Genomic DNA, 70,559 nt, shown 5'->3' on the forward strand with positions numbered 1-70,559 from the left:
GGCAGAGTCTCTGCAGCCAATCCGATGCTGGTGTGGGGAGTCAGCGGTCTCTGGGTAGCAAAAATGGGCTCTCCAGAGAAGCCAGCAGCAACCCCCCACAGGGCGTGGTCTCCATCTTGCTTGGAGATGCTGCAGAAAGGGGCTACAGAGACCACCCCCTGCACTCAGGAAGGCGACTATTTCCTGAGCTACCTCTGCCCTGGGAAGCATCACAGGGACAGAAGGGCCTAGAGCTAAAAGGGACCCAAGAGGTCACCTGAGAATTCAGGCCTTCCTTTTACAAGGGTGGGGGAACTGAGGGCCTGGGATGTCCCCTGACTCCTTCCCCCTACCAAGTGCCTCTGTAGGTATCACATAGATGCCTATTCAAGGACGTGTCATCTCTCCGTAAGAATGGAAGCTTCTCGAGGGCACAGTGTTTTGTTGTTCAGTTTGTGACACCATGGGGGGTTGTCTTGGCAGAGATACTCCAGTGGTTTACTATTTCCTTCTCTAGCTCTTTTTACAGATGAGGGAACTGAGGGCGAAATGACTTACCCAGGTTCACACAGCTAGGAAGTGTTTGTGACCAGGTTTGAACTCAGGTCTTCCTGACCCCAAGTCTGGTCTTCAGGGCACAATGGGGCCATCTTGCTGCCCACAACAGGTGCTTCATAAGTGTCTATTAATTGATTTGTGAGCCTGCTTGAGGTCCCACCCTGAGAAGCCTTGCTGGACTGGCAAATAGTCCACCATGTCCTGAGCTCTCCTTCAAGGTTTGGCAACTAGCTGGTGCCATGGTTCAACCCTTATTCACTAAATAACCTGGGCCAGGTCATTTCACATGCCTGCCAGTTTCCTCATTTGCAAAATGGGTCATTGGGAGGATTAAAAGAAATATCTCATGGAAAGCTCTCTGCTGATGGACAAGCGCTCATCAATCCTGGCAGGTCCTTGTTCTGCTATCAGTCATTGTTTTTTCAGAATCACCCCCTCACCCCCCTCTTCCTTCCAGAGCCGGGGGACCTAGGGGATACTTTATGTTCATCTGTGGGTTCTTGATATTGCCGATGATAATGATAGCCACCATTTATTGAGTGCCTGCTGCATTCTGGGGAGGCCCTCTAGTAGCCAAAGCTTAGCTAAGAGGCCACTAGGAAGCACCATGGTGAGCAGAGCTCCTGGGCAAGTCACATCCTATTGCTTGCCTCACTTTCCTCAACTATAACATGGGGATAATGACAACACCTTGAGTTGTGAAGATCAATTGACATAAGATTTCTAAAGTGTTTAAGGTACTGCCTGGTATATAGACAGGGCATCTACTAAATTCCAGCCATGGTTATCATCAAGGCCAGACAGCCTATGGTAAGAACATGGAGCTGCCTTCAGGGACCTCTGGGACTCTTGGGAAACTGGAGTCCATCCCAAACAATGCAGAAATCCCAGAGAGCTTGGCCAGGATCCCCCAAAATAGTCCCTTACCCATAGTCCTTCTGAGGAACCCAAGCAGGTCAGCACCATTGCTGACATATCAGCTGCCTAGGAGACAAGGTCCAGTGGACTTGGGAAGGAGTGCAGGGCACTGATACCCTCTTAAGGCTTCTGCCTCCCCTATCTAAGACCTGGCTCCTCCTGCACTGGACATGGCACAGTGTGACCTGGCCTCTGCTGCTGCCCTGCTGGGGAAGCCAGCATCTCTCCAAACCTCTTTATCCCAGAGGATCCCATCAGCCCTGGCATCATCATGCTCCTCCTTTCCTTCTAGGATCTACCTTGAAGAAGAGAGTGTAGGCCAGCCAACTCTTCATTTCTCAACAGGATGCCTCCTGGACATCTTCATCCTGCCCCCACCCTTTACCCAGCTATTTGGCTTCCTTTGATGTATTCTGTGATCCCATTAGAGGGCACCTTCCTCGAGGGCAGGGCCTGACTTTTTGCTTGTATTTGGATTCCCAGTGATTCACCCAATGCTTGGCCCATAGTAACTGTCTGATAAAGGTTGACTAATAATTGGCCAACAGATCCAAGATCCCTTGGTGCTTAAGAAATAGTGACAGTGGCCCACCTCAGTCTCAGGGACCTCCAACTGCTTCTTGTCTATGGACACTTTTTGAGTCACTGGGATGCTGTCCCCAACCTGTTTTTCACAGTCCTCTTCCCCACATCTCCGTCATGTTGCTGTCCCCTCAGTACATAGGGCCAGGATGAGGACAGGAGGAAGAGGAGGGTGTGGCCACTCCAGCTCCCTGGAGCCTTCCTCCATCCTTAGTCCTAAGTGGTTTTCTGGCCTTTGCCATTTGTTCACTGTCTGGGTAGCTCTCACTGCTGTCCTCTGTGCCAGGGCAGGCCTCCTCTTCTCTGGCTTGAGACCCCATCTCACCTTATTGCTACTCTTCCTCCAAGATCATGAACTCTGACCTGGCTCCACTGATCTCTCTTCTCTCTCTCTGCCTTTCTCCTTTGTTTTTCAGCCCCTCATTGCCTCCTTTTTTTCCTAGGCCATCTTCCCTGTTGGTTCTTTCCCTCACTGTCTCAGATCCATGGATCACTAGATCACTAGACCAGGACATTTTCTCCCCACCCCCCACCCCCCAATCAGATGACTCTGGATCCTTCAGCTTTTTCCCCTTTCTAATTCTCATCCAACCTCTGGGAAACCCGTTCCCTCCAGCCTTCCATCCCTCTACCCCTCTGTTCCTCCTCATGAACTGGAGGAAAGCAACAGGTTTTATATAGAGAAAGGAAGAAATGGGTCCTGACCTCAAAGACCTCGTATTTTAATTCTACAGAATTCATCAGACTTGTGAATTGGCTCCTCTGTGCCCACTGATGAGGATAGCCTCCCTGCCTCCTATGTAGCCTCCTTGAAGGCAGGGTCCATTTCTTTTTGATCTGACTCTCCGGCACCCACCCCAGGCTTTATGGCCTGGCTAGTAAGATGGGGTGTGGGAGAGTCTGGTTGAGCTAAACTGAAATGCCTCCCACACCACCAGGGATTCATGACTGGATTTCTGGTGCCTCCTTATGGTCTTTGCCTTCACTACATGATTTTGGCTTTCAGAGTGGGTAAGGGACAGTCCCCAGCACTAAGGAACCTCCCAACCCCATGTTTTTTCTAGGTTAGTTGGTTTTGAGTAGCAGATATCTTAAATTTTCTTCTCCCCCCGCCATCTTTCAATTTTGTTTTTCTGTCTCTTGCTGTCCTAAAGCCCTAGATTTCTGATTCTAGTAAGAAAGGAATTAGGGAGTCTGTTAGTTGGATGAGGATGAGGCTTACCACTTTCTGTTCTAAACTATCTATTCTATTTCTTTCCTAATCTAAAGATTGAATTCATTTTTCTGCTATTTCATTTCTTCTGGGTATTCATGTAATTCTTATGGAAAATCCGACTTTTTCCTTGGAGTTTCTGCTCATAGCTATAATGGAATTAGGTGGGGTTTTTAGGTAATTCTTTAGAGTGGTCATTGATGACTTTCTTAGTTAACTCTTCTATGCTGGTTCCCAAGTTGTGCCAGGACCAGGCTCTACTCCCTGCAGCATTTTGGGTGTGGATAGGCCCCACTGAGGTGGGGGACTCAGGATACTCTTGGCTCCCCACTACCACTTCCAGCTTCTCCTCCTCTTGCAATCATCCAGTAGCCTCTTCTCTTAAATCCAAACAGTCCATATCTACCACCCAATGACAAATCCCATTGGTTGTGGTCTCCAGACTCCAGGACACTCTTCTTCCTTCTTTAGTGACTTCAGTGTCCCCACCCTTGTACTGGAGGACTTCAATCTAAAATACCCAAACTTCCCAGTTCCTCAATATACTCATTTTTCCCATGACCTCATCCTTCAGCACTTACCCAAATGGTCAGATCCTTGACCTTACACTAAGTATTCTTTCTTCTTTTTCCCCTCTGGTCCCCTGAGTGAACCAGTTCACTGATTGCACCCAGTCAAGTCTCAACTTTGGCTTACCTGAATCATCTACCATTTTTGCTCCTACACTCATACCTCTGAATGAAAGTGGAGAAAATCACACCTGTTTGACTGGGTCAAATTTAGGTCATATAATCAGCTGGGCCCTCCTCCTACCTGTCTGATTACCCCTCCTCAGCCTCCTTTGTTGGAACTTCCCCAAGACTCATCTGAGCACCATGGGAGTCCTACAGAGCTCTGACCCAGACCCTCTTCTCCCTCTATCCAACTTCACTTGAGGGTCTTATCAGACCCTGTGGATTTCATGGCTAGTTCTGCTGAAGACCCTCAACTCTACCCCTAATCTCTCCTGACTTCTAGTCTTGTATCTCCAACAGCTTAGGTTACATTTCAAATTGTTTATCCAGTAAACATCTTAAATTCAATATTTTCCAAACAAAAATTGCCTTTTCTGTTTGCTTGTGGGCTTCTGTTTGCTTTTTTATGCAGTTCTAGGGGTGAGGTGGGGCAGGTGGCTTGGCCATTATTTGGGCTAGGGAGCTTTTTAGGGTTTTGCTGGAGGAGTTGTGGGGAACTGCAACCTGCTGCTTTAGAGAGGGACAGCCATTTCCTCTGGAAGTCTGTAAAGCACTTTGCAGACCTTCAGGCACATATTCTATCTGATAGCTGAAGATTCTTACAACATGCTCTCTAGGATCCCATAGATTGTGTATCTTATCAGTCTTGTATCTTGCCCAGGGCTTGTGGTAGGATGTTCAAGCTAAAAGGGACTTTTGAGGTCATTTCACAGGTTTGGAAAATGAAGCCCACTCACCCAGAGGTGGGAAGATGCTCTCCAAGGTCACCGAGCTCCTAAGGGGCAGAGGGGCCCATTTCAGTGCCAGTGAAGGCAGGCAGACCCAGGACCTGGTCCCCAAACAGTCTTTGTTAACCATCTGCTGGTGGAATGGCAGCTCCTAGAGGACAGGGACTCTGGGTCTGCCTTTCTATGTATCTCCAGAGCTCTGCAAAGTTCACTGAAGATATTCTGGGTGACTTGCCTTGATGCTGTGGCAGCCGCTGTTGGAGAGAAAGTTGTTAAGGACCTTCCATTGGGAGGGAGAAGCCATTGAGTTGGATTGTTAGATAGTGATTCTTTATGTTGCTTGTCCCCTCCGCCTCCAATTTCCCAACTGGTTCTCAGTACTAGCCAGGTAAATATGCCAGGGTGTGGGGAGGAGGACCAAGTAAGGAGACATTCCTTAAAAGAACTTAGGGATGCCAGGAGGCCAAGGTGAGGAGAGAGAAACCATTTTGCAAGGAGGGCAAAGTGGCCTGAACCCTGACAGTGGAAACAAGTAACATGGAGAAAGCAGAAACCTTCGCTGCCAGACAAATGAGCTTGCATTTGATCCTAAAGGAAATAGGGAGCCACTGGAATGGATTGAGGATTGCCTTCAGATGCAGGCACCACCAGTTCTTGAGGGAATTAGACAAACACTGAGACTAAGACAGGACTGGGGTGGGGGGGGAAGGTCTCTGCTGCCTGTCTTTTCTGAGAGGCAATGGAGCTACAGTGGAGAGGAGGATGAAAAGAAGAAAAACAGTGGAGGCAGGGCAGGAGATCATGGGCAAAATGAGCCCCCTTATGCATAGCTCAGGAAGATGAATCGTCCTTATCCTCCTCATTATCATCAAGCAGCTGTTTATGTCAGCCTTTGATATGATCTCATCTGAGCTTGTTGCATTGATACTGCATCATTAGCCCCATTTTTAGAGCTGGGAGGGAATGTGACTTAGGAAAGGTCAGGAAGTAAGAGGGCCAGGTCTTCCAGACCACAGGCCCAGTGCTCTCTGCTGGGCATGAAGTGATGGACAAAAGGGAAATGGAAAAGGCTGAAAAAGAAAGGAATATAAAGACCCTAACAAGTCCACATGGGACCCCAGGAGGCCTGAAGTCCCAGCAGTCTTGGAAGGGACATCAGAGGTTATCTAGCCATTTTGCAGAAAGTAGAAAGGTCAGGATTCAAGGTGGGTCCTTGGATTCCAAATGTCCTCCCAATTGGGTCTTCCTGTCTTTGCCCCAGACTAGTGAGATCGCCTCTGGACAAGCCTGGGGCCATGGTTTACTCTGCCGGATCACAGGCTTCCCTGACCAGCAAAGTAGAAGGGGTCAGGCATAGCCAGCAGTAGTTGTTCAGGGGGAGCAGTTTAAAGCCTCCCTCTCAGCTTTGGGCATTGTCTCAGGCTGCCCCCCCCCCCCCCAGGCCTGGAGTGGTTTCCCCCTTCCTCTAGGCCCAGCTCATTGCCCCTTCTCTAACCACTCTTAAATCCAGGGCTCTATTAGCTGTGGTCTATTTATCCTGCATCCAGCATGGCCTCCATTAGATTGTAAGCTCCTCGAGGGCAGGCCTTACCTCTTTTTGTGCAGCACAGTCTAGCAAACAGAAAGAAGCTAAGATGAGTGATTCATTGGGTCCCAGAATCTCAAAGGAGGGAAGATTTCCTTCCCCGGGGTCTCTTCCTCTGTCCTCCAGATGCCCCATCTCCTGAATGCTTCTGCAGCCTCCATTTTCTGACAGCTCTTTAGCTCCTCACATCCCCTTCCCTTGGCCACGATTCCCAAAGACCCAGGGCCCCAGAGGCTGGTGTGAACAAAGGGAATGTGGCTAGCCAAGCGCATTCTGTTTTTCAGCTGCTTTATTTTTTGGTAGGGGAGGTCAGATCACTGATGCCTCAACACATAGGTGCCACATATTTGTTATATTTCATGCATTTAGAACAACAACAGGGGTTAACCTCTCTGCTCTTCAGACTGAGTAGGAGATGCTGCTCCCTCCTGCTCAAGGCGGCAGAATGTTAGGGGGACACATTAGCCTCCCTCCCAAACCCATGAGGGGCTACAAGGCTGAGAACTCGAGGACCATGATCTCAGGAAGGGAAGGCTCTGGGGAGAAGGGTGGAGAAGGGTAGAACCAACCAGGCCAAGGATAGTCAGCTCTCCTTGCTTCCTTAGGGCCAGAGCTGCAACTCGGCTGAGGCAGCAAGGACTTTTCTCTTGGGCGTCTCCTTTGGAGGGCTGCTGACACCAAGGGGAGTCCTTCAGTAGCAAAAGAGCTTAGCACCGAGTTACCAAGAAGTAGTTGTTAAAAGAAGGACCCATCAGCGACTGGGGTGAGCACCTCCCTCACCTACCTGGCCCTGCCCACCCCCCAACCCCCAGCTAAGAACACTTGTTTTCTATCTGGGACAATCAGGGAAAATGTCTTGGAGCTGGAAGGCCTGGTTTCAAGTCCAGGTTTTGCCACTTACTTGATTTATAACTCTGTGGGCCTCAGTGCTATCTGTCTAATAAGCCAGTTTCCTCATCTGAAAAGGGACACAACAAACCCTGACCCCGCTAGAGGAAAATGTCTCAAGGAAAGTGATAGATTAGATATCATCTGTATAAATGGAAGTGAGGAATGGGTAATGATCTGGATAATGATCCTGGGGAGAAAACAAATAAAACGATATCAAAAAGATCTGGAAAGCTGGGTCAGACCTAGAGAACTCTCAAAACCCTTTGGAAGGACAGGAGGCTATGCTCACCAGATCCACCTCTCAGGACATGTCCTCTGACAACCAAGCAATCAAAGTCTTCAAGGAGCTTTCCAGGTCATCAATACCAATTCCTTCAATTTGGGACTCAGAGTTAACTTCCCCAGGGTCACCCAGCTCCATTTTTTTTAACCCTTTCCAGTCCCCTTCATGGGCCAGTTGCTCCAAGAGAAGGGATACTCAGATAAAATCTACCCCGTCATCAGCATTTTGAATTAATAAGATTTGACTGGGCTAGTGCTGGCTATTTGGAATGATCCTGAAATGTTTGTCGTTTGTAGTGCTTCCATTTCTTTTAGTCACATAGTGTGACTATTTTTAGATGGTAGTTATTTTAATGGGGGGGAGGGTGATGAGGGGCAGGGATACACCAACCTAAGCTAAGGAGAAAACTTGGAAATGTCAATCAGAAAGGCATTCAAAAGGCCCCAGGATCTTTGGGGATTCCAGCAAAGGAATCCTAACTGACCTGGGATGGGATGGGGGTGAAACAGTGTGGTCTGAAATAGTCCAGAACTTCTGTGATCACTGAACCCTTGACTACTGGTAATCACTAATAGTAAGAATGACTGCCCTTTCTTCAGGCTTTCCATAGATGGTTTGACTTGACTGGTCTTAGGTTGGACAATAGTTACATTCACTTGCTAAACCTCAGGACTATACTCTGAAAAATAAAGGGGTTGAATACCACTAGGCTCTTCCCATTCTGACATCCCATGTTCTCCGTTCTAAGGTCCCTCCTTAATATTTCAAGTTCTCTGATGTCCACCATGCACACCTAAGACTGTTCCTAAAGATGGTTTCTTAGAGTGGTTAATACCCACAATCCACAGGTTAGACAATAGCCCATCTAAGGTTCTTCCCAGAATCCATCCAATCCCATCAACTGGTTAAGTCCATTCAGGGAGAATTTGAGAACATGACTGGATTTCCTTAGGGATTACTTACTAGGTTGAGTGATTAGCCCCTGAGCTATCAGGAGCTACTTTCCAAGACCTTCAGCTGAAGGGCTCTTTCCTGATAAGATCCTACCATATTTGAAGAGCCAGCCATCTGAAAACACACTTTCTGACAGAGTGCTTTCCGTCTCTGCAGGAATCCACCACCACTCCATGACTTCCTCCTAGAAAATGGGAAATTTCCCTCTACCTCCTTGAAATCTTCCTTGACTGTTTCTGTCTACACTGATCCTCTTTATCCACATAGCAGTTGGAATCTGTCCAGTTCCTTGTGTGGTTGGAGATCTTGAATTTTGCTGGAGCTGGGAGCACCCCTAGAACAGTCCTCTTTGGCCTCTTAACACTGCCCCCAAGCACATAGTAGGACTTGCTTAATGACTCCTACCCCTGATTATTTGACTGATCTCTCCTTGGATAGAGGAGCCCAACCAAGAGGTCGGGTTGTCTCCTCTATTTCCTTATTATGTAGCCTTGGCAAGGCCCTCCTCATCTCTGAACCTGTTTCCCTGTCAGTGAAATGGAGATGATATGATGGGCATGTCCTTTTCCCCCTCTTGTCAACTTCTGAAGCAGGATGGAAATGAGAATTAGGCTAATTCTTGGGTTTTCTTCATCTATTCTAGATCCCAGACATCCTGCAGGGCCCACCCTCAGAGAGCAAGTGTGGGCCTCATGGAACCCCATGAAGACGAGAGCATTCAACAAAGAGGATGCAGAAGGTAGGATGGGAGACTTAGACTTCCTCCCCTTTGGGCTAGCTGGGTGGGCTCAGAGAGGTTAGTTCGTTTCAGGCCCAACTCCTAAGACCAAGGAAAAGCCTTTCCGGGGCTCGCAATGTGGCCAACCTGCCCTCAATGTCCGGCTTGGCCTTGGCATCTGCTCCCCCCCATTCTGAGGCCAGTGGGAGAGATGATCTCCCATCCATGCAAGTGGAGACGCTGCTTCTTTTTAAATAGGCAATGGTGGTAACCAGAGAAGTTCTGGGTTCAGGAGGACAGGGAGCCCAGAGGAGGGAGGCAGGGCAGGGAAGGGCTGCGTTCCCCTTTCACGCAGCTGGGAATGTGGGGAGAAGAGCATTGGAGAGAGCAGAGTCCATGTTGGAACCCAGGGTGGAAAGAGGGTCCCAGGCTGAGGCCACTGGTATGTGGCTCCCAGCCGCAGCATCTAGGCACTCCTAGTTTCGCCGGACAGGGTGCCACATGGACACAGGCTTACGCAGGGTGGCCAGCATCTGGTTCCAGTGCGTGATGCCCATGCCACTGGCCAATGGGCCAATGATGACATGACCAATGTTGTCAGCCCGCCCATCACTGCCACACTCGGCCACGGTCACTCTCAGAGACAGGTCCTGGGGGAGGGGGGGAGAGTGAGATTATTGCCCAGAGTCCCAGGGATGGGCATCTGCTGATCCTGCCCATCCTTCCAGGCCTGAGCATTCCTGAATCCTAAGAAGCTCTTGCTTTGTTCCCCTCTTGGCCTCACTAGGGTTCTACTTTCTGGGCCAGTCATGATGGACGGTTTTCCCCGCCCCTAGCCAGGCTGGGCAGGCTTTGGGAACAGGGACTATATAGATGTACATTTGACTTTTCTTTCTTCTTCCATTTCTGCGTCCCCTCCAGGACAAGGAAGATGGTACAGACCCAACTACGCATTTGCAGAACTGGGAGACATGCGTGGGCCTCAGACCTCCCCCAGCTCGCCCCCTTGTGGGGCTCTAAAGCAGTGCAGCCAATGGTGATAGAAGAATCCATTGCCCAGAGATTGCCCAGCTGATGGGCAGGAAGGCAGAAAGGTGAATGGCAGGTGTGGGAAGCAGGGCTGAGCCCAGAAATCGAAGGACAGCCTGGGCAGGAGCCAGGGAGGCTCCCAGGAAGAGGGCCGTGGAGCAGAACCTGGCAGAGGCGAGGCTCTGGGGCTCCACCGAGGCAGGGCTGGGGGCCATCTGCTCGGACCCAAGTGCTCAGAGCTCTGCCTTTCTTGGGATCTCGGGAGCTTTGAGCCTGGAGAACAAACTGGGGAGATCAGAAAAGAAGCCAGGCCTGGGGCATGGGGGGATGCAGGATCAAGGGAACCCCAAGAAAGCTCAGGGCTCCAGCCTGAAAAATCCATCAGCTGCAGGGGTTACACAAGAAAGAAGGTCTGAGGCCCACCGGGAGGAAGTTTCTCACCCTCTCAAGCTCCACAGGGGACAACAGAAGTGAACATAGGAGAAAGCCCGGATCCTTAGTCTCTCAGACACAGAGCTTAGTCCTGACCTGGGCCAGGCACTCTGCCTCATGACTCCCCCATCCCCGGGGGGATGCCCTGACTGGCCTCAGAAAGTCAAGGCAGAGTGTTCCTGAGCAGAGGCCCCAAGAGGGATTGTGTTTGTTCCTCCCCCTAGACTGCAAGCTTAGGGAGGACAGGGAGTCATCTGTTCCAAACCCTGTGTCTTCCCTAGGGCCTCACCCAGGAGTGAATGGAACCCTAGACCCCTTTTTCCACAAGGCTCTGGGTCCCAGTCCTGACCCCCTCACCTGGAGTACAATGGCAGGAACGGAGAAGATCATGGCCTCATTGAACACCGGGTGGGCATCATCCCTCTTCACGGCAGTCTTCTTCTTACTTATCTTCCTCCCATCCTGTAGCAGGTACACCTTGACGAAGGGATCTGTTTGGGGAAACAGCAGAAAGTCCAGGCGAGGACCCCCCCCCACCAGCTGTAGGAGCCAGCCCCCCACCCCCATCTGAGGGTCGCTCCTGCCCCTGGCTGTCCCTCTGCCCCCTGCTCTCCCTTGGGCTCCAGCACCTGTGTCTGGATAAGACTTGTGGCATCTTCAGCATTGAGACCCCAGCCATGGGTGCACATTGGCCCCTTCCCTGCTTTTTCTGGCCCCAGTCTTGGCCCCTCATGCTCCTGAATTGACTGGACCAGTCCCTGGGAGCAGGGATATGGGGGGCACCTCTGAGCTTGGTCAGGAGCCTTGCCATTCTGCCACTGGTCAGTCAATCAATCAGTGCCCAAGCATTTTTTAAATGCCTGCTGTATATAGGCTTGTGCTGCGCTCCTGGGAGCTCATGGTCAGTGGCTATGTGCCTGCACGATAAGTCCTGAGTAGACCGGGCCTCCACTTGCATCATTCATTCTTCCTCCTGCCCTCCCCTGCCAGTGGGTACCACTCAGTCCTGCCTTGGTCTCCCTGAACCAAACCTGATGGGGAGGGGGTCCTAATGAACAATAAACTTTCCTAAAGCAGTGCCAACCTTCTTTTAGGCCAGCTCTAGAGCTGCATATGCTTCCTAGGCCGGGCCTCCCAGGCTGGACCACACCTGACCTAGCCCAAGGAGGTCATACAGCCAGCTCCCTGACCGACCCTTAGGACCAGCTAGCAGAGCCCCTTTCCCCTTGATCAGAGTTCCTTGACAGTGCCAGATGTTATGCCAGGGGCAGGAGTGCCAGGTCAGCAGAGCGATGCTCACAGCTGTGCAGCTGGACCTCCAAGAGCAAAGGTGGGAGATGGGAGCTTGGGGGGAGCAGCAAGGGGGTCCTGGGAGGGAGAATGATGGGAGTTGAGCCTGCAGGGGGACTTTGGGGCACTCCTCACCCAGTAGGTTCTGGCCTTCAGGAATGTACCCTGGGCAGCTGTGCCCGATGTGACCACTGAGGAGCCTGTGGCCACAGCAGTCCAGAGGCCTGAGGTGGCTCAGGATGAGGCTGGGCTGGGACCACCTGAGGAGGACCCTCCCTCAGCAGAAAGGAGGCCCCCGGGAGAGAACAGAAGCAGGGCAGGGGGATCGGTCTCCTGATGCTTAATTTGAACCCAGGTCTCCCTGACTCCAGGAGGATGCGGGTGGGAGGGGTCCCAGGGAACAGTAACCCCTGAAGGAAGCAGCTCTGGGGGGCAGGGGAGGAGCTGGAAGCAGGGCCGGGGCACGGGGACCCCTCCCCCCCGTACGCAGGCGCCTGGCACTCTGAGGGGCTCTGCAGAAACACCTGGGGGCGGGGGGAGTGCGGGCTCTGCTGGCAGCGGCCTGGCTTCCCATTGGCTGGGACGCTGTCTCCAGGCCCTCAGCTGGCCAATAGGAGCCAGACACATGGACTGCAGCTGCATCCTGCTCCCCCCTCCCTCCCTGGGCTGCTGGGCTCCAGGTAGACAAAGCTGGGAGGGGGAGCCCCTGCAGGGCTGGAGGGAGGGGGTGCTGGGCACGGCTGGCCCCCGGGTTCAGAGCCGCAGACCCTTGTGTGCTGCCGCTGCTGCAGAGGAGCAGCCAGCTGTTTGGGCATGCACAATGGGCCCCCAGTGACCCCCTCAGCACCCCTGGGCAGGGAGGAGCTGTTAGCACCCCCATTTCACGGGGAGGTCAATCCGCCACTGTAAGAGTCTGAGGCCGGTCCAGCCTTCTCCACACTGCACCCCCAGCCTCAGCTGCCAGGGTGAGCCTGGCAGAGAGGGCATTGGATGGATGAGGGGTGGGGGACACAGAAGAAGCCCTAGACCCTAGGCAGATGGGAATGATGGCTGGCTAAGTCAAGGACATGTTTGGAACACCAGCTGTAGAGAGATTAGCTAGGAGGGGGTCGAGCCCAAGGCAATGAGACCCCTTAGGGGGGCATTTCATTAGGTGAGAGGTCACTCCTCAGCCCTGCCCCACTGGTCTGGAGGAAGTCAAGCTGTCTAAGAGGTGTGACCACTCAAGAAAACTCCATCCACTGCTTCAGGAAACCTGTCCCTTTAGCAAGGGACCCAAGTTCACTGGGCCTCCTGCCCTCCCTGGCCACGGCCTGCCTCACCCTCTGAGCAGACAACTGCATTGACCCACAGAGTGGAGGCCACTGGTAGGGAGGCTCTGCCTCTGGCAGGCCAAACACTCACCAGCGGTCGCCTTTTCATTGTTCCAGACAAGGTTCTTGGCCTTCACAACCACCACGGTGAGTCGCTCAGCTGTGGGCAGGTAGCTGAGAGACAGCAAGATTTCACCCACGGAATCTGAGACCTGAAGACACACAGAGCATCCCATGAGTTTGGGAGGCCAAGGGCAGAAGGCCTCCCTCTAGGTAGGAGATCCTGCCCCTACCAGCCCCAAGGTGGGTGGTGACCCCCAGGGTCTAGTGTCAGCTTGGCCAGCCCAAGAAGGGCAGGGGAAGTCTGCTGGGATGAAGGCCCAGGACCTTTGGAAAGGAGTGGGGTCTTTAATGCCTTTGAATATGACCAGTGGTGTGAACCAGCCAACAGTGAGGTCTCATGGTCTTTAGAGGGTCTGCTAGTAGGGAATAGCTAAGACTAGCTGGGCTAGCACTGATAGGGGATTTCAAAGCATTCATTCAACCCTTTCAATCCTAGGAAGTTATCACTGATGAGGAAACTGAGTCTGAGAGAAGTGATTTAACTTGCCCCGGGTCGCCCAGTTGGAGAACATTTGGGAAAGGGTTTCCAAAGTCATCTCTGTAACCACTGGTCAGCCTGGCTGTAGGAATCAGGATTTCATTTGTAGGTAAATAGACTCTCTCCTCCTAAATAACCTCAAAATTGTACCATTCCCTGCCCCCCCCCCCCATTCCCCTTATCTGCCTGGGCAGGCTTCTGTAGAAGGTGGAGGATTCTCCAGGAGGCAGCCTCTCTGGCCTGCAGCCTCCTAGCCCAAGTCTCTAGCTGCCTTAGGGAGAAGACCTGTTCTCCATGGGGAGGACCCCCCATCCCCAAGGCACAAGCTGCCCCAGCCCCTCACCTTGTTCACGTCCTGCAGGTAGAGCCAGCCACAGAAGGGCTGCAGAGGCAGCTCTAAGACAGACAGCTTCAGGTCCACCATCCCAGTCATGACATTGCGGTCATCGTCATCAATGCCGTAGACACAGAAGCGCAAGCTGCTTTCTTCCAGGACTGAGGGATCCAGGGTGATGACAAACTTCTCGTCAAAGAAGATGGAATATGCCGATCGCTGGATCTGCAGAGGCAGGGAGAAAGCAGGAGTGAACACTGCATCCCACACCGGCCCTCACTTGAACCTCTCAGCCCCAGTTTACTGATGAAGAACCAGGGTCCGAGGCCTCTAGGGCTACATGGTTGCTAAGAGTCGGAGGTAGGATTTGAACTCAGGTTTCCCTGACTCCAAGCCAAGCACTCCCTGAGTCATAGGAGCATAGGTCATAAGATCAAGGTCCAGGGCACTGAAGGAGCTTGTATGGGTACCCACCTTAGAGGAAGCAAATGACTTGGATTGGCAGATCCAGTGTCTGGTTTGGGAGCTGCCCTGGCACTTAGTGAGAAAGCTAATCTGACCCTGCCCTTGGGTAAGGGATTCTAAGAAGAGGGCAGGGAAGAGCCAGGCCATCCTCTGGGGGAAATCTCCGAAAAGCTCAGTTTTCTCTCTGTAAAATGTTTGGATTGACTTCTCCTTCAGGTCAAATCCAGTCATTAGCTTGCTAGATAGTAGAAGCTTCATAAAGGCTTAGGTCCCTTGGGAGCTAATTCCTGGACTGGTTCTGTCATCATAAGAACACCCCCCCCCCCAGAAGAGGCAGAAGGGGCTGCAGAGCCCCAGCTAGCCAGGGATTGATCCAATACCAGGGCCAAGCATTGGATGAGGCCAGAGGATGCTGCAACTGAAGAGGCCAGAGCAGGGGCCTCAGGCAGGGAGTGTGCAGAGGCAGGAGAGGAGGGTGAGAGCCAGGCCATCACAGAAGATTTTTAGAACATCTGTAAAGTGTTTAGCAAACCCTCAAATGCTATTAGTGTCACACACATTTATTAAACATCTACTGTGTACCAGGCCTGTTCTTAGAGCTGGGAACCAAGGACAGAACCAAAGTCACTGTGCTGGGAACAACCTGCACACCTGTTCATGGAGGCAAAGTAAATAGGGCAGGGCTGGGGGTTAGGCAAGGAGGCTCCCCTGCTGGCGGGCAGTACTTCACCCAAGCTTTGAAGGGAGCCAAGGGCTCCAGGAGAAGGAGATGAGGGGAGGGAGTGTGATCCAGCTTGGAGTAGAATTAAGACCCTCATTCTTGGGCTGAAAGAGACCCCAGGGACACCACTGGGAGGCTATTGACTGGGATCTGAATGGTAGAGGGTGAACTGACTACTTAGGGTGGAGCAGGAAGAATGGGGGGTGACCACCAAGTGGCATCCAGGCCCCTGGGTGGATGGATAGTCATGCCCTAGGTTAGGAGGGCCTTGCCTGCTGGGAATAGTAGCTTGGAGATCATCCCACCGGCAATAGGGAGCTGTGGAGGATTTTTGACATATCCAGACCCATACTCATTGCTAACCCTAACCATAACCCTAATTCATAGGGTGAACTGCAAAGTGTTCCATAGATGTGGTTATCGTGGTCCCCCAGAAGGCAATGGAGGCCAGTCTTTCTCAGCTCCCTCCTTTCTCTCTGTTCCCAACTATCCCAATGATGTGACAACCTCAGATGGGACCATGGTGACAAATAACGGCCAGCCCACTCCTCTAGAAGGACTTGGCCAGGGCTTCTTTACCCTTCTTGTGTTCTGGACCCTTTGGGTGTCTGTCTGCTGAAGCCTTGAGACGCCTTCTCAGAAGGTCTTTTGAATAATTGAAGGAAATGCCCTTTCAACTAGAGGCTGGTGAAAGTCAAGACCTACCTTTCTCTCCGTCACCCTGCCAAGCTCAACAAGGCGGTACTCTTGTTTGTTGGGCCTCTTCTTCCCTCCTAGAGAGCTTTTACAAACCTCTCCTTTGTGTTTGGATGTTGCTGGCTCTCCTCTGCTCCTCCAGGGCCACCTACCTGGCTTCCTTCTTCTGAACACATTTCAGGGAACCCCCCGGGTGTTCCCACCAGTCTCTGCAGTCACACCCCTTTTCTTTCTCATTGGAATTTTGTCTGGAGAAGAGAATCTTCCACCTTTCCTGGCCCGACTTCCCTCCCTCTCCTTCCTGCGAGCTGGTCCCCAAATCCAGGCTCCCTTCTGTCCCCAGCTTGGGGGAGGGGAGGCATTTTCCCTCAAGGCTGAGTCTGGCTTCTCCCAAACAGTCCAGAATTCTGTGGATGAGTCTTCCAGCTTTTGAAGGATGAAGTTATCATGAGGACAAATTGTGAAAGTACGAGCTTCTTTGTGCAGAGGGTGGTGGCCCTTTCCCATGATGCTGATCTCCTGCTGGCCTGGCGGTCCATGATCTACCCCCCCCTCCCCCCGACATCGACACTGATCTTCTGACCATTGATTATTAAACACCTACTGTGTGTGAGACCCTGCGTGAGTCCTGGGGCTACCTGGTGAAGATCCTGGAGGGGTCTCTGACTTATTTTACAGACTTGCCCAGGGTTACACAGCCAAGTAGAGTTTGAGGTAGGATTTGAACTCTGGAAGCAGAGCTCTCTTCAGAGCTCTGTGTTCCTAGGCTCTATCTGCTTCGGCGCCCCCTAGAGGCCTTTATTTGTAACAACATGTGGCAGACCCTGGGCTTATCTCTGGGGGCCCTGCGCTTAAAAGGTTTATAATCTGAAGGGGAAACAACACAAAAGGATGGGAGACACCGAAGGACAGACACAAAATGGCTCCCAAATGTGTCCCTTGTTGTTTCCTTCCTCTAGTTTGATTTACTTCGATTAAACAAGACGTAGTTGAGCTGCTCCAGGCATCAAGCACAATTAGTAATCCCTGGACAGCATCTAGGGGGCCTTATGATCATCTCCAGGACTGACAGCTGTCCGGCCCATATTCCCAGAGGTGAGTCTCAGCTTCAGCCCCTGCTCCTGACCTCTCCTTTAGCCTGGGCCGGGCCTGTCACTGCTGACTACTCTTGGATCTTCCTTCTGGGGGTCTCAGCTGCTCCATCTTCCTCCTTTACAGCCTCTCTCTCCATAGCGTGGAAACTGGACTTCTCCTTCCCACCCTTCTCAATGAAAGCCACCAGTTAGAACTGCAGGACTCCAGGTAAGTCCAGATTCACACACATGTTTATAGAACCTGGGGAAAGGACCTGACTGGTCACGACAGCCAGTAAGTGTTGGGTCCCATGCCACCTCTCCCTTGCCACTCAAAATCAAGAGCTTCCTGGCTTCCCCTTCCTCCCCCCCCCCCAGCAACCCACCACAACTGGGGCCTTTTAGGATCCAAGCTGCCATTAGTTGCCATCCAACCCTTCCAGCTTTGGACATCTGCAAATATGAAAAGTGTGGCAAGTGGACGAGCTGTTCTCCACTGACTAGCCCCAAGCCTCATCACCAGGGCACAGGATCTGGAAAGGACTTGGAGGCCTCCTTCCAGGCCAGATACCTTGTTTTACCTGTCCTGGGCCCTGCTGCCCTTCTTTCATTCAAGTTCCCATTCCCACAATGCTCCTCCAGATCCTCTAGAAAATGAGAGACTTAAAATCTAGTCTGTGAGTCTAGACAGCCTCAAACAAAGAAAATGGGGAGTCTGCCAGGAGCTACATCTGAGGTGCCTGGCAGGCTCAACCACTCTGCCAAGGGCTAGGCATATTCACAAGACACCACTAAGCTCTGCCCTCCAGGAGCTCCCAGTCTAATGATTGATTCACCACCATTCTAGGATGTTGCCAGGAATCAGAATCCTGTTTCTCTCCTATGTCATTGAGGCAGGTGACCTCTAGGTCTCAGTTTCCTCCCATGTTACCAGACAGCCCCCAAGATCCCTTCCAGTCCTCATGATCTTCAGAGGCCCTGGTCTCCCTTCTTCTCCCCTGGACACTGCTCCCCTTTTCATCCTCTTTCTCTGATACCCTTATAGCTCAGAGGGCGCCTTCCCTGCACAGGACCTGACTTTATCCAACCTTCTCATACTACTACTACACCCAGCTGGTGTTTATAAGGTACCCACCATGGACCAGGCACTGCTATGTTTGCTTTATCAAGATTATCTCATTCTAACAACATCCCAGGGAGGTGCTACAATTATCCACATCTGTAGTTGGGGAAACTGAGGCAAAGTGGCCGACCCAGGGTCACATGTGGTCACTGTCTGAGGCTGAATTTGAACTCAGGGTTACTTGACTCTAGGCCTAGCACTCTGTGTGCTATGGCACTCCTCCCTGCCTCCCTTGGTGAGGGTCCAACCCTGATGGTTCTCATTTTGAAACGTTATCAGGGCTGGCTGAGCCCTACTTTTACCTGTGTAACAGGCTCTTGATAATTGTTTACTAAGTCAATTCAGCAAACAGTGTTTAGGCTCCTGCTATGTGCTGGCCCTAGAGGGCACAGAGCTGTCAAACAAAAAGAACCAGGCTCTGCTCCTAAGGACCTTACCCTCTGGGTCTATAGCTTATCTGGAGAGGGAGAACACCCAGAGTGTTCTCAAGGGACCTGACCTGTGGGTGACCAAGGAGGGAGGACCAAGGAAGGCTTACAAAGGGGGGTACCAAGCTGTGTGACACTGAGATGCCAGGGAAGGCCTTAGGGAACCAGCTGAGGGCTGACTTCTTCAGTTCTGTGTTCTACTAAAGCCAACTTGGCAGCCATAGAGAGGGAAACTGGATTAAAAATGGGGGAATCGGGAGTCAGGAATGCCAGGGAGGCCTGTGCTTCACTAGTCCACGTGAGAGCTTCTTGGTAGATACAAGAAGCCTGGCAGCTGATCTGAGAAAGGGGGAGGGAAGAGACATAGCCCCTGCCCTCAGGGAGCTGCCAGTCTAGTAGAGGAGAGAGGCCCCTAGTCAGGTGTGGTCAGAGCAAAGAAACCACTAAACCAAAAGGCCTGAGATGTACCAGGAAGGAAGGGAGGTTGCCCTTGAGCTGGGTCCAAAAGGACAGGGGAGATGTGAGCAGAGCCAAAGGTAGGACCAGCCTTCTCATTTGGGGCACCAGGACTGAAGCTGTGTGGAGACAGGAGAAGGGAGTACGGTCAAGGAGCCTAGGAGCTCTTGGATCCTAAGGGAGCTACTCTGGTACCCACTGTGGCAGAGCAACAAGAGGACTGGGCTAGGCACTTCTCCTGATGCCCCAGTCTACTTGCCTCCCGAAGCCTCAGCTCTGAAATGGGGGAAGCACCTCCCTCACCAGCAATGCGAGGTCTCAGCCTCGGTGACAAGCAGCCTTGGACCTTTCCTGACTGTTCTGGGTTTGATCTCTTTCCTCACATAGACCTTCTGCAGGGCCCTCACCCAGCTCTGGGCACCCCCAGGCAATCATTGCTAAAGACTTGCTGGGATGAGTCCTTTGAAGGGCCAGGCTGCTTTGATCCAGTGGCCTCCAGGGCCCTGTGTGTGGGGAAAATTGTAATGCCTCTGTCTTCCTCTCCACCTCTAGGGCCTGGACCAAGCACTGGAGGAGGACACTGATCACAAACCCTCCCTGGGTCTGCCAGTCACCTAGCCACCCAGGCTCAGATTTGCCATGCCAATGCCAGCTCCCTCATGGGGTGCCTCCCCTGGCCTGGCTCTAGGCACAAAGCCACAGAAGCTGGCTTTTGAACTGGCACCAGACTGAGTACAAGGAGAGAAGTGACCAAAAGGGTCAAGGGAAGTCTGGTCCTTCTTGTTAGCCTTCAGGGACTCTGTAAGACCAGGGCCAGGGGGTGGGGAGGACCTGAAAAAACCATCAGCTCAAGCTCCCTGAGTCCTGCCTCTAGGGAGGCCCAGGTGGGTACTGCCTACCTGGGGATGTGAGCCCAAGGATGAAGACAAGATGGTGGGTGCAGTGGGATGCTTTCCTGGCCCCCAGTCCTAATTTCTTTTGGCACTCAACCTGTCCCTTTGGGTACCTATTCCCCCCCCCACACACACACCTCAGCAAACTTCATTCTCCTTTCGGAGTCTTGGATTCTTCCTGCAGAGAATATGGGGTTGGAGTGGTTGGGCAGCTCTGATCCCTGTCACTTTTGATATTCTAGAGTCTGTGTTCTCAGGTGCTGCCTGGCTCTTAACAGCCCGCAGTCATGTTCTAAGATGCCCTACTGGATCTGACATTCTGTGTGCTAAGGTCCCTCCCAGCTCTGGCATTCTCTGTTTTCAGGTCCATCCTCACCTCCTCCACTTTGACCCTTTCTATGTCTAAGCCTCCTCTCAGACCTGATGTGTTCTAAGGTGATATTTCTGCTCTGAGACCCTCCCCCACCATGTCCTAAGGTCCCTCTCAGACCTGACATGTTCTTTTTCTTTTTTAGTTTGTTTTTTTTTTTTTTTTTTTTTTGCAAGGCAGTGGGGTTAAGTGGCTTGCCCAAGGCCACATAGCTAGACAATTATTAAGTGTCTGAGGCCGGATTTGAACTCAGGTACTCCTGACTCCAGGGCCGGTGCTCTATCCACTGTGTCACCTAGCCGCCCCATGACCTGACATGTTCTAAGGTGATATCTCTGCTCTGCAATCCTCCCCCACCACGTCCTAAGGTCGCTCTCAGACCTGACATGTTCTAAGGTAATATCCTTTGTTCCAAAACCCTTCCCATTCTTGACATCTTGTTCTAAGGTCCCTCCCAGTTCTGACATTCTATGTCTTCAGGTCCCTTTCACCTACACTAAAGTAACACTTGATGTTATAGGGTCCTGCCAGCTGTGATATTCTATAGTCTAAAAGGACATTCTCTGTTCTGAGGGCCCTCCCAGCCCTGATCCTCTCTGTCCCAGGGTGTATCAAAGATGTAGGTATCCATCCACTGATGTTCCCTGGGCTCCCAGGCCATCCTGACTGGAGCTGACATTTCTATGGCCCTTTCAGATGGGCAGGAGGCTCTTTCCTTGGATGCTCATCAAGAGTCCTGGGAGGGGTCCCTCCTCTAGTGGACATGTCCCAGTATGTGTTCTCTCCAGTGATACAGATTGCAATCCATCCTTGCCCGTACACCCTGGGTGCCCAACAACCACATGAGGTAGGTGTACAAGTATTGTGATTGTTCCTATTTTACTGCTGAGGACATGCTCAATAGAGTTTCAGCCAAGGTCAATGCTAAGTGTATGACCTAGGACTGCCAACCTCCCCAGGGGCTTCTCCCCTTGTCCCTAGCAGACAGACTTACTTTGGTGATGCCCACGATCATCTCCTCGGGTACCAGGCTGACACGCAGGAAGCAGGAATCAAAGGTGAGGTCCTCCTTCTCCATCAGGTCCTTGCCCTGGAGCACCCCCACACGCAGCATGCGGTTGTTGGGCTGGTAGTGGATGCTCACCTCCACCTGGCCTAGCACAAAGTCCTGGCCAAAGTTGTTGTTCACAGAAGAGATGGAATTGAGTGAATCTGCCGACAGGGACTTCTTGAGGGGCCCATAGGGGGGGAGGTCCATCTCCCGGTTCATCAGCTCGAGGGGCCCCAATTCACTGATGCTCTCAAAAGCGTCATCCATCCGGAGACTGCTCTTGCGACTAGGAGATGTACGGTCACTGGTCTTTCGGCTACTCCAGGCCATGGTTCTCTGGGGACCAAAGGGAAAGGAAAGCCATCAGATGGAGGCCCAGAGACAGAGAACAATTGCCCAGTTCAATCCAGCAGGTATTTATTAATGCAGTAATTAATGCAATAAAGCACTGTGCCAGGAGATAAGACCAAGCAGGGGGAAGAAAGGTGAGTGAGTCAGAGCCCACCCTGTGGGAAACATGGTTCACAGGGATGAGGAGATAGATGTCTAGATGTCAGTCATCAAACAAATGGAAAAAAGTTGGTTGGACCCCCAACTCCGCTAGGCACATTGCATTCAATTGCATTCTATTCCAGGAGCAGCATGTAACCAAGGGGATGAATCCAAACCAGCCTCAGAGGAAGGCTTCTAGCAGGAAAGGCCTCCTATCCAAGTCAGTATTTGCACTGAGTCTGAAGGGAACCCGGGACCCAGAGGCCAGGGGTGGAGGCTAGGCATCCAGGGGTAGGAGACAGAAGGCAGCCACAGCTGGATCCAGGGGTACATCAAGGCCAAGAAAGGGAAGGAAAAGCAAAAAAGCCTGGGAGGCTGTGAAGGAAGTGAGGGGGATATTGGGACTTCCCTGAGCAGAGGGAGGGACACTTTGGCAGCTGACTGGAAGGGTGGAGTGGATAGGGGAGAGACTAAGGCAGGAGGAGGTTTCTGAGTGGGGTTGCCTCATCTTAGTACAAATATTCCCCAATCAAATCAGCATTCTTGGTCACAGCAAGAGCTTTGTCCTGTGTCACTCAAAGGGGTGAACAACTAAGGGTGCCACCTCCAATAGGGAGACTTTTGTGTAGTCATACTGGGTCTCGGCCAGTGCCCACCCTCACCTTCTGCCTGGCTTCAGAATAGGTCACCCCGTACTTCTTCTGCAGGTACCGGTAGTCGTAGTTTGGGAATGGAGATGGGATGGGGAAGCTGCCCGATTTGCAGAGCTTCCACAGGTTCACAGCGGCAACCCCCAGCAAGGCAAGGGCCCCAGTGACGTAGATGCCAATCTCCCAGCCGGGAGGACTCTTAATGACTGGGAAAGAAGCAGGGATTACTGTTAGTCGAGTCTGCAGAACCCACCCAGCAGAAAACATCACTCCCACGGTCTGAGCCCCCACTCTAGTGGGGTACATATCCACACTCATGGGCTGGGGGAGCTCCAGCCTCTGAGCCACATCCACATGGGGCCTCACCCTCCCTCACCAACCTTATTGCTCTCTGGTGCCTTCTTGCAGCTGATGGAACAGTAGAAGGTGAGGATTGGGTGAAGAAAGACAGTCTTGTATTTGCAAGATTTGATGAGGACAAACGTCCCTGTGAATCAGTCCTTCTTATCCCAGTGCTAGCCTGTCAAGAATCTAAAGCCCCAGCAGCCTGGGGACAAGTCAACCAGAGGAGTGTCCTCGCGGCACAGGTTCCACAGAGGTGTTGGGAAAATTATGACCCTAAACATGGCTGTACAGGTGTCCAACAGATGTGTCTGAAAGGCCCCCATAGAAACCTTCTCAGGGTGGTGCAGGGGACAGAGGACTTGCAGTCAAGATGACCTAGGTTTGCAAGGGTAGATTTCAGAGGAAGGCTGGGGAGGGTCTCAGGATCCCGTGACCCCCCCAAATTTCCTGGAGGGACCAGAAGCTCAAGAATATCTCCTGAAGACCCAAAGAGAAGGATTCTGACTCATGAATGGGACCTCTGTAGATACACAGAATGCAAAACTATGTTTTTTTGTATTTTGTATTTTTGTAAAAAACTACTTTGGCTATTCAGTAAGCATTTATGACATGCCTGCTCAGTGACAGGTCCTGTGCCTCATGCTAGTGATACACTGACAGTAGTTAACTATTAACAGGCCCTGCCTTCAGGGAGCTTCCGTTCCAGTGGGGAACCAATATGTCCATACATAAATACATACCCAATAAATTCAAGCTTGTAAAGGAGGGAATGCTCTAGCAACTCCAAGGACTCAGGAAAGTCTTCTTGAAGAAAGGAATGCTTGAGCCAAGACTCCAAAAGTGGGACATGAGGAAGAAGAGCTCTCCAGGCTTGGGGGAAGAGACAAGGCAAAGACACTAAGACGGGAGAAAGCTCACCTTGTATGTGCAGCAGCTAAATCACAGGGTATGGAGTGGAGCATCATGCAAGACAACTAGAAGGATCAAAAGAGCAAGTCGCTTTTGGAGGCAAGAGCCATTGGAGATGACTGAGGAAGAGAGTGATGCCTGCAGACTACTCTTTGGAAAATTTCCTTTGGCAGCTAGGGGAAGAATGTGGAGCAGGGAAAGGGGAGAGGCTTGAGGCAGGGAAGAAGATAGCTGTGAGAGTCCAGGGGAAAGGTGATGAGAGCCTGAACCAAGGTAACAATTATGTTAAGAGACTTGGGTAGAGTAGAGATGTGTTGTGGAATGAGATGAGACCCAAGGTCATCCTTGCTGAAGTGCCCCAACCCAAAGGGTACAGAAACATCTGGCAGAATTGCTTGTGGATAAGCAATTGCTCCCTGCCTGTGTTGAGAGAAACACAACTTCCAAGAGGCTGCTCTGGTCAGATCTCAAATCAGGGAGTGGGTTCAGAGAGGCAGACAAAGTTGATATGAGGTCTCATGGTCATGTCACATTTGATTCATTCAAATTGAGCACATACCATGAGAGTCTGTAGAAGGAACTGAGAAGTGTTAGCTTGAATAAGAGAGCTTGGATCTCCAAGTGTATGAAGGGAGGGCAGTAATAGGATTATTGGAATCAGGGAAGTTGCTAAAAGGCCAAAACAAAAGTCCAAAAATTTAATGGAAGTTGTCTGGGGAAGGAGTGAGCTTCCTTTCATTCAGGGTCATTGAGAAGAGCCTAATGACCCCTATGTAGGGCTGTTGTGGACAGATTGAGAATTGGATTTGAAAATTCCTTTCCATCTCAGAAAAGCTGATTAGGAGAAGGGCTGCAGATATAGCAAAAGATGGCTGCTACCCTCTTGTCAAAAAAAGGAGAGGGTTGTGTTTACAAGCTCCAGGCTGTGGAGGATGACTTGAATCCTAAATGAGATAATCAGTTAATGTCTCAAAAAATAATCAGCAACCACAAAGAGTCCCTGTGGCTTGATCAAGAAAGAAGAGACATGAGAGCTGAATCTCATTCCCTTTGTCAACAGGACTGCAAGGCCATGGAAGATGGTAGTTCTAGAATGTAGATTTAACTAAATGGGAAAACTGAGTCTGAGGAAGAGGTTAGGTGGCTTCTTCAGCTGATTCCAGTAGACAAGTTGGAGATATATGTAAGTTTCCAAACTGGCTGACTAGACCCAAAGAATAGTAGTCATTAATGCATTGAGCTCACCTTGTGTGGACCTCTCTAGTGGAGTGCCCCAGGGCTCTGTGCTTACCCTGGACTATTCGACTGTTTAATGGAATATAGAGTTATAGCATCATAAAACATATATTATTCAACAAAATGTAGAAGCATTGCTAACACTATGGATAGCAAAATCGGTATCCAGAAGTGTCTCAACAGCCCTAAAAGTTGGGCCAAGTCTAAGATGAAGGCAGAATGACATCTCCCTTCAAAAGAATCCCTTCACAAGTTCAAAATGGAGCATGTCTAAGAAGAGCAGAAGATGTGAAATTTTTAACAGTCTGCAAGCTTCTCATGAAACACTTGTGTGATATGGCTGACCAAAAAACAACCTGAGGCTGCATCACACCTACCATTACCTGACCATTGGAAAGGATCCTAAAAACCTTCCTTTTAGAGATGAAGCAACTGAGGCATAGAGGTATGAAGTGAATTGCCCAAGACAAATCACACAGGCCATGAGTCTTAGAGTCAGGATTTGAACTTAGGTCCTGTGACCCCAAGTTCTCCAATCCCAAGGTCAGTGGTGCCCATTTCCACTATATCATGTCACTAAAAACTCATAGATCAGAGTTTTCCTCCACTAAGTCCTACTCCGATGCCTCATCGTGGCGTGGAGGTGACCCTGGGTTCTTGAAGGCTATGCCAGCTGAGCAGAAGCTCTGGCAGGTCCTACCATGCTGGAAAGACTTCAAGTATGGTCCTGGAACAGATCAAGTCTGTGTTCTGAGGACCAGCCTAGCTAAGTGCGGAGAGGCCCATCACCAGTAGTCTGGCCATCAGGTGATGGAATTTTGGCCATAGCAACCTGGAAGCAAAGAAGAATGACCCTCAGTCCTGTGCAGTCCCTTCTTAGTCTTTAGAGACGATGTCCAAATGAGTGGTAAACAAATTAAAAAAAAAGATGGAAAATGCAAGGAAGATCTGCATGTTTTCAACCATCCATAAACTTTAACTTAGGTGTTGGTGCTGTAAACGTGAACTCTGTGTCCAAGTACTAAGAAACCCAAGTTTTCAAACCACCCCTAAACTTTCACCTAGCTGTTGGTGCTGTAAACGTGAGCTATTTGTCTAAGTGCTAAGAACTGTGTTTGTTCAATCATCCATAAACTCAGACTTAGGTGTTGGTGCTGTAAACGTGCGGTCTTTGTCTAGTGATCACCAAGTTGACACATTAATAAGACTGAATCATATCAATCTCAACATTCTTGATGTAAATGCAATGAAAATGGAAGGACAACTCACAGGTACTCCTTGGAGAGGCAGAGAAAGAAGCTGGCAAGTGTGGTTTGAGCAGAGGCCACCAGCAATGTCATTTCATCTACCCAGAGCATACTCAGTCATCTTGTGTTGAAGTGCCCTTCATAAGAATTTGTAGGAAGCCCACCATGAAAACAATTGCCACTGATGTACCAACATCCACTACGGAGGATGAAGAGGTGGAAAAAAAAATTACCCAGAACTCAATAGGCCCCTCCAAATTAAATGACCATAATGTATATGATGCTCATTCACTTAAATGCAAAGGTAGGAATGAGTGAGGACAGTGAAAAATATGTTGGAATATATGAATGAGGAATAAGTAATGAGATGGTCCATATCGAACTTGTGGACTACACAGATGCTTCACCTGTGTACGCTGTGAACTCTTTCTTCAAGAAAAGAATCAGAAGGTGCTGGGCATGGTGAACATCAAGTATTATGACCCAAAATGATTATATTTTAACAGACTGGACACCAATGTGGGAGTCGTTCCTGAATCAGCTGTTTGGATACCATCAACTGCCAACTTGTGTGAGCAAAAGTCAAAATGAGTGCCAGACTAAAAAAAAAGAAGAAAAATTAGAAAAAATATAATACTGACCTAAGCAAACAAGTTATTGAAGACCAAAAAAAAATGGACAGAAGAAAATAATGATTACAATCATTTCATGTAGAAGTTTAACCAATATATTTTACCATAGCAGAAAGACCCAAATATCAGTTAGCCTGAACCAGATGTACCTGAATGAGATATGTGCTGGGGGCAACACAACCATGTGTGTTAGGTGGGGAGGGGCAATTCACAAGGCATCTGAAGGAAGAAATACTCAAAGGCATGGGGGCGGGGAACTTCAGCCTCTATTAGTGCTTTGTGAAAAATGCAACCTGGAAAACATTAATACCTACCAACCAATATGTCTATTTTCCCATCTTTATGTGAGAATAATCCACACATGCATCCAGGGCATCTTTCATTTTAAGGAACATTAATTAGTAAAGAACAGACAGCGTTTTACAATTATCAGTCTACAATGGATCGTTTTTACCATTATTCAATTGACTGAAAGATGCCAAGAATATGAGATCCCATTGTGATTATTTGATTCTTTAAAAGTAAGCATTTGATCTGGTAATTTGATAATTACCTTAACAGCTGTCTTTCAACAAGCTGTCTCCTATCCATATGTCAAAATGATTTAAGATCCCTAAAAAGATATAACAGGACAACCTTGTTTGACTTCTCTGAAATCATTAGCATCTGACAAGGCATGAAACAAGGAGATATGCCTTCAATAAAAGTGTTTGCCACTGTGATGGAGGAGATCCAGCCCAGAGTTCAGGTTGAAGAAAAGTCTTTATTGGAGGTAAGGTGCCCCCAAGTGCTTCTTTTTAATTACGACATTGTACTGCTAGCATCAAACCCTGGATCACTGCAGAGCCTCCTGAATGGGATCTGTGAGAGAGAGTTTGACCTGACCATCTCCAAACCTAGTGGATGAAGAATGCCTATAGTTCAGATTATAGCTTGCAATTAAATAAACTATAGAGCTTATCCATCTATATAAACATATATACATACATACATACATACATATATTTATATATTATATAGATATAGAAATAGATATAATCTTAGATAAATATTACAAATGGATGGTGAGTTTGACCCAGAATTAAATATGAGGAGAGCAGGCTGGATTGTTGTTGGGAAATTGCAAAACTCCCTTAATGACCCCAAACTTCTCCCTGGGACAAAGGCCTATCTTGTTAATGACCAATATTCCACTGGTGTTATTTGGCTGTGAGTCATAGAACTCTACAGCCTCTAAATTAAAAACGAGGACCACTCCGAGGGTCATGGAGAGGTGCATGGTGGTTGTAACCAGACTGCAGCATCAAACCTTTAAGGAGCTTCAAAGAAAAACAGGAAGGAAGGGATGTCATCAGGTAGAATTGTGATCCATAAAGAAAGTGGTCTGGTTACTTGTCAAGAGAAAAGGGATCACCGAGGATCAATGGTGTCCTCATGGTGTCAGGAGAAAATAAGGAAGGTCCCCGGGATGTTGAGTGGACTTAAAGGGATAACATAGTCAAGAGCTACACAGGATGGGGAAATGGGGGATGAATTGCTATCTGCATTGTTGGAGATGTCCAACAATGAAATCACAGATCCCAAAGATGGATTCATGCTTCAAGGTTTACAAAGCGCTTTCCTCACCACCCTGAAAGCTAGCAGGTAACTGCAAAGCTACCATCATTTTAAAATCTTGGAGAATGGGACAGATACTGCAGAACTGGGGAAGAAAAAAAGAAGAGAGTGTGCATCTGAGGCCAATGAACTTGACTGTAATTCACAGGAAAATTCTAAAGACAGCCCTAGTTTCCACCTAGCAAAGAAGATGGTTCCATTGAGAACAAGTTATATCAGGCTCGCTGTATTTCCTTTTCTGACAGGGCTACTAAGCTAGTGGATCAGATGGAGTTGACCTAAATTTTAGCCAAACATTCGATTAAGTATCTCTTACTGCTCTTGTGGAAATGATGGAGAGGTGTGGGGTGAACAGGAGTAGAATCTGAATGGCTGGGAACAGGGAAGTGAATGAATGGTCCCTCGTCTGCCTCTGGTGGAGGCAGCTGGGGATCTGTTCTTGGTCCTGAACTGTCTCCATATCTGGATAAAGACATGCTTATCAAAACCACCCATGACCCAAAGCTAGAAGAGTCCTCATGCTCAGTGGTAGAGAATGAAATCCAAACAAGTCATGGCAGTTCCCAATAGCACTGGACTGAATCAGATAAAATGAAATGTATTGGGGATAAATGTCAAGGTCTTAGGAGTTCAAAAAGTCAATTTCCCTAGGACAAGATGGGAAGAACAGGGGCAAAGTTAGACTGAATATCATAGAATTTCAAATTTGAAGACCCTCAGCCATCCACACTCTGAAACAAATCTTCTTAGTGACACCCCAAACTAGTATCCATCTACCTTTAATGGAAAACCCTTTTTGAGTGAAGACCCCACTAGCTCTTGGAAGCAATCCAGGAAGAAAATGGCAGGGGGAGGGCTTTAGTGATCAGCAAGTTTCATAGGAGTCTTCAAGATGATGTGGTGTCAGCAATTAATCTTGGGCTGCATTAAGAGGGACCTGATCCTAGTCATGCTGTGCTCTGGCTAGGATCAGTTCATGTTGTAGGAACCCTGTCATGGCATCATTTGAAGCATTAGCCTGGTTAGAAGAGAAGACTCAAGGACATCAGGTTTGCTGTCAGATAGAAAGCACTGACCTTAGTCATAATGGCCCCAGCAGACAAAACCAGGAGCAATGCTAGGGAAGAGGGCTAGAGGGCAGGGCAAGCTTTCTGAAACCTAGAGTTTTTTTTTTTTAATGGGTTGATTCGGGAGCAAGTGGGTCCCTGCTGGGGTTCTTTGAATGAAGGATCATGATTTCAAATGAAAATCTCCATAGAGTTTGGACTAGACGATCATTAGGTCTACAAACAAGCATGGTTTGTGCTGAGCACAGGGCTCCAAAGACAAAAATTCCAGAAATCCCTGGCCTCAAAGAGCCCACATCTTCCTAGGTCTCCTCTGAGGTGCCTCCCCTAGCTAGCTGGTGACCTGGAGGAGACTGTATCACCTCTCTGGGTCCCAGTTTTCCCATCTAGAAGATAAGGGTAAACATCCTTACCCTGCCCCACTTAGGGAGCTGCTGTAAAGAAAGCCAAGCATCTACAGCTATGGAGATGTGACTGCTTCTTGGCTTAGGATGGGTCAAACACCCCAACCCCCTCTTACTTCTCTAACCCTATCCAAGCAGGTGAGGCTCAGTGGGCAAACAGCATCCCTCGTTGTCTCCAGTGCCCCTAAGGCCAAGGGGCAGAAGGTCCCAGCCAAGGACGGTCCTCAGCAGTCAATGGGGAGGACTGCTCCCACACCTGCATTGTCATCCTGCCCCCCTCCTTTTCTCCCCCAGTTCTGCTCCTGAGTGTAGGTGGGAGGAAGTGGTGGGCTGCAGGAGGACCAATCAGGAAACTCCCTGGTTTGGATCTGGGGATGATTCAGCTGCCATCCCAACACCTTCCTCAACCAAGGAGTGAGGGAGGGGGAGTACTGAGGGGGATGGCATAGACCCCACCCCTCCCCAGGCCAACTGTGTGTGAGTAGGGCCTCAGAGTCTTGGTTTTGTAGGTGGGCTAGGGACAAAGAGAATCTCCTGGGGGAGGTGGGGCTGATCAGGAAAATTCTGAATGGGAACCTCCCAGGGCAAAAAATAACTTGAGTGAATCAGAAAAATTGCCTAAGTAGAACAGAACCCTGGGCCGAGTGCAGAGGCCTTGCTGCTGCAAGGCTCTGCCCTGTGGATGCCTCCTCCCGTTGGGCCTGCAGCCAGCTCATCTCCCCCAGACAGGTGTGAGGATCGAGTCAGTGCATTTCATCAAACCTTTATTGAGGGAGAGACAGAGCTAAGAAGGATACCATCCCTGCCCTCCCAGAGCTTCCACTCTAACCACATGGAAGAGTGTGACTGGGCTCTGGGCAGCCTTGAGTGCTGAGCGCATGTGGAGTGTTCTTAATGGTCTAACTCACCGGCACGTGTGGAGTGTTCTTAATGGTCTAACTCACCGCTAAGATGGTATTCAGTTACGTCCACAGCCATGTCCCCCGAGATCTGGAAAGGAAACCCAGAGGTAGAGTGGGTCAGTGAGGGCAGGGAACCGAGCTTTGCCAGCCCTTGCTTCTGAGAGGTGATTGCCGGAGAGCTGCCAAACCTACCTGTGAGATATATCACAGTTCCTTGAGCCCCTCCCCACCTGCCCCCAAAGTGTCACAAAAACATCTTACAGGGAGTGTCCAGCCACCTGATTCCTCCCACCCACCCTGGGCATGCTCTTTGTACCCTCTTCCATGGCCAGCCTGGCTCCACCCTTCATTGGGCACTCTTTCCACATAGACCTTCCACAGCAAACATCTGAAGACTCAACCCCCATTGATTATGTGAACTCCCGCTACAATCAGAAATGTGCTAGGCTCTGGGGGGAGAGGCAGGCTTGCAAAAGTCAGGTCCCATCTGCATGACACACCCCTTCTAGAAGAGGGACATGAAAAGTAACTCAAAGACAGTGACGCAGGAGAAGGACATTAGAGAAGAATCGCTCCAGTTCTAGGCTCAAGCCTTGGCTCCTAACCAGACTCAGCTGGGCCTCTGGGAGGATACCTTAAGGGAGAAACCCCTGCCCTCCCCCCCTTCCCCCCCAGTCCCTTGTCCCCATCCTTGGGCAGTGGCAGGCACTAAAAGGGAGACCCAGAACTGGGCTCAGTCCAGGAAGTCGAGACCCTGAACACTCCAAGGTAACCCCGCTTCCGAGCCTGGAGGCCAGAGGCCTGGATTTGAGTCTCACTGTGTGACCTCCGGCAGATTCCTGACAGTCTCTGAGCATGTTTTCTCTCTAGGAGGGGAACATCTTACTTGTACATCCCTCTCATAGGAGGAAAAGCGTTTTGGAAACTACGAAGCTATATTAATGTGCCTTATAACTGTTGTTAGTCGTCGTCGTCGTCGTCGTCATCGTCATCATAGCATTGTTTTGTCTGTTTAAATAGAGAAGGATTTTCGGTGGCGCTTGGCCGCTACCAGGGCCCTAAGCAAAACGGCAAAGTAAGAGTCTTCTCTTTCCTTTTTGTTCTGTTCATTTATTGTTTTCTTCTACCCTTAGAACTCATTACCCAAATAAGCATCCCAGAAAAGCAAGCACCATAAAAAGAATTAGGCAGAAACATGGAAGCACCAATCACGCATTTGTTTTCAAAATGTGTATGTTAACCTAAAAAAGAAAAAATAATAAAAAAAAATTATCCAGCCTGCAATCCGGCCTTCTCTTGGTCTGTTTTTTTTTTTCAGAAGTTGGTCCAGAGAGCATTGCTGAACTACCCACCACAGGCCGGGCACAGTCCTAAGCCCTGAGGGGCTCACATACTATGAAGAGATAGAGCATGTGTCCAAATAGGTCATTTGTGGAGGAAGAAAGGACTACCTGTCCTATAGGAGGTGTCCCCTGAGCCGAGCCTTCTCAGTAAGGAAGGGTGTCCATTCCAAGGTGGGTGATGGCTGGAGGCCAGTTCCTACCTCAGTATGAGTGCAAAGGCACAGTGAGTCCTCAGTCTCTCCTCCTCCTCAGTCACAGTATTAGAGCATGAAATTGGGGGCAGAGAATATCAATCCTGAATATCAATCCTGGATCTGTTCCTTAATAGCTTTGGAAAGTCCTTCCTCTTCCCACCCCCACCTCCAGGCATCTATAAAATGAAGGAGCCAGACAAGAACAAGAGTTCCCAACTCTTTCCAAGATAAAAATCCTCATCTAAGATTTTTAAAAAATGCCACCAATCCACACCTTACTTATATCTCTGCTCTTAGAATCCTTTCAAAGAGTGTGGGATGATAGAACCCTTCTCTAGGACCATCAAGACTTTTTAGTGTGTGTGTATGTGTGTGTGTGTGTGTATTTTGCATACAGTTTGAGAAAGTTGGCTAAAAGTTGGCCATTCTATAGAAGGCACGCTTGGGGGTTTGGGTTCGCACCTAAATCTCTGGATCAAAAATCCTATCAAAGTATGGATTGGGATCCTGTGATCTTGATCAGCTGATGTAATTGGTAGACTGAACTAGTTCAGACTAAGGTGTGAATCGAAAGGCTTCATCCTCCTAGGGAGAATTGCATTTGAAAGAAGAACCTGAAGATCCAAATGGATATCTTATTGGGAGATTATAGTGGAGGATGGGGGTCAGAGGATTTGTGCTCTTAACCAGTGCTCCTTACCCCAAGAATTTGTTATTTCAAATAAATATTTCTTAGGATTGGACACCGCTACCACCTCCCCCCCATGAAGCTGAGAGTGTGGAGCAGCATCCTGAGAAGGTGGCAAGTCTCTAAACCTGGCTTGGATGAAAGAGAGTGCACCATCTCCCTGCTTCCACAATCCTGTCCACCCTATACCTGTATCCATTTAACCTTCACCTGCAGGCTCAATCTAGGTGTGACCTCAGGGACTTGACTTTGGGGAACCTGTTTCCTCAGTTGTACAATAGAGTCAGTGATACCTTTGAGGGAAGGTCTTGAGAATGGCTCAGTAACCTAGGGCAAGTAGATATCATCAGACAGTTATTGTTTAGGCCAACCTCATCATTTTGCAGATGAGGAAACTGAGGTACCAAAAAAGTGAAAGTTCTGTCTGTGAATGGGACCTGAACCCAGAACCTGTGAGTACAAATTCGATGGTCTTCCCACCACGTTGGGTGACCTCTACAAATCCAAAGCGTCATTTTTATCCTGATTTAGTCCCAGGACAGCTTTCACAAATACCAGAGCTCTAGATCCGGGGTCTTTGGGCTCCTCGGGTGTGAGGAGATTCCCAATTGTGGCTCATGAATGACAACCTGTTCCCTCTTAGCATCCTGTCCTTTGGGGGGCAGAAATAAGATCAGAGAAGACCCTCAGATCACTGGGAAGGGGGACTCCCTGGAGGGCAGATCCCATTTGGCAGATGAATAAACAGAATCAGAGAGGCCAAGCCTCAGGTTGAGCCAGAAGAAGAAATACTCCACTACAGGACTTTTCCCTCCCCTTAACTGTCTCCCAGAGAAGTTTGACTGAGCAGGAGGGGAGAGGGAGAACAAGCATTATCCAGGCCAAGATAGTCCAAGGACCCATTGGGCATTTTGAGGGGCCTGGCCTAGGGGAGAAGGGATCAGAGCAGGTCCAACAGTAGGCAGTGGGGGTCAGGTGGAGGTATCCCCCTACCTTGCCTAGGCTCCCCCCCTCTGTTGTACTGCTGGCCTAAACATTCCCCAACTCCCTCCTGCTGGTCATTTCTTTTAGCTTCTCATAGCAATGACTTCAGCATTCGGCCTCCCCTCTGGTGTCCTGGAGCCCTGCCAGGGTGGGTAGCTCTGCTCCTGGCCTCTAGGCAAAGTGCTGCTTCTCTTTCCTTTCTCTGGCACAGAATATTGGCCCCCACAATGATCTCTCCTAGACCAGGAGACCTTCAACATCCTCCATCCTCCACCCAATCTTAGAGCAGCTCAATTCTATGCTGAAAACTTCCCGAGAGGAGAGAGACACAGTCCCCACTCTCAAGTGGCTTCTAGTCCAGCCGGGAGGCAGAGGATTTGAATTCTAATCCTGGTAGAGCCCTTTCCCAGCTTATGCTGTAAGGTTGGGCCTTCTTGCTCTCTCAGGCCTCATGTGCAGGTCATTCAGCTGCAGGCTGATGGCTCTAAGCCTTGTCCCCAGGAGACCTAACCTCTCCTTCTCCCCTCTCCCCACCCCCCCTCCCAAACTTACCCGTCCAGTGGCCCAGGCTCCATCATCTTTCCAGGGACAGCAAGTCAGTCTGATGGATGAATCTATGTTATTTCAATAGCTAGGGGATTCATGTGTCTCCTCTCTACAGGTGATTCCATATATATCTTTAACAGAGGCCTTCTGGAAACAATGCCTCCCCCAAAGGGAAGGAGGTTAAGCCAGACTGAGGGAGGGGCACATTTAGGTGCAGAGGTGTGACTGACCATGCACATGAGTGAGTTTGTATGAGGCAGATAGTGCAAGTATTCCATTTTACAGAAGAGGAAACTGAGACTCAGGAGAGAGGAGTGACCTACCCAGTGTCACACAGCTTTGGCTTACATGTCTTCCTCACATCAGCCTCCCTTTGCATTTTGACTTGGGTTCTTTCTAGGCTCCTTCCACTAAGGGGACTTCTTCAGTTTGGTTCAGCTCATTTTAGGGAATAAGAGCCCCTTTGCCTAATGGGAAGAGCCAACCCACAGCCCACACTGAGGAACAGAACCCTGCCCTCCCAAGACTGGAAAAAGGTGGATACTGCCACCCCCGCCCATCCCCACGCTGGGATCTTCTTCCCCTGAGAAGAGTCCTGATTCCTGTCATTAACATTCGTATGGAGAATTCTAGAAGGGCCCTTAGAATAGAACACAGTGAATGTCCAGATGGGAAGGGACTTAACATCTAATCCAACCCTTGAATCATACAGCTGAGGAAACTGAGGCCAAATGAAAGAAATGACTGGTTAATGGTTACACAATAGAACCTGGACTCTCTCCCATGGGACCCATCCATTCTGCCAGCCAGCTCCAGCATGAGGGTCCCCTCTGGGGATCTAGCCCAGCTTCTCCCACTCCCAGGGCATCCCTGGCCCAGGCCCAGATGGCTTGGGATGCTGCCTCTGCTGCAGAGAGTCATTCATCAGCTGCTAGCCCATCTCATTCTGCTTCACTAGCTCACACCCCATTGACATTTCCCTCCCTCTTCAGCTCTGCAGGTGAGCTCAGGGAAGGCCTGCTCCAGAAAGCACCAAGAGGAGAGGTGCCCACACATGCCGGGAGGCCCCCCTGCACTGCTTTAAGGCCCCCAATGGGTTTGGGGATTTGTGGGGGAGGGAAAGCTTTCCTGAGACTTTCCTTTGGCATCTGGCCAAGGATGACAGAGGTTCAATGAGAGGGGGCTGGATGGGAACATCCTGCTCATTCTCATTATGCCAGAAGATGAAAACAGTTCACCTGAGTGCCAGTCCTGGGTGGGCCTCTGACAAGCTGGGTGACATGAGAAAACCTCCTTTACCACCCTGGGTTTCAGGTTCCCAGAAGATGCTGGTCTTAAAGAGCCCTCAAGCAACATTTTAAAGACAATATGGTAATAGTCCGAGTCAGAGGGTCCTGTCTAGGCTTAAATCCTGGACCAGACATTGAATTGTGTCTGCCTCATAATCTCTTGGGACCTCAGTTTCCCCCTTTGTAAAATGGAGATGGCAGGACTTACACTACGATTCCATAGAAAAGCAGAGTAATACAGTGAGCAGAGCACTGCACTTAGGGCTAAGAAGACCTGCATTAATCTTCCCCCTCTGCTTCCTAGCTGTGGGACCCCAGACAAGTGTCTTCATCTCTCTGTGCCTCAGTTTCCCCCATATAAAAATGAAAGGGTTGGGCTCAGTGGCCTCTCAGGTGCCTTCTAGTTCCAAATCTATAATTCTGGCTGCTGAAAGGAACAAGTTTGAGCTAAATGGGCCTCATCTAAGCCAGCCCTGTCCCTGAAGACCCATCTTTCCAGGGGCTCCAACAGATGGGATGCTGAACATCCTTCTTGTGGCTCCGAAAGCATCTGTCGGGCCCCTTCTAGCACCCCCACTCCAGCGGCGGGGCCGAGAGGCAAGAACCCCCTGGGGCTCCAGAGCACCCCTAGATGCCAGGCCTTCTCAGAAAACGGGCTCTATCTTCAGGGGAACTGAGGCTACAGTGGAATTCTGGGAAGGGCCAGGCATCTCCAACTCCAAAGGCTCCAGAAGGGGCTGGTGATGGAGGGAGAGGGTTGCAGAGAACGGCTGGCAAGAGTCCTGAGCCCTCTCAGCACTCCCTGAGAGGGTCACAGGTGGCCAGGGCTCCTCACATCTGGCCCTCCTCACAGCGGCCAGCCTCTGCTCCATAACCCTATAATTTCTCAACAACCCATCCAGAGGCTAGAACCTGAAAGAGGCGGGGTTGTCAGGGAAGGACCTAGAAGCCAGCAAACTGAGGGGGGGGGGGGGCAACCAAAGCCTCTCTCAAATCCATGGCAGAGAGTGTGGCTGAATCCCAATGAGGCATTCTCTTTGGCAGACCCATCCCCATAGCTACAGATTCCTACCAATGGCACCTTGGTAGCTACTGGCCCCGCCCCCGGCCTCGGAATAGGCTGAGCTGCCCCTCACACCCCTTCCTTCAATCTGGCTCATCCCTGGCGCTTAGAGAGAACCGCCCCCCTTTTATTTTACAGATGGGGAGACTGAGGCGAAGAGGGGAAGGGATCTCGCTGAGATCACGTGGATAATGAGTGGCAGAAAGGCTCGGACCCCAGTTTCTCTGCCTGCAGACCCCATGCCTCCCGCTACACTACAGCCCGCTGCCCCTCCCCCTCCCGTAGCCTGGCTGGAGGGCATGATGGCATGGGGGGGGGGGGAAGCATGCAGTGGCCCGGGGAGGTCGGTGCTGCTCGTTCGGCAGGCGGGGGGCCTCGGCCGGAGGAGGGGTCGCCCGGGGGGGGGGGGGGGGATGAGGGACGAGATGAGACACGCCACTCACCGAACCGCAGGAGCGCGCTGCTCCTCCGAGGCGAGTCCGGGGCTGCTGGCTGGGGACACCCAGAGACCCCCCCTGCCCCCCGGCTCGGGCCCTCTCTCGATGCCTGGCCTGCCACTGCCCGAGCCCCTCCCTGCGGGGCCCCCGGAGGCAGCTCAGCCCCGGCCCCGGCCCTGGTCCTGACCCCGGTCCGGCCGCTGCCCAGGTCCCTTCCCTCCTGGGCCCCGGCCCCGGCCCCCGGCCCCGGCCCTGGTCCTGCCCGAGTCCCCTCCCTCCCGGGCTCCGGGAGCCGGTTCAGCCCCGGCCCCGGCCCCGGTCCTGCCACTGCCCGAGGCCCTTCCCTCCTGGGCCCCCGGAGGCAGCTCAGCCCCGGCCCCGGCCCTGGTCCTGACCCCGGTCCTGCCACTGCCCAGGTCCCGTCCCTCCTGGGCCCCGGCCCCGGCCCCGGCCCCGGCGGCCCCACAGAGGCTGCGCCGCGGGCGGACTCACCGGGCGGCAGGCAAGTCTGGCGGCGGCGGGCGCGGCGAGCCGGCCTCGCGGGCAGCCTGGCAGACGAATGCGCCGCAGTCAGGGACGCTGCCCAAAAGAGCTGGCGGGGAGGGGGCAGCGGGCGCGCGCGCGCGGGCCCGCGCCTCCGCGGCCCCGCCTCCAGCCCGGCTCCGCAGGCCCCCGGAGGAGCTCGGAGCGCCCGGGCGGGACCCCACGCGGGACCCCACGCGGGACGCGTCCTCACCCCCCCCCCGGCCAAGTCTCGGGCCAGCGCTCCCCGCAGAACCAGCCTGGTCTGCGGGATTTAGGAAGTCTCCCCCTTCCCGGGGCTGCAGCTCATTTCAGGCCTGGGGAGGGCAGGGTCCTGTCCTCCAGTGCCAGGTCTGGGAGGGCTCTGCCCAGGAGGCAAAGGGGGGGCAGGCCCTAACCCCCCCCCCCCCAATAGGAATAATAAAAACTGATGGGCTTGAGATAGGATCTGATGGGATGTCACATAACATGGCATGTTCTGATGTGATACACGTGCCATGACACGGTATGATCTGGTGTGATGCGCGTGGCATGACAAGGTATGATCTGATACATGTGACATGACAAGGTACGATCTGGTGTGATGCGCGTGGCATGACAAGGTATGATCTGATACATGTGACATGACAGGGTGTGATCTGGTGTGATGTGTGTGACATGACAAGGTATGATCTGGTGTGATACACATGACATGAGAAAGTATGATCTGGTGTGATACATATGACACAACAGGGTATGATCTGATGTGATGCACGTGACATGACAAGGTGTGATCTGGTGTGATACACGTGTCATTATACACGTGACATGAGAAGGTATGATCTGATGTGATACACGTGACATGACAAGATATGATCTGGTGTGATCCGGGCAATGTGATATGAGCTGATGTGATTGTGTGTGACATGACACAGCATGATCTGATGTGTCACAATTAACATGACAGGGTATGGTCTGGTGTGATACACATGACATGGCAAGGTATGATCTGGTGCGATACACGTAACATGACAGGGTGTGATCTGGTGTGATACACGTGACATGACAAGGTATGATCTGGTGTGATACACATAACACGACAAGGTATGATATGGTGTGATACACGTGACATGACAGGGTGTGATCTGGTGTGATACACATGACATGAGAAGATATGATCTGGTGTGATCCATGCAATGTGACAAGATATGATCTGATGTGATTATATGTGACACAACAAGATATGATCTGATGTGGCATGTGATATGACAAGATGTGATCTGATGCGATACACATGCCAAGATATGATCTGGTGTGATCCATGCAATGTGATAAGATATGAGCTGATGTGATTATGTGTGACATGACACAGCATGATCTGATGTGTCACAATTAACATGACAGGGTGTGATCTGGTGTGATACACGTGACATGACAAGGTATGATCTGGTGTGATACACATAACACGACAAGGTATGATCTGGTGTGATACACGTGACATGACAGGGTGTGATCTGATGTGATACACATGACATGAGAAGATATGATCTGGTGTGATTATATGTGACACAACAAGATATGATCTGATGTGGCATGTGATATGACAAGATGTGATCTGATGCGATACACATGCCAAGATATGATCTGGTGTGACACATGTGATATGACCAGATATGATCTGTGGAGCAATGTGAGCGAATGCAGGAGAAAGTCTTTATTAAGTGGCAACTTAATAAATAAATAATAGCTCTAACCCAGTGATGTGTCTTGGTCTTCTTTCATAAGGAAGAACAAGGACCAGCCAACTGATTTACTGAATCATTCTGAGTGTCCAGGCCAGCACTACGGCTTGGCGATTCAAATACAGAAGCCAGCTCCTACCCTCAGGAAGCTTCCATTCTAACAACAGGGTGCAATCCTGTAAGGGAATGGGGACCAGCCAAGTGGGAAGTCCCATGAAAACCAAGTCAATTCATGGCGAAATCTATGAACAAGTCTTCTGAACAAGAAATGGTAACTTTTAGCTGAAAGTAGGGTGATGGAATCCTCAGCCTAGAGCAGGGGTGGGGAACCTTTCTTCTGTCAACCCCATTTGGATATTTATAACATCATTCTTTTTTTTTTAGGTTTTTTTGTTTTGTTTTTTTTTAGTTTTTGCAAGGCAATGGGGTTAAGTGGCTTGCCCAAGGTCACACAGCTAGGTCATTATGAAGTGTCTGAGGCCATATTTGAACTCAGGTCCTCCTGACTCCAGGGCCGGTGCTCTATCCACTGTGACACCTAGCCACCCCCATTCTTTTTTTTTGAAGAAAGATTTTGAGTTTTACAATTTTCCCCCATTCTTGCTTTCCCCCCTATAGAAGGCATTCTGTTAGTCTTTATAGTGGTTCCATGTTATACACTGATCTCTGTTGAATGTGACGAGAGAGAAAACATATCCTTAAGGAAGAAAAATAAAGTATAAGAGATAGCAAAATTACATAATAATATAATGCCCCCGCCCCCAGTTTGACGGTAATAGTCTTTGGTCTTTGTTCAAAGTACACAATTCTTTCTCTGGATACAGATGGCATTCTCCATTGCAGACAGCCCCAAATTGTCCCTGATTGTTGCACTGAAGGGATGAGCGAGTCCATCAAGGTTGATCATCACCCCCATGTTGCTTATAACATCATTATTGAGACCTACAAAATTAGCAACTTAAAAATCCTAACCCTAGAAAGCTCCTAGATGTATTGAATTTCCAGTCCCACCTACAATTGCATTGGTCCAAATGATTTCAAGGGCCTTAGGAGGTTCTCCACCCCTGGCCTAGAATGTCCTATAATATTTGGATCACAGTGGACACTTAACAAATATTTGCTGATTGCTCACTGCTGTGTGAATAATAATAGTTCACATGAGGATTTACAAAGTGCTCTCTGTCTGTGTGAGCCATTGTCATTATCCAGAACAAGGCAGCTGGTGGACCCTGGGTGAAGTCCAAAATGGGAGGGAAAGAGGAAAGAGAACAGTATCACCTTTGGGATGAGATTCAGTCCTGCCCATGAGCAGCATGGGGAATCATTGCTAAAAACTCTACTTGTCTCGAGAGATGCTGTCTGATTACAAATTCCACAGGCTCTGATCAATCCAAGTTCTGAGTGTCCCAAAGGACATTGATGAGATGCCACCAGGGGTGCAAGGAGGCTCATGGGAAAAGGCTATAGGCAGGCCCTGGAGGGAGCCCAAGGGAGGGTTAGATGGTCTCAATGGGCTCTGCTGTCCAGGGATGACCAAAGAACTTCAGCCATAGGAGTGTCCAGGAGATCTCAATCCCAGGAGATTGAAGATCTGAGGAGAATGTTTGTCCTTCATTTTCAAAGAAGGCCATAATATCAGGGAAGTGATGTCAAGACAAGCATGCGATTTTTGAGGCAGGTGGGGCTGTGCTAAGTCACCAGTCTCACTTTCTCCTCTATTGCCATCTCGGTTCAGTGGCCAGGCATGGATCAGGATGACTGGCGATAGCCCTAGATGTAAGATGATCAGGGTTAAGTGACTTGTCCAAGGTCATACAGTTGGTATTGGAGGTTAGATTTGAACTCAGGACTTCCTGATTTCAGGGCCATTCCTCTTTCCACTGCACCATATACTAAGAAGTTCCCTAAGGGCAGGGATCTTGCTGTCTCAGGAAAGAGAATCTTTGCATTCTTTCCCTCATGGGGCACCTGGCGCCATTTTTAATATTCATATGTGTATCCGCCTCAGTGCCTGCCCCACAGTCTAATAAATATCTATTGAATAAATAATGACTGAATGAATGGTGCATACAATATGGACTGGCAGAAAGAGGGAGGCACTTTGAGTCAAGAGACCTGGCTCAATTCCATATTCTTGAACCAGCAGCAACTTTGATATCCTTGAACTTCACTTTTCTCATCTGTAAAATAGGGATAATAATCATAATAGTTAACATTTCTATCATCTCTATTAAGGGTCAGGCACCTCACTAAGCAAGCAATTTGCAGTCATCTGCTCTTTACAGCAACCCTGGCAGGGAGATGCTGTTATTTTCTCCATTTTATAGATGGTAAAACTGAGGTAACAAGTCAAGGGACTCACCCAGGGTCACCCAGCTAGGCTACTAAGTGCCTTGCAAGCCTTGAACTCAGGCCTTCCTTACGCCACACTAGTATTCTATCCACTGCACCTGCTATCTTTCAGGGACATTGGGGGGAAGCTTGCTGAAAACCTTCAAGCCCAGATTAATTTTAAATCCTGACGGAGGTGAGCTGTGCCTGGAATCCTTCCAGGACCAGCACACCTCTGCTTTGGAGAAGCCTGCCGCATAACATGCATGGATCAGCCCTCTTGGGAATCCAATCAACTCTGCTTGGGGGTGGGGGGTGGGGGGGGTCAGAAAGTTCGCCCTCCTAGTCTGGGCTTCATTAAGGAAGCCAATCTAACCCAATAAACATTTATTCAGCACCATCAGGCAGGATAACAAATATTGAACAGAGCTAAGGCAGGGAGGAGGTCTCATTAAAACCGAGTGTCTGTCCTAGAACTCAGCAAACAGCAGGCAGTCACCTAAGGTTTCTTTGCTGAAGGAACGCGACCTTTCCAGTTTACCCAATTCAAACATTCAATGATGTTTTTGTCTGGTCGTTATTGAAGAAGACCGTGGCATCAGGGAGGTGACACCATGACAAGCGCATGGATTGGATTTGAGCGAAGAGATACTGCGCTAAGTCACCAGCCTCACTTTGTCCTCCAGAGCCATTTGGGTCCAGTGGCCAGGTAAGCATCAGGATGACTGTAGATATAGCCTTGGATGTGAGGCAATCAGGGTTAAGTGACTTGTCCAGGATTACCCAACTAGTGTCTGAGGCTGGAATTGAACTCAGATCTTCCTGACTCCCGGCCTGGTGCTCTATTCACAGCACTACTTAGCGGCTCAATTCAAATATTGATGAAACACATGCTATTATGCTAACAGGAAGGAAATAAGCATTTATTAAGTGCCCACTATTTACCAGGCACTATGATCCTTGGAAAGGTCCTGGGAGGTAAGTATTATCATTATTATTCTCTTGCTACAGTTGAAGAAACTGAGACACACAGAGGTTAAGTGACTTGCCCAGGATCACGCATTAGTAAGTGTCTGAGACTGGACTTGAACTCAGGTCTTTTGGTCCCTAGGACCACTGCTCTATCCTCTACATCACCTAGCAACTAGAAGGTACTAAAGGACTTGACTCAGAACCAAGCTTCATGTTCTGATCATGGGAATGAAAGCTAAAGAGACCATAGAAATCACTGGGTTTCACACCCAGATACATGAATTAAGAATCTACTCCTGCTTTCCCCATGATTCCAAAGGGAAAGGCTTATTTATTTCCCTGATTCAGCAGATGGCCTTTGGTTCATAAGACACCCTTTATAGTTAATAACTCAATACAACAAAGGTCTTTTATAGACTACATCAAGTTCAACAAACATTTAAAGGCCAGGGACTTTTTTCCAATTCTATTAAAATATAGCCAGTTTTATTAAATACTTTGTTAAGGGAGCTATAAATGGAACAGCCCTCAGAAAATAATACCCAAGTTCAAAGGACTTTGGGAGGTCAGCATCTGTTTAAATCCATAGTTCACAACCAATGTATCCATCTTAGGAAACATTAGTCACATTAGATGAAGGGGCAGCTAGGTGGCACAGTGGATAGAGTCGGGAGTACCTGGGTTCAAATCTGGCTTCAGACACTTAATAATAATTACCTAGCTATGTGGCCTTGGGCAAGCTACTTAACCCCATTTGCCTTGCAAAACCTAAAAAAAAAAAAGAATTTAAAAAGTCACATTCGATGAATTCAAAGCAAAATAATGTAATTAAGCAGAATAGCAAATAACAAGCGAAAAAATAATCTGCCAGCCCATTTTCGTGGAGGGCACCCTCTTCTACTGTTTATAACCCCGCTCTAGGGCTTGTATTCCAGTTGGAATTCTTCTCTGCCTCCAAAACTGCCACTTCCCCAAGGAGCCACGGATGTCATCTGCTGGGTTGCTTCCTCTACTGAGCTGCCATCTGCTATTTCTTGGCTAAGGTTACTTCTCCATTGAGTGGTTACTGCCATCTGGTGCTTCTCCATTGCATTGCAGCAGTCAAGTGGCATCTTCCGGGCAAGGAGGATTTCTAATTAGTCAAAGGATTAATAGATAGGAGGAAGCTTAAGGAGCACCTATAAGATAGTCTATGACTTCAGGGCTATTTCAGTACTTTTATGAGTCAGACCCACAGCTGTATCCACCCAGCCAGCACAACCAAGTGATTCTAAGTTCATCCATCGTTTTATCTACCCTAGTTTCTCCTCAGTGAGCATGCACTCAAGCTTAAGGTGAGTAAATTCCTTGCAATTTCCAGCATGTTATTGTATGGTCATGTCTGACTTCGTGACTCTATCTGGGCTTTTCTTGGCAAAGTTACTGGAGTGGTTTGCCATTTCCTTCTCCAGTATATTTTACAAATGAGGAAACAGAGGCAAACAACTGGAATACAAGCCCTAGAGCGGGGTTATAAACAGTAGAAGAGGGTGCCCTCCACGAAAATGGGCTGGCAGATTATTTTTTCCCTTGTTATTGGCCATTCTGCTTAATTAAATTACTTTGCTTTGAATTCATCTAATGTGACTTTTAAAATTCTTTTTTTTTTTTTAGGGTTTGCAAGGCAAATGGGGTTAAGTAGCTTGCCCAGGGTCACACAGCTATTAAATATATGAAACCAGATTTGAACTCAAGGTCTTCCTGACTCCAGGCAGAGCCACCTTGCTGCCCTAATTATCATCATGCCTCTGGCAAGTAGCAACAAAGTCTTATAAATTACTCAGAAGCTAGAAGAGAGTGAGGCCAGTGGTTTTTTCCCTACAGTTGTGCAGTTGTTTGCAAATTATAGCCCTATCCTTTATTTTAAAAAATTGATATCAGAGGAGAAGATATATGAGCAGAAAACTACAATGGATAACATTATATGATAAGTGCAACAGAGTGAAGTCCTGGAAAAGCTATTACTGATAATAGGGGTCAATGAAGTGGGGTGCCTGGGGAACCAAGCCGTGGTTCAGATCTACACTCCCCTGTCACCTCCCCCAAAAGCTCACCATAGCCAATGGGGACATCTATCTCCCCTAAAGATCAGGTGCCTTCATCTTAAATCTCCCCATTTGGAAATTACAACTCTGATTAGCTCCCATTCATAATAACATTAGGAGATCAGCATCTTAGGCATTATTTTCTTCATTTTACAGGTGATGAAAATGCCCAGGATGTAAACCTGAATCTCTACCCATTTCAGTCCAGACACTCATTTCCCTCATCTGTCCTAGGGGAATAAGAGAGGCTGCCAGGTCTTCCTCTGGGGCTATTGGGGGCTGTTGCAAAAGTGAGGCATCCCAGGGAATTAGTATCTTCTGCTTGGAGGACCTGCTTTCTACCCCTCTCCAAATGCCTTCATTTCTGCCCAAGGTGCCATTTTCCCTCCATCACTGAGGCTAATGACCTTGGAGGCATCTTTGACTTTCCCTTTCATACATCCATACCTCTCCCGGTTCCTTACCAAGTCTAGTCAATCTTCATCATCTCCCTGGAATCTGGCCCTTCTCTCTATTCATATTACAACTGGTCTAATCCAGTTGCCATTGCCTGCTCATCAGTCTCTCAATCTGCACTCCCTTCTCCTCACCAATCCAGCCTCCATATAACTGCCAAACTGATCATCCTGAAACAAATATCGGACCCTCTCCCAAACTCAACTTCAGTAACTAGTTCCTTATTGCTTCTAAATCCTTAGCTTGGGAGCTAAAGTCCCCCACACAATTTGAGCCCCACTTAGTTTTCGATCTAAGTTCATATTTTCCCCTTCACAAATTCTTTATTCTATTTAAAATCAATCTCCTACCTCCATGCCTTTGCATAAGAGGTCTTCTCATGTCTGGAACATCAACTTTTCACATCGACTTCCCATAGCACAGAGGAAACAGTTTTGATGAGTGAAGAGTGGGAGATCTGGGTTTAGATTGTGCCTCTGAAGCCTCCAACCTCTAGACATCAGGGGGCTCAGGTGCCATAAGACTGGGCTTCGTAGGAAAGGGGGAATTCTTGCAACTGGAAAGGATTTTGGGCACACAGTCCTGCCCCATCCTTTTATAGATGAGGAAACTGAAACCTGCATGGGGGAGTAATATATCTGCAGATCTTAAGAAAATAACTGACTGTGAGCCTGCCAGCTCCCAAGGGAGCACTTGATAAATGTGTCCAAACTTGGCCCCAAAGAAGGGCTTCTGGAAGTCTCCTTTCATCTTTGTGGAGGTCTCTGGGGCACTGTAAGTATAGAGAAATCTTGAATATAATTTCAGGCTTTCTCTGTAGCAGGAAATTTTGCTGAGACTTTTTCCCTCTTTTTAAAAGTCTTTAATGAAGGGAATGGGGGGGGAAGGACATATTGAGGAATGTATGAGACATTAAAAAGACATCAGTACACATTTTTTATTTGATTTTGTTTTTTTGCAAGGCAATGGGACTAAGTGACAAGGTCACACAATTAAGTAACTATTAAGTGTCTGAGGTAGGATTTGAACTCAGGTCCTCTTGATGCCAGGACCAGCACTCTATCCACTATGCCACCTAGCCACCCCAATATATATATTTTTAAAATGTTCTTTCAATTGAATCGAATCAACAAAGCCATAATTAGGGTGGAATGATTAGGTATTGTTCCAGGATAACAGACTCATAGTGAGCCTAAAGGTACTTGGAATCCATGAGAAACTAGAAACAACAGCGCTTAGCAGCTAATTTGTAATCAATTGATCAGTTAACATTTAGTAATTCCCTTTTAGGTATCTGCTGAGCATTGCTGCTCTAGAGTCTATCAGGAGAGATAATAATAGATATATGTTCATTGATGGATTAACCAAGATAATTTCAGATAGCTGGGGAGAAGAGGCCACACTAAGATAGGAAGCTTGAGACTTGGGAGGGAGCAAATTCCGACAAGGAAGACAAGAGGATAAAGTCACAGGGATGAGAAATCAAGTCTTGTGAGTGAGAAGCAAAGAAACATTCCCCTGCTACTCTAGGTTCCAGGGTGGACACCCCTAGATGTGACCTATTGATTATATGAAAGACCTGTGAGTACATGTGGGAAAACTGAGGCAAGAGATGCAGGAAGGGCAAACAATATTTTAATCCATCAAACAAATAAAAGTTTAAAGATACTGGGCTAAGTGCTGGGGGATACAAAAAGAGGCAAAAGACATCCCTCCCCTCAAGGAGCTCACAATCTAATGGAAAAGACAACAAGCAAACAAATATGTTCAAGCAAGCTATAGTCCAGAAAAATAAAAAATAACAGAAGGAAGCTACTAGAATTAGGAGGGGGTGGGGAAAGTCTTCTAGTAAAATTGAGAATTGAGGAAGGTCAGTAGGCAGAGATAAGGAAGGAGAGTCTTCCGGGTTTGGGAACCAGAGAAAATACCCAGAACTGTTTGTGGAACCCCCATGAGGCTGAGGTCACCAGATCAAAGAGCACCTGTCACATAGGAGGGAAGCCAATGTTGAAGGGCTTTGAATGCCAAAGGATTTTACATCTGATCCTGGAGGCAATGGGGAGCCACTGGAGTTGATTGAGTAAAAGTTTGGCCTAATCATACATGGAGTTTTAGGAAAATCACTTTAGGAGTTTGAGGAAACTTGAGGCCAGCAGGCCACAGCAGCTATTCAACAGTCCTGGTGTGAAGTGATGAGGGTCTGCACCAGGGCGCTGGCAGTGTCAAAAGAAAGAAGGGAGCATATTGGAAGCGAGCTGCAGAGGTGAAATCAGCAGACCTTGGCAACACTTGGATATGGATGGTGAGAGTGAGGGGTCCAGGCATGGAGCCTAAGGGTTGGGAAGAAGGGTGATGGAAGGTAAGAGAGAGAGAGGCTTTGAGGGGAAAGATAATGAGTTCTGTTTGGGATAATAAGATGGACATCCAGTTTGAGATGTCTGAAAGACAGCTGATGATGCTGGATTGGAGGTCTCAACCTGCCTAAAACCAGTCTTTAACCTGGGAATGGCCGGAGCCAAACAGAGCAGGCTAGAGGCAGAAGGATTAATTTCAGAGTGAGAAAAATACTTTCCAGCAAGGACATATGTGTGTGAAAGTACCCTGAATGGCAGGAATTTGAGGTAATGTGGGGAGATCTCCATAATTATACCTCTGGTTAGGCAATGAGCTCTAACAATGAGGAGTAATAGTACCAGTGGGACAAGTTTGTCCTAGCTCAGAGACCCTCTGATGCTGGTGTGGAAAATTCTGGCATTTTACTATGACTGAGGTCAACCATAGGGTGAGATCTTCTAAACTGGAATGCAAAGGATTGTTGTTTGCTGGCCTTAACTTGGAGAAGTAGGGTGTCCCCAAATGTCTTGATGGGAGTCAGTACAGAGATTGGGGCAGGAAAGGGAGATTTGAGAATCGTTAGCCATTAAATCCAGAGGACCTGATGAGATCCCTAAGTAAAGGAGCATAGAGGAAGGAGGAGAGCAGGGCCCAGGACAAAGCTATGAGGGATGTCTGCAGTGAGAGAGTGCAATCTGGAGGAGGATCCAGTGAAGAATGACTAAGTCTTCAGAACTTAGACTGGTTGGGGAGGCCCTGGAGGCACCCACAATGAGTGACATGCTTAGTGAGAGCTGAGATTGTATCTCCCTCCTCAGTGGAAGGACTCACTTGCTCTTGTATTTCCTCTTATCCCGTCCTATGCCGGACATCTTGGCCCACTTCTATTTTGCTATTTGTTTTAATGAATATGTTGCTCATGATTGGTAATTATGTTTTTTGTAGCCAGAGTTTGGTAGGAGAGAACTAAGCTGAGGGAAAATAAGCTCGCTCCCCTCATCTCCTTTAGAGTCACTGGAAAAAGTGACTCGTATTCTGAACCCCTAAAATACAGCAGCCAAATCCTAGATGACGAATGCTTCACACATAGTAGAAAAATGTAATCCCCTCCCTAGGTGAGAGAGGGAACGAGCATCTCCTGCTCCCCCAAAAGGTGGAAATTTCATTTGTTCTTAGAGACCAGGCAACTCAGATCCCAGATCATATCTCCGCTTTTTCTGTCTTCTAAGTCTCTGCCTTATTCAAGGTCTAAAATCACCTGCTGCCTTCTCCATGAAACCTTTCCCTGATTGCAACCTCCTCAACTTGTTCATCATCATTGACTGGCTGGATCCTTGGCCCCCATTTCCACCCTCCTTTGGACACTGACTTTTCTTTCTGTCACCCTCAGGACATTATCAGCTCCCCAAGGACAGATGCTACATTTCGTCACTTTTTGCATCTCCAAAACTGAGTACAGAGATCTTATATAGAAACCATTTAAGAAACAATCATTGGCTTGAACTGGACTATTCCCTTCAGTCATGGAGAAAAGCAGCTACCAGGGACAGTCCTTGAAAGCCCCTGGCCTTCTGTTCTGGACAAAGAAGATGGTGCTCCCTGCAGCTCCCTGGCCTTCTCTGGGCTCCAAAGCATTCCCTTCAATCAGCCACCTGTGGTGTATGAATTCAAGGCAAATCATTACACCCATTTGGGGTTGGCTGGGTGCACGATTTTGTTCTATATAGAAATAGTAATTAACATTTATGGGGCATTTCAGATTGGCAAGTGCTTCACATTTTCTCTCATCTGATCCTCATGACAACCCTGGGAGGCAGATACCATCAACACCCATATTTTTACAGCTGAGGAAGCCGAGATCCAAGCAAGTTAAGTGACTTCTCCAAGGTTATAATGGCCATTAAGTGTTGGAGGTTGGATTTGAACCCCAATCCGCTCTGAAGTCAATTAAACCACATTGCTTGTCCTATCTCTTGAATAGACAATTTAAAGCAAAAAGAGTCCCTAGGAACATAGATTTCAAGTTAGAAGGGACTGAAGAGGCCATTGAGTCTACTCCTCTCTCTTTTTACCAATGGGGATATTTTAAAAATATATTTTAAAATTTAATTTAATTCAAGTCTTTCCCAATTACGTGTGAAGATAGTTTTCAATATTCATTGTTTTGTAAGTTTTTGAGGTTCACATTGTTCTGTCTTCCTCCCCCTACCCCATGACAGACAGATTATCTATGTACAATCATGGAAATTAAGACCCAGTCCATTGCTTAAGAGTTATTAAGCACCTACTGTATGCTGTGCCAGGTCAAAAGAAGAGAAAGTGACCCAGGGCTCTGACTTCAGGCCCTCTCAGGACAGAACTGGACTCAATTTTTCCCAGCCCCCACTTAGAAAGTAGCATTAATTAAAGGAGTTTAGATTAAAGACCCCAGGCTTGGGGGGGGGGAATGCCTTGGAGAAAGTCCCTCTGGGTACATCTCTTGTTTCCAAAACTTACTCTGTTTATGACCATGGCATTGGTCAGTTCACTAAACTCAGATGGTGATTTCTGACTTCAGGATCAAATAAGAAATTCTCTCCCTGCTTGTTGTTCAAAAACCTACCCCTACTTACCCATCACGCAGAGACCCTTTTAGCCTTCCTAGACCTTACTTCACTTCTGACTCAGTGACCCCAGTCTCCAGGCATTTTCACTTGTCACGCCCCCCTCCTCCAATTCTCTCCCTCCTCATCTCTGCCTCCTGGCCTCCCCAACTTCCTTCATGGCCCAGCTCACATTCCACCTTCCCCAAGATGACTTTCCCAGATGCCCTTAATCTTGGTGCCCTCCTTCTGAGAGCACCCTCAGTCTATCCCGCATCTGTCTTGTTTGTACACAGTTGTTTGTATGTTTTCTCCCCAGCTGGATTCTGAACTACTCATAAGCAGGGCCTACTTTCCCTTTCTAGGCATCCCCAGCCTTTAGTACGCACAGTAGAGATTTTACAAGTGACTTGGGCACTCGGGCAGTTTTACAGTGGACTTGGGTTAACAAGCAAATTGAGCAGATCATTTCTCCTCCTGGTCTCAGTTTCCCTGTTACACCAGAAGGTTGACCTGAATGGCCTTTGATTTCCTTATCTAGAGACCTAGGCTGCTACAATTTTGTGATTCTATGAATCTGAAGATTCACATGGAACCTCCAGGGGTCTGAGTGAAGCCTACACCAGAAGGGTTCTGTAGACTAAGCAGAACCAGAAAACCATGATGATGATCCCTGTAACCTCCTCTGCCCTTCAGCACAGGAGAACACAGAGAAGAGCTCCTGGCCAGCTCCTCCTCCAGTGGTGGCCCAAGGGCAGTGGTAGAAGTTGGAAAGAGGCCAGGAGAAAGTTCTAGCACCATCTCCAAATGAAAAGGGTTGTCTTGGGAGGTAGCAAACTACCCATCACTGGGGCTCTCCGAGCAGAGGCCAGGTAAACATTTTAGCAAATTTAGGGGAGAGTCTGATTCAGGTATTGGGGGGAATCTAGATATCTCTGAGACTGTCCATTTCTGAGGGTCTTCCTCAGCTTGATTCATTGGAAATATTCTTCCTCAAAGTTCAGCCGAGATGCCCCTCCTTCATGAAGCCTTCCACGATTCCCTCCACCATTAAACTCTGACCCAAAAATATTTTCACCCTTCCCAGATTTTCCCAGAGTATTTTGTTTGGATCTCTCCTTAGGTCCGAAAGTAGTTCAGTTCCAACTCTCCTTTTGGGACTTCCAACAAAAAACCCTTTAATCTCTCTGGGCTTCACTTTCCTCATCAGAAAAATGGGAGAGTCGGAGCAGGGGATCTTCCAGTTCTAAATCTCAGGTTCTTTGCTGCCCACTACCCCCACTATGGATTTGACCCTCCATCCCTCATTGCTGTGGACCTGTCCACTATATGATGAGCTTTTGGGGGGGCAAACATCAGGCAGGGGGATGAGGGATTGGGAATGCTTGGTAAAACAAGGTGCTTCTCCTTATGTCTCTAGCATTGAGTGCAGGACCTTGTAATTGAATTCAATTCAGTTTCATTTTATTCAGTTCCCACTGTATTGCAAGGTTCAGTGTGAGGAGACAAAGGACATAATCCCTCTTCGATTAGTACCTGGTAGACAATAAATGTATATGGGATTGGAAGCAGGGAGGGAAGCTGTCCAAGGTTCCACGACAGTTAGAATTAACTGTAAGAGATGGGCTTAGGAACAATGTTGTCCCAGAAGGCCCTCAGGGGAATCACAGTTGATGGGGGTCCAGGGACTCCCTGGTGCTAACAGATTGGTCCCTGAGAATAGAAGCAGAGCATCTGGGGTGGAAGAGCACAGACTTCCTGTTTCATTCTCCCAAGGAGTTCCCTGGCTTCTGGCAGACAGGGCAGGTGGATGGGTACCATGGGGACTAGCCCCCAAGGTGGGAGAAGGTAATGAGGCAGTCTGTGCTCAGAGCCAAAGGTTCTTTTGATGGGGAGTTTGGGGTGAAGAGACCAAACTGAGTTCAGTGCTGGGACTGTATCTGAGAGAAAATGGAGATCATACCCCATTTCCTGGAGGAGAGATCCTTGAAAACTTCCTCAGAGACTGGGACCCGTGCTCCCACTTGCCCCACTCATATCCAATATTCTATTTCCAAGAGGAATCTGTTGAACCTTAGGGTCATGGCTGTCTCCCTCACCATCCTGAGCTGGCTCCTTATGTTTGTGGTCTGCACCAATCATGGGTGGGTCACCCTAGAACATTCTCAAATGGAAATTTTTGTGAACCAGACCTTGAACTTTGCTCTCTGGGATAACTGTCTCAAGTGTCTAGTTCCCGGAAAAATGCCAGGTAAGCCATATGGATTCTGTATCAAAGGAGCGAAGGTTTGAGCAAGTTTGGGCTGAGTCCTCCTAGCATGAGGGACTTGGGCAAGGTTAGGTTATTGAAGTCCCAAGGGGAAGAAACTTTCTCAAAGTCATTCAGCTAGGAAGTGGAAAAGCTGGGAAGTAGGGTGCTCAGAGAGGACTAGTACCTCTGATGGGAGGGCTGTGAAGCCCTTCTTAGGATTGCTCATCCACCCTGAATGATCACCACCCAACTCTTACCTAGGTCTTCAAGAAGCTATAACATGCAGAGTAACCTATCTGGAAAACCATTTCAGCAGATAGGTTGAGGCTAACCAAGGGGTCTCAAACCCTTCAGTGAGTTTGGGGAGTGCCTATCCTAAGCATGTGAAGACTTCCCTTCATGGAATGAGCAGATGAGAACGATGTATTCCAGTGGCTATGAAGCAGAAGCTGTGGAGCACTTAGAGTTGGGTCGGACTATTTATGGACTAAAGATCTGTGATGCTTTGCAAGCTACATTGATTAGTGATAAGGACATGATCTTGGAGGGATGGGCTGAACACTTGGCCAGTGATCTTGACAAACCATCGTTAATCATTGCCGAAGGCATTGCCATTCTACCTCAGGTAGAAGTAAAGTCCTCTCTAGTCAAACCTCCAACTGAAGAAGAGGTTTAGAATGCCACCAGGTTCCTCCTCTGTGGCAAAGTATCCGGTACTGATTCTATCTCAACAGACAGTTACGAGGCAGGGAGTCTACTGCTCAAACAAAAACTAAGAACTTTTCCCAAATTTCCTGTCAAGAGGAGGCTGTCCTCCAGGATTTCAAGAATGCCTCCACTGTCCATCTCTATGAAGGGTTGTCCCATGACAGTCACAGTAGGGTCTCTCTCTTAGTCACTGCTGGCAAGATGCTTGTTCTCTGATCTTTCACCAGGAACATAGTTTACTATCTGAGAGCCAGTGTGGTTTCAGAAAAAAGACCGAGGAACAAGCAATATGATGCTTGCTCCCTAACAACTCCAGGAGAAACACCAGGAACAGAACCCAGGTCTAACAACATTCATTGATCTAACCAAGGTCTTTGATCCATAAGGGCTTTGGAAAATTATGTCAGAATTTGGTTACCCAGAGAAGTTCATCAGTATTGCATATCAATTTCATGATGGTGTGCTTGCCCGGGTTCCGAATAGTGGACAAGGGTCTCATGCTTTCCCAGTCACCAAGGAAGTGAAGCAAGGCTGGGCACTTGCTTCCATACTTTTTATGATGTTTTCTGCAATGGCAGATACCTTCAATGAGCAACAAAATCAGCTACTACACTGATAGGAAATTATTTAGCTTGAAAAGGCTATAAGCCTAGATTAAAATGGAGGGAGAGTTGGTGCGTGACTTTTTGTTCACAGATGATTGTTCATTTAGTGTAGCTTCTCAGGTTGAGGTGCAACAAAGTGTAAATCAATTCTCTGCTGCTTGTACTAATTTTGACCCAACAATTAACACTAAGGAAGCAGAGGTTCTCTACTAGCCAGCACCACACCATTCATTCCATCACTATAGCAAATGGAGAAATATTTAATGCTATGCTTAAGTTCACTTGGCTTGGCAGTGTGCTTTCCAGGAATGTACACGTAGATGTTGAGGTTGAAACACCCATTGCCAGAGCTGGCTCAGTGTTTGGAAGGCTCCGAAGAAAAGTATGGGGGAGAAGAGGGATTAGACTGACCACCAAACTGAAGGTCTACAGAACCATTGTGCTGACCTCACTGCTGTATGCCCATGAAACCTGGACAGTCTACTAGTGTCATGTCAGGAAACTGAATCACATCCATCTGACTTGTCTTAGGAAGATTCTGAAGATCACTTAGCAGAAGCTACCAGACATTGAGGTCCTTTCTCGGGCCGAACTACCAAGCATTCCAACTCTATTGCAGAAAGTGCAACTTCGATGGGCCAGCCACATTGTTTGAATGTGAAGCCAACATTTGCCTAACAAACTATTTTATGGTGAACTCTCACAAGGCAAGCCCTCATCCAGAGGTCAGAAGAAGCTCTACAAGGATACTCTCAAGAACTTTGGAATCGATTGTGAGACATGGGCAATGCTAGCAAAGTTTAGCATGGCCTGCACACACCAAAGAAAGCTCTGTGCTCCATAAGAAATGTGAGATGCACAAATTTAGAGACATCTCCACTCAAAATGTTCACGTGACTGGTTGTGCCCAACCTATGGTGGAGTCTTCCAAGCTTGTATTGCTCTGATCAACCACAGTCAGATCCACTGAACCCTGACCTTGACATAATGAGGCCATTTGGGTTCTCTGTGAGAACAAAGGATGACAACCCAGAAGAGCTGGGTCTAAAACCCAGGAGTCCTGTTTTCAAGTCCAACACCCTGAGTCAATTGCCCATCCAGTCAATTCCCTATTCATAACATCTCTCAAACGCAAATACACAACCCTCTCTCCTCTGTCACTGCCACAACCAGGTACAACCCCCCCTTCTGGTCATGTCTGACCATGGCAATGGTTGCTGGGGGGAGGGATATGCTTGCCCCAAGTCTCTCCCCACTCCAGTCCCACCTCCACTCAAATCCCTCTTCCTAGAAGGGGACCATCCCATCCTGATTCTCTCTATTCCATCTCCCTTTCCTGACATTTCCCCTGACTGTCCCATTGCCCTAGGTCCTTCCCCCAGCTTCTCCAACTTCCCTCAAGGTTCAGCTATCATCTGACCTTCTGAAAGATACCTTGGCACACTCTTCAAGTTCATGTCTTCCCTTGGAGGTGACCCTCAGGTCATCCTGTCCAGAACTTATATATCCATAGTTGTTGGTTTGTTCTTTCCCCTAGGGGACAGTGAACTCCTTGAGGGCAGGGGCTGACTTGGTTAGAAATAGGTGCTTCCTGAATTCTGTGGATCTCTGGGACAACTTCTGTTTCTCTTACAGTTTTCCTCTTCATGTCTCGAGGGCTCATGTTTCTGAACCTGATCTTCACAACCCTTCTCATTATCTCCATGTTATGCTCCTTTCGAAGAATGTTCAGTCGTATTTCCAAGTTGGATTTCATCTTCTCCATCTCAAACTACGTCTCAGGTTCTGAATGGTGGAAGGCAGGGCCTGGACCTGGGAGGCGGCAAGGAGGGCCAAGCATCATGGATAGATGCTTCCTACCATAGGAAGTTGCTGTACCATAAGAAGACCAAGTAGATTATTTATCTTAAAGACATGCAGGGATAGAGAAGAAGGGAGGGAGAGAGACAGAGTCAGAGATGTGGGGAGAAAGGGAGAGACAGAGGTATTCAGAGACAAAGGGATGTGCTGTGGGAGAGAGAGAAAGAGACAAACAGAGATAGAGATCAAGACAGATAGAGATAGGCAGCCAGAGACAGAGACAAGAGACAAAGACAAAAGATGTGGGAAGACAAGTAGACAGACTGAAAGAGACAGAGATAGTCAGAAATAGGAGGAGGGAGATATAGAGAGATAGGGAGAAAGAGAGAAGGAAGAAGAGAGAAAAGCAGAGACAGAGACAGATGGGGGAGAGAGAGAGAGAGAGAGCTAAAATTTTTATTGTGATCCAAGGACTGAGAGTATAAATGCAGGCAACCAAGATAGTGTTTGCCCTCAAGAAGCTTACACTGTTCTAAAGAAGAGCTGGAGACTGGGGAGCTGTTCTGCAGAAGATCTGGAAGGGAAGTGGAGGCTGGATCTGGGCAGAAGAAGGCAGAGTAGTGAGGAGAAAGTAGCATTAGGGAATAGAATAGAGGCTGCCTCCACTAGAGTGCCTGGATGGCATTCTGGAAATGTCAATACCATTATTATAATAGAATCACCTAAGCAGCAAAGTGTCACAGTGGTCAGAGGCCCTGGACATGAGATCAGAAAGGCATATCTATAACTAGACCCCAGCTTTCTCTTCTCCCCCTACCATAGGCTGACTTCTCTTTAACAGGGAGATGACCCTGCTTGGGCTTTGGGCATTGGATTCCCTCCCTGCCCAACTTCCCCTACTCTTTGCCCAGATCTACCTTCTGCACCACCCCCATTCTCCTCCCTTCTCTTAGAATTGTTTCTAATTGTAGTTGCAAGCTCCTTGAGGGCAAGCCAGTCTTAGGCATTTCCTAGCTGTGTGACCTTGGGCAAGTCACTTACCTGCTGTCTGCCTCAGTTTCCTCATCTGTACCAATAGAAATGATCCTAGCACCTGTTTCCTAAATTTGTTTTGAGTATAAATTGGGATATTTAGAAAAACAGTAGAAAAATGCTAGCTATTATTATTGTCTTCACTTGACAATTGAGGAAACTGAGACCCAAAGCAGGAAAGTCACTGGCCAATCAGTGGCAAAGCTAAACCTAGAAGCCAACTCTCTGGTTCTCTCCATTCTGTGGTTGCTGGGACACCCCAGCAGAATAGCCAGCTGATATGCTGGCAGAAATTGAGGTGCCCAAAGCTCCCCCACTCCCTCTTGGCTTGCAGGAGAGCCAGATAGAATGGTACTTTTCACCTGCCGTGTGACGGAGTGAAAGGAGAAGGGAACTGGTTGTGCCACTAATACAACAGGCAGTTCTCCTTCTCTGAGCCTCAGTTTATCCATCAGTAAAAAGATGTTCAAAGGATTTTCAAGCTGAAAGGGACCCTAGGGATCTTCCAATTCAATATCCTCATTTTACTGATGAGGAAACTGAAGTCCAGAGGGAACAAAGATCTTTGCTCAGGGTCACTTGGTAGTCAGCGTGCTCAGTTTGTCCACCTATAAAATGGGGCTAAGTTTACCTTGCACTACCTCTCTTAGAGGTTTATTGGAGGTTTTTATATGAATGAGCTATTGATAATTGTCATTATCATTTTCCTGGAGGTGGGGAGTGATAAGGGGGTGGGTGGCTGTAGGAGAGAGCCCCTGGACTCCTCTCCTTAGGGCTTTCCCCTCTTCCTTTTCCTCTCCCCATGCCCACCTGGCTTTCCCCAGAGATTTACTTTTGTCTGAGGGCCACAGTAAAGGAGTTCAGAAGTAGGTGGGGTGATGGGTGTCCTTTTTTTAGGTAATACATTTACTTCTTAACAGGAACCTTCCCGAGACATTGGCAACAGCACTTGAGGCCAGTGGAAGAGATCGTTTGGGTAGCCAGGGTCTTGGGCACCCTTGTAATCTCCTGGGAGCCTCCAGATCACTCAGGAAGTGGTGTGGCTGGTTTCTCCCAGGGAATTGACTCTGGGGAGGGACTTCCAGAAAAAGGTCCCCCTCTTTAGTCCCCTGGCTCTACTGAGGAAGGGTTGGATGGGGAGGAGATTTGGAAGCTGCCAGCCTGCCTCCAGTTTGGGGATCTTGGGCCCAGAGCCTGGTTGGGGAGAGGCTGGAGGCTCCTTGTGCTCAGCTCCCCAGGGAGTGCCCTTGCTTTTGTGTGTCTGGGACTAGGACTGACCATGTTCCTGAGCATCTTGCTGTTTGGGCTGCAAGTAATGGAAATCTTCTCCCAGGAAGGGCGGAACTTCCACTTCAAGTGGCCCATCTATCTCTCTGGCTTCGGGGTCTTGTGTTTCATCGGGGCTGGTGAGGGTCAGATATAAGGAAACCAGGGCTAGGCCTGGGCCCCTCAGAGCAGTGGGGAACCAAGGAGCAGAGAGACCCCCAAGAAGACTCTTTAGGGTAATTTTGCCCCATCCCTCACATCCCTGTTAAGTCCTAGAGCAAGGATTCCTCCCTGTTTGTCCTGAGGGTCAAAGATTCATAGAGGTAAGAGCTAGGAGGGGCCTTAAAACCTAGAACACAGATGGTCTGAACAAGAAGAGGCCTCAGAAACTAGAACCCCAACTGATCTGGGAGAGGTCTTAGAACATAAAGCACTGAATGTTAAAATTGGGAGGACCCAGGGTGGTTAGGTGGTGTAGTCAGGAGGACCTGAGTTCAAATCCAGCCTCAGACACTGAATAATTACCTAGCTGTGTCACCTTGGACAAGTCACTTAACCATATTGCCTTACAAAAACCAAAAAAAAAAAAAAGAATTGGGAGGACCCTTTTTGAGAAGCCACATTGCACCAGCTGACCCAGGTCTTCATCAGCTTCATCAGACAGCCCTAGTCTCCCATCGAAACCTGATGTCTCCTCCTTCTTCCTGTAGGGACCATCTGTTTCAACAGTCACAGACATGCCTGGAGTATATCCTTTCTCTTTCCTAAGCAGCTGATCACCGAATCCAAGAATCAGGTACTAACTGAAAACTTAGGAAAGCAATCAGCTTCATCAGGCTTCCATCGGGATTTGATCACCTCTTCATCCATGACTGCTATACTCCACTCCGAAGACTTAATCAAGTGACTTTTTACCCCTTTTTGAGAGGCATCTCTATACCTAGACCCCAGCTTTCTTTTTTCTCCTTACCATAGGCTGCCTTCTCTTTAACAGAGAGATGGCCCTGCTTGGGCTTTGGATCCCCTCCTTGTCCAAATTCCCCTACTTTTTGCCAAGATCTACCCTCTGCCCTACCTCCATTCTCCTCCCTTCTGTTAGAATTGTTTCTGTCCTCTCTAGCTTTGTAGGCTGTAAGCTCCTTTAGGGCAAGCCCTGGGTCACAACTATCTTCATTTCCCCATTATCAAGTATTCCATCTTGCATAGTAGACATTTAGTAACTGTGGAATAAATGAACCATGGCTGACATTTTTACAGTACTCTTTTTTTTTTTTAGGTTTTTGCAAGGCAAACGGGGATAAGTGGCTTGCCCAAGGCCACACAGCTAGGTAATTATTAAGTATCTGAGACCAGATTTGAACCCAGGTACTCCTGACTCCAAGGCTGGTGCTTTATCCACTACACCACCTAGCTGCCCCTTTACAGTACTCTTTAGGAATGATCTTGTTTTGTGCCTCACTGGCAGCTCTGTGTTACTTTAACCTATTCTACAGATGCAGAAGCGGTCTCAGAGATTTATCCAAATCAGTAGGGAACTGGATTTTAAATTCTGAGTACCAGGCCAATGTTGTCATGAATGACCGAGAAAATGAAGGGAAGAGTGAGTGAAATAATGAATGAGTGAATGAGTAAATGAAATGATTTTTTCCTTTGTCAAGGGAGGGTCAATTTTGGCCTTTTGAAACTCTGAAGCTCTGGTAGCAACTTAAAAATACTGGGTTTATATGTTTCCAGTACTTGCTATTATGTAACCCTGGGAAAATCATTTAACATCTCTAGGCATCAGTTTCCTCCTTTGTAAAATGAAATGGCTGAACTTGGAGGCCTCTGAGGTTCCTCCAGTTCTTCAGCCAAGATCCCCAGGGAAAATATATGTCTAAGGTCTCATAGGCAGTAAATGACAGGAGGCACCTGAATGATGTGAGAAGGAAGAGAGAAGAGGGAGCTCATGGCAAATGACCTTAAATATAAAAAAAGAGAGGATGGGAGAGGGGAAGGTTTGGAATAGCAGCTGTGGAAAGTCGGAGAGGGAGGTAGAGTAGGATTACCAGGCAGCAGTGAGGGCCCATTGGACATTGTGCAATATAAATTTGTGTGGAGCCTATTCAGAATAGTTATTTTCTCTACCTTCATTCAGCATGTATATAGGAACAAAGGCAGTATAGGGTGGGAGTGATCCAAGGCTGAAGCTTGACTGGGTGCAGCAATTAGTGAAATAAGGGGATGAGGGACTCCAGAAGAGAACAGTTGAACTAGTTTATGGGGGGGTGCAAAATGGGAAAAAACAATGACAAAGTGTGGGGATTGGCGGTCGTGGTATGAAGAGGATGGTTATTGGAAGGCAGAGATGGAAGGCAAGGGTAGAAAACTAATAGATTATGATTGGATAAGGGAACTTTGGAATTCCTGATTTTTTTTTTCATGTACCAATTACATGGCTGTGGGGAAAGGACCAGTCAAAGTCTCTTCCCTGATTAGTTCCCTGACATTTCCTTTTTCTTCATGGTTTGATATAACTAAATGGAAAAATGGTATATGATCAACAGGATTATTCATGGATACTCAAAGCCCCTACATTACTCAGTCAATTTAAACATTTGTTAAATGTCTACATTTGCCACTTACCAGGCTTTGTGCCAGGCACTGTAGAAGAGCAAAAATGAGCTCCTGCCCTGACCTCATGTTCTGTCAGTCACAGACCTAGATGTCTCCTGCCTTGTTTGGCCCCTCCCTTATTTAACAAGAACTGCACTATTTGCATTTAGCGGTCTCCAGTGGCAGAAAGAATTGTCCACGTTCTCTCTTCTGAGTTTCTCTATCCTGGATTTAGTCAGGAACTTTATCCTATCCATAGCTGGAAAGATTCGTTCCTTCCTTACCCTTCAAACTTTTTTTTAGGCTTTTGCTAGGCAAACTGGGTTAAGTGGCTTGCCCAAGGCCACACAGCTAGGTAATTATTATGTGTCTGAGACTGGATTTGAACCCAAGTACTTACTCCTGACTCCAGGGCCAGTGTTTTATCCACCGCTCCACCTAGCTGCCCCCTCTTCTAACTTTTGTGTCCATTTATATCTGGGGCTTATACCCATTTGGAGTTTTATTTTGGTATATAGTTTGAGATGTCAGTCTAAACCTAATATCTGCCATATTGTTTTCCAGTTTTTCCAGAAGCTTTTGTCTAATAGTGATCCCTGCCCAAGGGTTGAGATAAGGGGAAGCTTCCTAAGAATGGCAGCTATCCCAAAGTGCAAGGGGCTGCTTTCTGATTCATTGGAGTTTTGGAGAAAAGGCTGAGTAACCAGTTGTCAAGGTTGTGGTTGAGATCAGGTGCCTTTTCAGGTGAGGCTTAAACCATATGGCCACTAACATCCCTTATGGCATGGAAATTCTGTGATCTGGGCATTCCAGCCTTTGGAACCACAGATGGATGGAATATCAGAGTTCCTTGGAAGGACCTTGGAGAGCGACTAATGCAACACTGTCTACCTGGTCGGAAACTTAAAAATTTTGTTACTATAACGTTCATAATCATTACCAAACATAAACATAATGAGCTACAACATCCCAACAAGTGATCTTTTTGCTCTAAATGCTGCCAGAGAGCATAAACTCCTCAATCACTGCAGATAGCCAGCCCTCCAGTTCATTTTCCTTATGTAATACTTATGTCAGCACACCTCTTTTTTATTGCCCTACCCCCCCTCCAAAAGGCAGCGCATTATATGAAACTAGCCAGAAGCATATTGTCAACAATTTCCCTTGCAAGCACATGGCCAAATTCAAAAAATTTTATTTTTAAGTAGGAAAAGTCAAAGAGAACTCGCAACATCTCAAAAAGCCCATGGCTCCTGGAAACTGTAGCATATCCAGTGGCCACACCCCAATAAATCACTTCGGCAGACAGCCTGAGAATGCCAACAGGCCTCAAATGCATCTATGAATGTCTACCCCAAGCATATGAAGAGTTCCTCCAATTTGTTCCCACATCCATGAAATAGGCTCTGTGGAGTGCTTGGGTCTTGGTTAGCCATTGAAGACATCAAGGTCATTTTGACTTTTGTCCTGCCACAGGACTTCAATGACTCTGGAAGAGTGAGGCCAGTGACTTTGTGAGAATCTGCCTCACTTAAGTCCAATCCACTTGCAAGTCAAGATGAATGATGTCATTGGTCCTCTTCAAAATGAGGGATGAACAATCCTCCTCCCTCATGCTGGCTGGGTCATTGTATCCCAGCTGAGCTCTAAGGAAGTCATTCCAGATGACTATAGTTTCTGTGAGAACATATCTTCTTCCTTTCTCCATTATGAAACTGAAAATATTTTCCCCAAGTATCACGGAAGAACTGGAAGAGGTAAGTCAAGCCCTTTCCTCCATGTGCTTCAGTGCCAGTGCCCCAAATCAGGATTGAAGGAAAGGTCTCAAAGAAAATTTAAGTGTGGCTCATGGCCAGGATTTCCTCTAAAAGTACCTTGAAAAGGTACTTAAAGATTTCAGATTAGAGGACAGTTCTTTTACTTCACGTAGCACAAAAACCCAAAGACTCATAAGCCTCTCATAACCAATAGTTAAAAGAGAATTGCAATAAGTCAGCATCGAATCTACTCTCCCAGGAAGCAAAGACAGTTCCTCTTAGACCCTCAACTTTTCAAGCAACTCAAAAGTCCAGCTCTTCTGGACGGTGGATGTAGGTGTTCATTCTATTACAGAACCCTCTTCTTTTTTTTTTTTAGGTTTTTGCAAGGCCGTGGGGTTAAGTGACTTGCCCAAGGCCACACGGCTAGGTCATTATGAAGTGTCTGAGGCCGGATTTGAACTCAGGTCCTCCTGACTCCAAGGCCAGGGCTCTATCCACTGCGCCACCCAGCCACCCCAGAACCCTCTTCTTTAAGAAACTGTTGCAGACATCTTCTATGGCTGGGTAGCCAGCTCTGGACTTAGGAAAACTCCTCCCTTCTCCAAAGGGAGAAATGGACCTTCAGATCCCCTATTTGGAGGTAACTAGGGAACCTGAGCATAAGTACCCAGATTCTCTCCGCTGTGTGTTCAAAAACACCATGGCCACTGAGGGGGCAGGGAAAGGAAATGTCCTCCTCATCCCCCCCACCCCACCTCTTCCTTGTTGGGAGGCCAAGAGAAAGGTTGACTGAATCTCCACTCTCCTCTCTTGTGTAACTCATTGGGAGGAGCCTCCTATTGACTCAGTCACCAGCCATCTTTGACACAGATCCTCAGTCATCAGGACTAATAAGAGATTGACGGCATCATCCCAAGTGAAAATCCTTTGGTACAGATTGAGACACTTGCCCATCCCTTAGAGTCAGAATTTAGCTTCCTTGGACTTGTCTCAGGTAATTATGTGCAGTAATTTTTTTTTTTTTTTGGCTATGAAAACAGGCTGGTTTCACTTTTTTACTGTGAAATTTCTCCATCTCTGGGTTCATTCCATATTTCCAGGTGTCTGCCCTGAACCCAGACCCCCAATTTGTGGTTCTGATGATAGGTTTCCATTGTTTCACGTGACTAGTTGGGAAAATATTGTGACTCCCTCATTAATCAGAAGAGACAGCTTTTCCAGTGGGAGCCCTTACATCTCAGAAATCAATGCATTCTACAAGACAGGGCTCAGTTTATATTTTTGTTGATTCTCAAGACTTGAAGTAACAGAAAATGCTAAAAATGCAGATTATTAGGGGTAGTTAGTGCATAGAGCACCGGCCCTGGAGTCAGGAGTACCCGAGTTCAAATCCAGCCTCAGACACTTAATAATGACCTAGCTGTGTGACCTTGGGCAAGCCACTTAACCCCATTGCCTTGCAAAAAAAAAATGCAGATTATCTGCTCTTCAGAACACTGGACCAGATACAGAAGATACAAAACAAGACAAGGCATTCCTGCCTGCAAGGAGGAGAGACAAAAGGCCCTCCCATGTGTCCACACAAACTACATTTCTTTTGTGTTTTACCCCTCCCCCCAGCTCAATATTGGCAGTTGAGTGTTGATGCTCTGGGAGCATTGACTTTGGGATCAGAGGTTGAACTACTAAGAGCTCCCCCTGGTACAGTTATAACAGACAATTGTCAATCGGTAAAGCAAAAGCATTGACTCAGATGGCATAATTATAGTAGCTACAAAACATTAATCTCATAAGTGACATTGATGGGAAGAGTGAGCACACTTCTAGTTCACACTAGAAATGAAAGGGACACTTGGAAGCAACACATGCCTTTGGGCCCACTTAGGTAGGGCCCCAATACTTGACCTTTCTCATGACGTCATTCCCAGCCCCATCTAGGCGAAGCATCTCTACTGGGCAGGTCACTCATCCAAGCTCCCCTCTCCATAGCTCAATCCCCAACAGCCAAGGTTTTCTGGAATCTCTTCTCTGCTACCAAAGATCATACTCATGCTACTTCCTCCATGGACTGTCTCCATCAATCCTCCTATTGTAGATCCATCAAACTCACTTTTTTCATTTTTCTAAAAGTTTTTTGAATTTTACATTTTTCCGCCAATCTTGCTTCCCTTCCCCCACCCCCCCATAGAAGGCGGTCTAATAGTCTTTACATTGTTCCCATGCTATACGTTGATCCAAATTGAATGTGTTAAGAAAGAAATCATATCCTTAAGGGAAAAATATATATAAGAGATAGAAAAATTACTAAGATACATTTTTTAAAAAATTTAAATTAAGGGTAATAGTCTTTGGTCTTTGCTTAAACTCTGCACTTCTTTTGGTATAGATGGTATTCTGCATTGCAGACACCCTAAAATCATCCCTGAGTTCGTTTTTTACCCTCCAATCTTATCATTTCATGAGGGGTGACATGTCTCTTGATAGCCCCTTCAATAATTTCATAAACTGGGAGTAGCATGACCAACTCCATTCTTTGCATAGAAAGTAAATCCAAAGGAAATTGGAAGTGGGGTTATGAAATGTTGGGGGAGAGGATCGGAAAAGGCCCTAGAAAAGAGAACATCTGAGCTGCTCCAGAACATAGGGGAGGGGGCGGCTAGGTGGCTCAGTGGATAGAGCACCGACCCTGGAGTCAGGAGTACCTGATTTCAAATCCGGTCTCAGACACTTAATAATGACCTAGCTGTGTGGCCTTGGGCAAGTCACTTAACCCCATTGCCTTGTAAAAAAAAAAAAACCCAGAACAGAGAGGAAGCTAGAGCCATTCCAGGGTAGAGTTTGGGCAAAGACACAGAGATGGAAAGAAGAGCATCAAGGGATCTGACTTTGGCCCACGCACTTTAGTTGGTACATTATGAAGGGACAGTATTGGATTAAAGAAAGAGGGCTGGGTAGATTCAGAAGATCAAAGTCAATCCTACCACCACTACTAGCCCAGTGACCCCTGGGAAATTTCCTTCTCCTCTCAGACTCTCAGTCCCTTTGTCTGTAAAATGGAGGTGATAATAGTACCTGCTTCCCAGGGTCTCTGTGAGGGACAAAAATATATATTCCAGTAGAAGTACTGGAGACCCTGAGTTCAAATCCTGTCCACTTAGTAGTTCCTGTATGACCTGGGGTAAATCCCCTTCCTCTCTCTGGACCTCAGTTTCCTTGCCCGGGGCTGAACTATCGAGCCCACCCAAAGGACCTCTTAGAACTAGAATTTTGTGGCAACCTGTGAAAAGGCTGAACATGTGGGATGGCAGGGACTGAAAGGCCATGGCAAGACTGGATTTTGTCTTATACAACTTAAGTAATGTGCCCCAGGCTATGCTGAAAGAGGGAGTTTGACCCCCTCCTCTCTAAAATGGAGCCACTTGCCTCTTCCTCCACCCCCAGCTCCTAATGTCGGGGAAAAGTTTTGAAAAACTTCAAGAGAAAGAACAATATGGATTTTTGCATTCCCCCTGGCTCCAGGTTGGAAGATGCTTGCCAGGATGGGGGCGGGGGTCCAAGGTGACCTGGGACCCAGAACACAAATGACAAGGCAGCCGGGGGATTCAGGCATCTTTTCATTCCCCACAGAGCATGGCTGTTGCCATGCCCACCTTCCAGCGGTTGCTAAGCAGCAACTCTGGATGCTGCCACTGACCTTGTTTCCATAGCAACAGACAATCCTCTGGGACTGATAATGCTCTTCTCTGGACCTCTACAAAGGTCATTCCTTTAATTTTCATCCTCTTCTCCCGTCTGCACATCTCCCCCTCAGTGAATTTGCCAGTTCCCAAAGGAAGGCACCCAGTGTGCTTTCACCAAATAAATCATCACCCACGGTTTCCTGGTATATGAAGATAAGTACAGCCTGTAGTTTCCCTTCCGGATGGGGTGGTCTGAGCTTCAAAATTGTCTGACTGGGTCAACAAGGGGCCCAGACATGTCTGTATTATGGGTGTCTCTTGTCCCCAGAAGTCTTTAGCAGGAACTCATTTCATATTCTTGGGCTCAGAGAAGCCAGAATTTCCAAGACTTGTCACTGCCCATTGCTGAGCCTCAGTTTACTCATCTGTCAAATGAACATACCAATTATGTAGTACTTTTCTTCCAAAGTCATGGCAAAGCTCAAATGCTTTATAAGTCTTTGTTTTTTTAGGTTTTTGCAAGGCAGTGGGGTTAAGTGGCTTGCCCAAGGCCACACAGCTAGGTCATTAAGTGTCTGAGGTCCGATTTGAACTCAGGTATGCCCAACTCCAGGACTGGTGGTCCATCCACTGTGCCACCCAGCCACTACAGAAACAAGATATTATAATACTACTAGCTACCATCTCAAGGAGAATAAGAAAGAGCTGAAAAGAGGCAAAATGGAGTTACTGTAATTAAACTGTCCTGGGAGTCAGGGAGCAGGTGGGTGATACAGTGCCAAAGACTGGAGTCAGGAAGACTCATCTTTCTCAGATCAAATCCAGGCTCAGATACTGATACCTGGGCAAGTTACTTCATCCTAATGGCCTCTGTTTCCTCATTTGTAAAATGAGCCAGAGAAGGCAATAGCAAATTGTTCTAGTATCTCTGCCAAGAAAACCCCTAATAGGGTCATAAAGAATCAGATGAGACTAAAAAAACAGATTTTCCTTGTGAGGTTTTGGAACTACGGTCCATAAACTTATTTTAAAAATATTTTGGTCAGTCTGTTTAAATATGATTGATTTTCTTTGTCTTCCAACACGCATAACAAAATCATTCTGAGAAGGGCTCCAGAGTCTTCACCAGACTGAGGGACCCCCAAAAGGCAAAGAAGCCTTTCTTTCCCCAGAGCTAAATCCCTCGATGTTGTTTGCCACTGGATGAGGGTGGCAATTTTCCTCTTGTCCCTTTCCCACTGCCCCTTCTTCTTTCCAACTTCCATAAGCTTCCAGCCTTCAACTGTCCCCCCCAATCTAGTCAAAGTCAGCCCAATCTGGTAGGAACTGCCCTTTTATCTCAAGGCTAGGGTTTAAGAAACATTGAATCCAGTCTCCTGCACCAACTCCAGCCTCTTAGCTAGGCTTTCAAAGTCCTCTTGAAATTCCACCCTCCTCCCCAAGACCTTATCTCTTTTTCCTCCTGGTCATCAGACATGCTGTCCCCACTCCTGCCCCCACTGAATCCTGCCTCTAGCTTCTGTTCCTGCCCACCCTTCCCCCACTCTTCCACTCACCCAAGCACTCCTTTCTCCCATCCTTCCAGGCTTCTACCCCCTCCCTAGCTCCTCTCCAGCCTCCCATATCTAGCCCTGGAGGGGCCCCCTGCTCTCTCTGTTTTTCTGTAATTGTTTTTGCCAATCAGCCAACAAATTCAATTACCAGCAATGGCCCAAATGAATTAGCACATTTCTTTAGCTGGTGAGCTGCCTTCCTCACCACAAATCCTGTACAATAGGGAGGGGAAGGGATTTTATTCCTTTTTTTTTTTACAGATGAGAGAACAGAGGCAGGCTGAAAGATGGGATTATGTCAACTGTCTTCACAGCTCAACTCTTGACTTTTTCTACACCAGATACAGGGAGGGGGATAAAATGGCCTAAAGGCAATAACCAAAGTCCCTGGAGAGGAGCAGTTGGCAGGGAGCCTGGGTTCCAGTCCCACTTAGGACAGTGGCTACTCAGAACAGCATCCATCGAGCTGGCACCAATTTTTATTGTCAACAACAGATAAGCCCTGACCTTATGCCAGAGGCCTTGGGGCCTCTTCAAGGAGTTTGGTGTGGGGAGAGGGGTTAGATAAAAAGTGAGCTCCAATGATCACCATGTTTATCAACCAGTTAACAAACATTTGAGTGTCAGTCATGTGAGTCCCCAAAACTAGGAGGATGACCCTTTGAATGACGATCAGGTTCTAGAAAGGTCTACCCAGACTAGAACTGCAATGTGCAGAAGCATCAAGGTCCACACCACTTTCCCAGGTACCAGATGGAAGAGGCTTGGCTCACACAATAGTGAACCTGAAAACAGTCTAGGAGTTTCACTAAACCAGAAGCTCAATCTGGGCTAACAAGGGAACATGCTGATTCGAAGGGGCAAATGATGGAGGGTGTACCTTCCTAGAGAGTCCAAGTGGCCAGAGTCAGAGACTAGCTGGTCAGACCTCATCGGCGGATGGTGGCCATTGGGAGTGTTGCATTTTAACAAGGAACTCATTTAACTGGAGAAGACCAAGAGCAAGAAAATCAGAAGATTGTAGTCCATGATGGAGGAGAGCCTGGGGACAATGGGTTGGACAGATGACAACTCAATGACTGTCCTCAAGGGGAGAAGAGCCTCTTCCTGTTCTCCTTGGTTCCAAAAGGCAAAGCTTGGAAATTGGGGTCCTATTCAGCTTGGTGTTGGGGAAAACCTTCTGATGAGTTGTCCAAAAGTGAAATTCACTCCTTTCGGAAGGTCTTTGAGCTAAGAATGAGCCATGCTTCTGTGTATGTGTGTGTTTGTGAGAGATAAGGGGGGGTAGGGGGAGAGAGAGACAGACAAAGAGGAAGAGAATGAAAGTGGAAGAGAGAGGGGGAGAGAGAGAGAGAGAGAGAGAGAGAGAGAAAGAGAGAGAGAGAGAGAGAAAGAAAGGAAGAGAGAAAGAGAGGAAGAGACAGAGACAGAGACAAAAAGACAGACAAAAAGAGGAAGAGAGAATGAGAGTAGAAGAGAGAGAGGAAGGGAGAGGGGTGGAGAGACAGAGAGAGAGAGAGAGAGAGAGAGAGAGAGAGAGAGAGAGAGAGAGAGAGGAGAGAGAGAGAAATTGAAGAGTGAGCTTTTTGTTTAGCTGCAGGTTGGAACAGTTGCCTCTTCCTCTCTCCAAGATTCTGGGCTTCAGACAACTCTAAAGCCCAACAGCAATCCATCAATCCACATCGATGAAGCACCCATAAGCAAAGGCCCAATGGCATAAGTACATTTCAGATTCCCAAAACTGGAAAAGTAAAATGAATTCTTGTCTGCCCCCAGCAGAGACCCTCCCCCTGAGGGGCTGGTAATAGGAAATCCCCTCAGGGTAGTCCTTTCTCCATGTTTTTAGAGTCTTTGGGAATTGTTTGGTCAAAAAGAAGGGCCTGCCAGGAGGCCAGATTGTGTTAGAAGCAGGATTTGAACCGGGGTCTCTCTGATTCAAGGTGGACTCTTCATTCTCTCCCCCACACACCCAAAGAACACATTGGTGGGGAAGAAAGGCATTAAGGACCATAGGTGGGGACTAGCCAGAAAGGTTTGGCATGGAGGAGGTGGCCTTTAATTCTGGCTCTGAGAGTGGAGAAAGATGCTCAAAGACAAAGGGAGGAGGGAGGGAGGGAGCAAGAGAGGGAGAGAAAAGGGGAGGGAGGGAGGCCGCTCCCTGCCTGGGCTTTAGCATCCACCATTTGTGTTCTGAGAATGTAGTCTCTGCCCTGGGCTGCTGCTAGAGAGGTTGTCAAGGAAACCAGACCCAATCTCCTAGAAAGTGATTTCTGGCAATTGATGCTTCAGCCTAATGGGAGGCTCAGGTAGGCAGAGTCTGAAGGAGGGGGATGGGACTCCTTTCAGGCTGAGGAGAGAGACCACAGGCTCCAAAGCATCACAGCCTCCCATCTGTTATTGGGCCAGTGAGTCCAACACACTCATTTACAATCTGAGACCAGAGAGATGGAAATACCTTGGCCAGAGTCACACAGTAAATATTAAAGGCAGCATCTGAATCTGGGTCCCTGGTTCCAAAGCCAGCTCTCTCTGCCCTAGACCACACTGCCTTGTAAAGAGGTTGAGGGCTTTTATTAATCTTATTTTACTGATGAGGAAAAGGCGAGAGATTAAAGGGCTTGGGCAGGGTCACAGAGTGAGGATTTCTTCCTCAATCTTCTGATTCCAAATCCAGGACCTTCATGCTATGATGGGTGCTTTCTCCAACCTTTCCTTTCCTCTAATACGCCTCAGTTTACTCAGCTGTAAAAACACTGAGTGGATTGAACTGGGATCATAGATTTACAGCTGGAAGCCAGCTAATTCAACCCCCTCCTTTTCAGGGGAATACAATTAAGACCCAGA

At 48.2% G+C, this 70,559-nt stretch overlaps 2 protein-coding genes and 1 long non-coding RNA gene across 3 annotated transcripts; 1 reads left to right on the plus strand and 2 right to left on the minus strand.

The window, feature by feature from the left end:
- Positions 1 to 6,568: 6,568 nt before the first annotated feature.
- Positions 6,569 to 22,655, minus strand: SYT12 (synaptotagmin 12). The gene is made up of 6 exons (XM_074230958.1): positions 22,573 to 22,655; positions 21,362 to 21,754; positions 14,152 to 14,367; positions 13,299 to 13,419; positions 10,962 to 11,095; positions 6,569 to 9,793 (listed from the first exon to the last, which is right to left on the minus strand). Exons 2-6 carry the CDS (start codon positions 21,746 to 21,748, stop codon positions 9,620 to 9,622), a joined length of 1,032 nt encoding a protein of 343 aa, XP_074087059.1. The 5' UTR covers positions 21,749 to 21,754; positions 22,573 to 22,655; the 3' UTR covers positions 6,569 to 9,619.
- A 23-nt stretch (positions 22,656 to 22,678) lies between these two features.
- On the minus strand, positions 22,679 to 38,091 carry LOC141518702 (uncharacterized). The gene is made up of 3 exons (XR_012477256.1): positions 37,956 to 38,091; positions 30,926 to 31,007; positions 22,679 to 22,766 (listed from the first exon to the last, which is right to left on the minus strand). It is a non-coding gene; the product is annotated as an uncharacterized LOC141518702 (long non-coding RNA).
- Positions 38,092 to 51,882: 13,791 nt separating this feature from the next.
- Positions 51,883 to 59,391, plus strand: TMEM225B (transmembrane protein 225B). The gene is made up of 4 exons (XM_074230960.1): positions 51,883 to 52,716; positions 55,665 to 55,811; positions 58,133 to 58,267; positions 58,838 to 59,391. The coding sequence occupies exons 1-4, from the start codon at positions 52,416 to 52,418 to the stop codon at positions 59,032 to 59,034; spliced, it is 780 nt and encodes a 259-aa protein (XP_074087061.1). The 5' UTR covers positions 51,883 to 52,415; the 3' UTR covers positions 59,035 to 59,391.
- The last annotated feature ends 11,168 nt before the right edge of the window (positions 59,392 to 70,559 follow it).

The sequence above is a fragment of the Macrotis lagotis genome, chromosome 3, assembly GCF_037893015.1.
Source record: "Macrotis lagotis isolate mMagLag1 chromosome 3, bilby.v1.9.chrom.fasta, whole genome shotgun sequence".
NCBI lineage: Eukaryota > Metazoa > Chordata > Mammalia > Peramelemorphia > Peramelidae > Macrotis > Macrotis lagotis.

What these genes read in the sequence shown, in the direction of transcription:
- SYT12 (XM_074230958.1), bottom strand. Translation starts at nt 21,748, where the DNA reads ATGGCCTGGAGTAGCCGAAAGACCAGTGACCGTACATCTCCTAGTCGC. An exon ending in CAATGAAAAGGCGACCGCTG is followed by an intron (nt 11,096 to 13,298) that starts GTGAGTGTTTGG and finishes TTCCCCAAACAG; the next exon opens with ATCCCTTCGTCAAGGTGTAC. An exon ending in TTCCTGCCATTGTACTCCAG is followed by an intron (nt 9,794 to 10,961) that starts GTGAGGGGGTCA and finishes CCCCTCCCCCAG; the next exon opens with GACCTGTCTCTGAGAGTGAC.
- TMEM225B (XM_074230960.1), top strand. Translation starts at nt 52,416, where the DNA reads ATGGAGATCATACCCCATTTCCTGGAGGAGAGATCCTTGAAAACTTCC. An exon ending in AGTTCCCGGAAAAATGCCAG is followed by an intron (nt 52,717 to 55,664) that starts GTAAGCCATATG and finishes TTTCTCTTACAG; the next exon opens with TTTTCCTCTTCATGTCTCGA. An exon ending in CATCTCAAACTACGTCTCAG is followed by an intron (nt 55,812 to 58,132) that starts GTTCTGAATGGT and finishes GTCTGGGACTAG; the next exon opens with GACTGACCATGTTCCTGAGC.